The sequence below is a fragment of the Lathyrus oleraceus genome, chromosome 5 (genome assembly GCF_024323335.1).
Source record: "Lathyrus oleraceus cultivar Zhongwan6 chromosome 5, CAAS_Psat_ZW6_1.0, whole genome shotgun sequence".
In the NCBI taxonomy this organism is placed as follows: Eukaryota; Viridiplantae; Streptophyta; class Magnoliopsida; order Fabales; family Fabaceae; genus Lathyrus; species Lathyrus oleraceus.
Genome location: NC_066583.1, coordinates 219,614,435 through 219,686,523, shown reverse-complemented (window position 1 = coordinate 219,686,523; position 72,089 = coordinate 219,614,435). Strand labels below are relative to the sequence as shown.

Below are 72,089 nucleotides of genomic sequence, written 5' to 3'. Positions count from 1 at the left end.
TTAGCAGGATCACCAACTTGCTTTACGCCATGGACATAAACATCACCTCCATAATTCCACGGAATAGCTTTGCTTGAGGAATACGGGATCGGGCCAGGTGCAGTAATGATCAGGGGAGCTACTCTGGGCTCAGCAATAATCTTCACAGGTATTCTGGGAGCAGTAATCTTCACTGGAACCTTGGACCTTGCAATCACAGATACTTCTTCAACAGGGTTTTCCGTCTTAGAAACCCTTTCAAAGAGAATTGTACGATCGTCCATCAGCTGTTGAATACCATTCCTCAACTTCAGACAGTCCTCGGGCCGGAGTATGCAGAGATTGCAATCTTCAGTACAACCTGGAAATAAACCAGCTCGCAATAAATTCCTCTTTATGATCGGGAGAGGAGATGTTAAGTCCGCTATAGTAGTGATGAGAGAATCGTCATCGAGAGCATTAACAGCCTTGTCATGATTAGGCATAGGAGCAGTGATGACATTAGGAGTCTCCGGAGGCTCGAATTCAATTTCCCCAGCGTCGATCATGTCCTGAATTTTATTCTTTAACAGCCAACAATCGTTTGTATCATGCCCGGGGCTATCGGAGTGATATGCACACCTGGCATTGGGATTATAACGAGGCGAAGCAGTGTTGACATTTGCAGGAGGACCTCTGAGAGTGATTAAATTTACCTTCAGCATGCTTTGCAGTGCTTGTGCTAAAGTCATATTGAGCTTGGTAAACTGCCTTCTTGGTCTGTCTTGTCTTTGCTGGAAGTTTTGAGCTGGCGGGGCTGCGATTGTCACTGCTCCAACGGCATGGTCACCATTTTTCTTACTATGATTCTTTCGACCATACACAGCGTTCGATTCATTCTTCCCATGATAGGACTTCTTACTGCTTGTAGAAGTAGCTGCCGGTAACTTTCCACTTCGGATGCCGCTCTCCACCCGTTCACCCGTCAGTATAAGTTCAGTGAAACCTGATGAAGAACTCCCCAGTAGGTGGCTGTAGAATGGGCCAGTCAGGGTACCCATGAACAGGTCTACTAATTCTCGGTCAGTCATAGGGGGTTTGACCCTGCCGGCCAAATCTCTCCATTTCTGAGCATACTCTTTGAAGCTTTCTTTAGATCCCATGGCCATACTCTGCAACTGCAGCCGAGTAGGCGCTAGCTCAGAATTGTACTGGTACTGCTTATAGAAGGCTGTTGCTAAATCAGTCCAGGTGCGGATGTCAGAGCTCTCGAGCTGATAATACCATTCCAACTGAGTGCCAGACAGACTTTCTTGGAAAAAATGGATCCACAGTTTCTTATCAGTGGTATGCGGCTGGATCTTTCTCACATAAGCCCTTAGATGCATCTGAGGACAAGACGCACCGTCGTACTTAGTGAAAGCGGGGATTTTGAATTTGCGAGGAATGGTCACATCGGAGACCAGACCCAAGTTTTCGAAATCCAGACCAGGTGTCTTATGACCCTCCATGGCTAGCATGCGTTCCTCCAGCAACTTATACTTATCATCTCTTGGAGAGTATTGCTCATTCTCATACTCTTCATCATCATCCTCAGGGTTAGAGAAATCAGCATTCTCCTCCTCTGAATCAGTCTCCGCCCCCTCTTCTGGACCATTCGGGATTCCAAATTTGATTCCCGTAGCCTGTCCTTTACGCCTTCTGCCCGGGTTAATGAAGCTCACAGCTTTCTTGTCCTTCTTCTTTTCGGCCAAAAGAGCCTTCAGTTCTTCCTGCCCCTTGGACAAGCTTAGCATCATCTCCTTGAATTGAGCATTCTGAGTCTGGAGATCTTTGACAGTCTGTTCGAGATCCATTTTTCTGTTTAAGAGGCAGACCGTGAGAATATGGTCCTTTGGAATACCTGTTATGCAATGTTATGTTATGCGATGCAATGCATGAAATGTTTTCAAGGACTTTTGGGAATTTAACTTTGCGTAAGTTGCCAACAAGAGAGAAATGTTTATTGCTAATTTTTTCAATGTTCATTACAAAAGGAATAATGATAAAATACAATGAAAGTTCAAGTCTCCCAGGGGCGACTTCTTTTTGGGCGAAGATATGCATTGAGTCTTCGTTCCTCATTAAGCTGACTGGTGAGCTCTAGTACTTTCTTCCTTTCTGCATTGAACTGAGCTTCGAAAGTATCTCTCTCCTCTCTCAACTGGGTCCAGGATCTTTTCAATTCCTCAACATCAGTAGGCCTATCTGGATAAGGAATGGTCTGGGAAGTACCTCCTTCGACCTCTGATTCAACAATCAATAGTCCGACTGCAAGATATGGCATGACAAGTTCGCGAGCTCTGGCGCGTACCCATCTGAGATAAGGCTCCATAGGAATAGAATTTTTCTTTCCTAAATTGCTTCTTTTCACCATGCCCCAAGCTCGTACAAACCTTTGGCGGAGACCTTGAGAGTCATTGTCATAGTCAAACACTATACCTTGAACAATCATTTCATGCGGACCATCCCTTTGAGCATACCCAAACTGACGTAGGGCTAAGGTAGGATTATAAGTAATACCTCCTCTTATCCCCATGAGGGGTACATTAGGGAATTCTCCACAACGGTCGATGATGATAACATTTTCTCTGAGGTTAGAATACCAACGGATATGGGAGAGTGCCATTATCCTTTGGGACCATTTCAGATTTTGATCATTCTTCAAGATTGATTGAGGAAGGTGCGAAATAAACCACCTAGACAACAAAGGTACGCAGCACATGAGAGTCCCTTGCCTCTTCATAGTACGAGTGTGAAGGGAATGCAAGATGTCTCCAAGCAAGGTAGGCACAGGGTTATGAGTGAGGAATATCTGAATAGCATTCATGTCTATGAATTGGTCCGGATTAGGGAATAGCACCAAACCATAGATTAACAATGCTAGAACATCTTCAAAAGCATGGACATTCATAACTTTTAGGAATTCTCGGGCCTTACTTATCAGAAATTTGGCAAGCAAACCTTTCATTCCACTTCTCGTTACCCAATTGGTCTCAATGTCAGGCTTTGTCATGTGTAAAGCTGCGGCAACTTCTTCAGACTTCAGAATCTTTTCCAGACCACTGAAAGGTATTTGATCAAGGATAGGTATCCCAAGCAGCTGGGAGAATTCTTCTAATGTGGGTACCAACTGATAGTCTGGGAAAGTGAAGCAATGATGTTTAGGATCGAAGAACTGGAATAGGACTCTCATCATATCTTCTTTGAAACCAGTGGTAGCTAAGTTGAGAAGATGACCATGTTTCTTGTTGAACTGAGCATGATCGGGGAGTTCTGACACCAAATCCTTGAGTTGAGGAGAGCTCGTTACAAGATTGATCCGGATAGTCTTCCTGGAAGCCATACCCTGTTTAACAGAGCAAAGCTAAATTCCTAAGTCCTTGAAATGATGTTATGATGTTATGATGTTATGATGTTATGCTGTTATGCAAGCAGAGACATGTCACACAACAATCAATCCTAGGTTTTAAGGCTTGCATGAGTTCCATAGGTAAGTACCCTCCCCACTGAAGTTTGGTTGGTTCAACCTGTCCTAGAGTAGTAACCGGGTTCTAGAAGGATCTCAGATCATCGACCTTTCTTTAAGTCCACTTCAGTGCAACACCAAATGGTTGACCGAAGCTTCCCTAAAGTCCAATCTCAAAGAGTGTAGTATCGAGTATCAACCAACCTCAGTCGGAACCGAAGCCAGTTATCTCACTACTTTCTAATGGCTAGGATAAGTCAATTAGGGTTCTAAAGGTCTGGTTAATGCTTTGATGACACCACGCGGAAGCCAAATTTTTCCTCAAATAACATGAGGAACATCAGGACAACCAAAGTGTCACATTAACCGTAGCCATCATTTTAACCATTCCAGTATACGCCGGATAGTCGCGATGATCTATTGCTACTTACCTAAGGTACACTAGATCCGGGTGTAGGATCTTTCACTCAGACAATCCCTTAAACGAAGGAACAATTTAAAACATAAATGATTTTTTTTTTTTTTAAGATGGACCTCTCTCTTTAGTTCCCCAGCAGAGTCGCCAGTTCTGTCATACGGTGAACTGGACTTTATTGGATTTTTAATCGCAATGTCGCGGTTAGCAAGAGTCGCCACCGACTTTTCTTTTATCCCATAAGGAAAGGTGGAAAAGAACAGGAAAGACCTTAATTTTAAATTCTTAGGTTCGGGAGGTACTTTATACAAAGGGAAGGTATTAGCACCCTTAGTATCCATGGTTATCCATGGGCTCTTAATTGCTCAATCATTTATGTTTTCTAGTTTGAAAAAGGTGGTTGAGAAATGTGCGAAAAATGTTTTGAAAATGAGAATTTAACTTTGTAATGATTCTTGCATGAATGTATACAAAGTGGTTATCTCGTATAGTTTTTGAAAGTAGTTTAGAAAAATATAACTCGGCAATGATCCTAGTACGGATGTATGCTAAGTGATGATTTTCCAAAAGATGTTTGAAAGGTGTGAGGTGTGAAAAGTATTTTTTTTTTGTTATGAATGAGCAATTAAGGTTATACCTGTCCGAGGTCTTTCCAGGCATTTCCTATCCTTATGAGGGTAAAACTGTCCTGACTATTGAGAAGTAAGTAGTTTTATCCTTGGGATGTAGAAGGGTCATCGTAGGGTCATTGATAGGTCATTGAAGGCAACAGTAGTGAGGATACCTTAGCATTCGAAGGGACGATCATCATTTAACCGTAGGCTACACCGAAGGGTCATCGAGGGACAAAATCGTATTTTCGAAGGCAACATCCGAGGGACTATGATGATTTAACCGAAGGGTCTTTGCTAAGGATATCCCCATATTCGTGGGACATGACCGTATTACGTAGTCGTGGGGTAATAAAGAGAGGTCCGATATCATTTATTTAAAGTCCGGATTTTAACAATTAATTAAATAGCCGTAATCAGTTAGGTAATTAGGTCCGCAGGAAATCAATGAAATCAATACATTAAAAATCAAGCTTGGTGATTCAAGATGAATCTCCATATTAAACTTAAGTCATCCAAAAGCCATCTCCTCAGGAATGTCCACACCTAAAGCGGCATGCCTAGCCGGTTATTTCTTTGGAAGTATGCTAGCCTTTACATCATGCAACACACGGATTAGAGCATTGAGGCAAAATACAATTGGAAATTGCCCCATAAAATAAATATAACAGTCAGAAATTTAAGCCAAATAATGCAGAATCATGATTAGATGAACATAAAATGGACAACAAAGAGACAAAACAGCCACTGTCCCGTTCGCCTCTGCTTCGCCTAGCGAAGGCTCAGCGAAGGCTCGCTGCAGGCTCGCCTAGCGATGAGCTAGCGAGCGACCACGGGTTTGGAATTTGAGAACAGTATGACCTCAACCTGCGGCATGGCTTACGGCATCCAACACATAATTACATGGTTCAGCATTCACAATATTCAGGCACACTTAAATTCACATGCAAAACTTCAAATATGTTTATGAATTCAATTATAATATCATCCACGAGTTAAGAACATGAAGCTGTACCACATGCCAAATGAGAACACAAAGCGATATCACATGCAGATTAAGGACCTGTTTGCAATCGAATTGCAACATTGAATTGGCGAGCCGGATTGAGTTGGGCGGCGGTAGCTTCGGAGCGGGTGAGCGGCCTTCAGGGTTTCCGTCTTCCGAATTCTCTGGATCAGCAGGGTTTCAGTGTTTCTCCCTCTGGGTCTGTGTGTGTGTTCGTCCGTCCGTGTTCGTCCGCTTCTGTCTGTCTTTTTTTCGTGGCAGAGGAGCTGGTATTTATAGTAGTAGTGGTGGTGACCTAATGGGCTTAAAATGAGGTCCAAAACTTCAAATTTTCGCAAGCTTCGCTAGGCGAAGGAATTGCTCGCCTAGCGAGCAAGCTAGGTCTGGGCTTTTTCTGGACCTGATGCTTCGCTGGGCGAGTGGCATGCTGAGATATTCGCTAGGCGAAGGAATTGCTCGCCTAGCGAGCAAGCTTTTTTGGGCCACTTTGGATTAGGCCTGTTGTGAGCTGGGCTTTTGTCCATTTAATATCAGTGTCTTGCAGATCAAGTCAGAGGGTCTTGGAAAATGCTTTGTAATATCAACGGGCAAATTTTGGGGTATGACAGGGGTCTTTTGTTTCCAACATTCATGGTTGATGAATCTTTTTCCAACCTTCATGGTCGATAATCCTCTTTTTCCAATCTTCATGATTGATGAATCTTTTTCGACCTTCACGGTTGATAATCCTTTTATTCTCGACCTTCACGGTTGATAGTCTTTTTTCAATCTTCACGGTTGATAATCTTTTGCTTTCAAACTTCATGGTTGATGAACCCTTTTTCAATCTTCATGATTGATAATTCCTGGTTTCCAACCTTCATGGTTGACAAGCCTTAATCTTTTTCCAACCTTCATGGTTGATAATCTTTTTAGAACCTGTGTGGTTAACTTTGTTTCCAATCTCTGAATTGATAATTTATTTTTACTTCCATGTCATGGAAGATTCAGTTGAAACCTTTTGTTTGCAAGGGCATTCTGGAACTTTCATGTCTAACTTATGGGCTCCTTGTTTCCATATCAGACCTAGAGTGTACCTCTAACCATTTATACATGGCATGCTAGCTTTATGTACCATAGGAAATAAATCATTCATGTAGCATGCATATCATGTTTCTCCTTTGAGATTGATACATTTCCCCATAAAATATTTTAATTAAATCCCTAGAAGATGAGCCTATAAAAGTCAACCTGCCTTTCCATTTTCCAAAAATGCAATCACCTTATAATCACTTTCAATGGGAATTTTTTTGGATACTTTTGTATTTAATCCTCTTCTACCTCGAAAACCCGAAAAGATTTTGCAATTTGCACATTCAGGTTTAAGATGATTAATTAGGGGCAGTTGTCGTACCCCAAAATTTGTCCTCCCTTTTTCATTTTTTATCCAACCTATGACTTGAGATTCATCTGCATTCATTCATATGCATCATGCATTCATATTAACACCTTCTCATAAACGTCATAAATTTAAAGCTTGTGAATAACAAAATTTGGTTTTCCTTGACCTTGTGGGATTGCATCTTGACCCTTCATTCATGCAAACCCTAGTTTGCTTGGCTCTTGTCCTTGATGGACCATTTGATCCTTGAAACCCTAACTTTATGGGCCACTTTGGTATGAGTCTCTTTGATTGCTTTGGATGATCATGGAAACCCTAATTGTTTGCGGGTCATTTGTTTGAAGCATTGTTGCCTATTTTGTCATCTTTGGACTATGTGGCTTGCAACCCTAGTTCCTTGATTCATTATTGTCTGTCTGATCATCATTTGTCTTTGTGTTTTGTCCAAAGAATTTGAAACCCTGGTTGAGGATGCTCATCATTGGTGATCATTTGTTGGTCTTTGTTTGAACTTGAAACTCTAGTTTAGGAGGCTCATCGTTGAGGTTTTCCTGTTAACCATAGCTAGTGCATAAAACCCTAATTGTGTCTATGTGTCTTATACATTGATCTTGTGTTTGTTTAAAACCCTAATTCATTGAGATGGAGTATTAAATTACTTTGTCTTGAATCATACCACTTGCCATCAATCATTGTTGATTAGGGTTCATTACATGGTTTTTGGTTTGAAGATCCAGTTGATATAAGGCTTTGTTCCATCCATGGTTATACATGTTTTCATTCACCTTCATACAGCATTGATTCATTTCTTATTGTGGATTCATTGGTTCATACTCCATGATATATTTATTGATCCATTGATTCTTAGTTCATAGTGCATTGCTAAATCCATTTGTTAATGTCCATAATTCAAAACAATGATTCAAATGTCTTTTGGGAGGGAAAGATCACAATTTGAAAATGAGACTTTTTTATTAAATCCAAGGAGTTATTTGCATCCATAAAGGTTCATAAAGTGCATACAATATCATCTACACCATGATTCCTACAAAGAATTACAAAAAAATAGCAATTTTGACCAATAGTTGACTTTGGTCAACTGTTGACTTTTTTATCAACCAATTGATCAAAGTCAACCATCTTTTCTGAACCTACATCATAATCTTCAAGCCTTCTTTTAAACAAGCCATAACATTCCTTTGTTGTTTTTCATTACTAACCCTTTAAAACCTCACTTAACTTTGCTTTTGTTTCTCAAATTCAAGCATTCGATTAGAGCTCCATAAACCATTCAAACATTCAAATTAAATTTTCCAATCAATGCATATTCATCCAATACAACATTCAATATGTATTCCATACCATCAGTTACAATTCAATACCAATTCAATTTCACATTCTATACAAATTCAATTCCAATTCAATGCATTCAACTTTAAATTTTCCATATTCATTACATCTCTTTTACAATGACCAAACCAGTTAATAAGTCATACAACTAATTTAAGCCTTAATCCTAGTTCCCCCATTTAATTCCAAACAATATCGGATGTTTCAACCAGCATCAAGCAGCTGCAAACAAGCTCATGATTCCACCTGCAAAATCCAAACAACTCCAATGAAATCAGTGACAAAGTAATCCAATTCAAAACTTAAATTCAAAGCCTAACATAATTACATCATGTCAAGAACAACAACAACCAGCATTTCAGAACAACTGACTATTCCAAACACCGATTTCATGATACTTCCAATATAACTCAGTTTCACATCAAGATAATTCAATTCGCATAACTAACATTCAGTCACTATAACTAATTTTTGATTCAAATTTTAAATATTATCTAACTATAGATAACAACTCAGTTTGTAACTTCAAAAATCTAACAGCTTTAACCCATAATTAACATTAGTAGTTCATCAATCCATAACAAAGACTACATCTAATTGAACTAACTGGCATCATTTAACATAACTAACAAAATTAACCGAACACAGTTAACAGAAACGAACTAATCACAACTAACACTGTAAATAGAACCTAACTAACTAAATCCATTTCTAACCGATTGTAACAGAATCACTTAACAAGGTGATAACAGAATCGAGTTCCTAACTAATTTACACTGAGCCAAATTAACAACATTTGACAGTGTTAAATCTCAATCCTTATAAATTCATCACCAATCATCATTTTAGGGGGAATCATCGTTTTCACCATTCCTTCACTCACTCTCATCCAATTCTCTCTCTTTGCACTCTCCCTCTCGATCGCACCCGAACTGCAAGTAACCTATCATTCAGCTTCATTCATATCAGAATCAACTCTTCATTCTCAACACTCTATACACATCATAATCAATAATAATGCATGCTGAAAAAGCAATCCTCAACAACGAGAATCACACAACTCTCATAATTCAGTAGAGAAAGAAGAGGAGGAGAATGAGGAAAAGAAAAAGGAAGAAATGGAGAAGAATAGTACTTACCTAAGATTTTGTCTTCATCGTCATCGTCATCTGCATCGTCTCCGGCAGGTAGGTCACCAATTCCCCCTTGTTTCGTCTTGTTATGCTCACCACGATGTAGCATCATGCCTTAGTAATCAAAGCCCTCTCGTAAGAGGCTTTGATTACTCATAATATCCATTTAATTCCTGAATCTAGGTTCAGGGTTCTTGACAAATTTCAGTTTGGTTTGGTGGTTTCAGTGTGAATTAGCCTAAGTTGAGTGTGGATTCTGGTAGAGGGTGAGAAGACAAGACTAGTGGAGTACGTTGTTTAAGGATTTGCCCCTCCGCCACCAGAGGAGGAAATTTCCTGAGCGGTGGAGGTTGAGGATATTCGTCCATTAGTTAGTGTATGTGATTTTATGATTTGGCAACAATTTTGGTAAAACATGTTTCATTTAGGAAAACATGTATCACAACCTAATGTTGAACAAGGTGTCATGACATCTTGATCAACTGTGCAGTAGGTGTTGCTTATGTTCCTTGCAGACTGATGTCCTGATAGATGTTATGACATCTTACACCAGTACACTTGTACAGGTTTGCAAGTATGAATCCTTAAAGTTTTTATTTTAAAATGCGAGATTTTGGATGATTTTAGTTAAGGATGTTTTAGGAACAATGCAAATTTGATTTGATTTCATAAAAAGGATCTTTTGAGACTTTTTAGGAAATATTATAGATTTGTTCCTATTATTTTGGAGAAGATCTTGCAACTGATTTACAAGAGAATATTGGATCTGATTTGAAGAGTCCAAGCTCATACTGCAAGAGTCTATTTATAAGGACTACCTAAACCTAAATTATCAAGCAATTCACATTGAAGAAACCGTGTGCACAAATAAGGGTTTAAGGTTTTGAGAGTTCCTTAGGTTTTAGTGGTTGTTTATACATCCCTCGTGTATCTTTTGATGCATAGAGGTTGACTGATTGTACTTGATTGTATATCAAGTTATTATTCTCACTCATGAGCTTTTAAGCAAAGAGTTGAGTATTGTTCTTGGTTGAAGCTTTTAAGCAAAACCAGGTATTGTTTATTGGAAGTGTTATTTTATTGTTTTTCAATTGTTATCATTGTTGTGTGATTGAAGGGAAGTGATAAGGGTCTCATATCTAGGAGAGTATTAGATAGAGATTCCACAGGTAGTGATTAGGTAAGAAGTTTGCAAAACCAGAGGTTGTTTAGAACTTCAAACTAGTATTGTTTTAGTGGATTTCCTTCCTGGCTTGGTAACCCCCAGATGTAGGCGACGTTGCACCGAACTGGGTTAACAATTAATTGTGTCTTTTACCTTCTGCAGTTTAATTCTGCATAATTACTATTTTAGTAAAAGTGTTTATGTCAGCAGATGATGTCTTAACATCTGTCTTGACATTGTGTTATGTTATTTTTTGTTCTCATATTTGTAAGTATCTTGTTATTGTGTTTTGATCAGATATCAATGTCTCGATATCTCTTAGGATATCTGATATCTGCATACCCGAATTTCAATTGGTATCAGAGTAGGCATCATGCTTTGTTTCTGAGTGAGATCCGGGGAAGATACTTTCTGGTACCATGGATGGAGGATTTGTTAACAGACCACCCCTCTTAGATGACACCAACTATGACTATTGGAAGACACGTATGGTGGCATTCCTAAAATCTATGGATAGAAAGACTTGGAAAGATGTCATCAAGGGTTGGGAACATCCTGTTATGAAGGACAAAGATGGGAAGGCTACTATGGACTTGAAGCCTGGAGAGGATTAGTCCAAGGAAGAAGATGAATTGGCTCTTGGAAACTCCAAAGCTTTTAATGCTTTATTAAATGGAGTTGACAAAAACATATTCAGGTTAATAAACACCTGTATTGTGTCCAAAGATGCATTGGAAATTCTCAGAACCACCCATGAAGGCACATATAAAGTGAAGATGTCTAGACTTCAGGTTCTCACTACCATATTTGAGAATTTAAAGATGAAAGATGATGAGAGTATTCATGATTTTCACATGAATGTAGTTGAAATTGCAAATTCATCTAGTGCCTTGGGAGAGAAGATGTCAGAAGAAAAACTTGTTAGAAAAATTCTCAGGTCCTTACCTAAGAAATTTGACATGAAGGTCACAACCATTGAAGAAGCCCAAGACATCAGCAACATGAGAGTAGATGAACTTCTTGGGTCACTCCAAACTTTTGAATTGGGTATTAGTGGTAAATATGAAAATAAGAACAATAACATATCTTTTGTATCCAACACTGAAGATGAAGAGGACCAATGTGACTTGGATAATGATGAGGGAATGTATAATGCTATTATACTGCCTGAGAGACAATTTAACAAGGTGCTGAAGGGAATGGACAGGAAGTCGAGACCAAATGTCAATAAAACCTCATCTGACATCAGCAAGAATAGTGATTCCCATAGAAAAGCAAGAACAGAAGAAAAGCCCAATCAAGGAAAAAGTATTCAGTGTCATGAATGTGAGGGTTTTGGTCACATTAGATCAGAATCTCCCACCTATCTCAAGAAACAAGAGAAGGGCTTATCTGTTTCTTTGTCTGATGATTCTGAAGGTGAAATTGATGATGAAATTGCTAAGCATGTTACAACTTTCACTGGTAGATATGAATCTGATGAAGATTCTTGTGATGAGGATGTCTCTTATGAAGAGTTGGTTGCTTCCTTCAAATACCTTTGTGTCAGAAGTGAAGAGGTGTGTAAGATAGGAGAAGAGCAGAAGATAATCATATCTCAACTACAAGCTGAAAAAGAGAAACTTTTATCAACTGTAACTGATCTTCAAAATGAGGTAACTCTGTTGTCTTCTAAACTTGAAAACATGACCAAATCCATAAGAATGTTGAACAATGAGTCTGATATGCTAGATGAAATTCTTCAAGTTGGAAAAGAGGTTGGAAACTTAAAAGGTATAGGTTTTAATTACCAATATCAAAATAATAAAGGAAAAAACCTTGTGACAAAATTTATTCCTCCATAAAGGAAGTATGAGCCCATGATGTCCGACCAAATGTTACAGCATATTGCCAGACATCAGGAAACTCAAATTAAAGTCAAGTTTTTGCCTTGGAAATGTCATTATTATGGTAAATATGGACATATAAAGCCTTTCTGCTACATACTGCCTGGTTATCCAAAACATACAACACATCCTAGGGCTAATCATGTAATGATTAAAACTAGAAAGGAGTGGAAACCTAAGGTTGTTCCACATGAACTACTTATTCTTACACATGCTTAATGTCCAATAAAGATGAAGTCAAGTTGTGGCACCAGAAGCTTGGGCATGTGAATCTCAAAGAGATATCTCTTGGTTACTCTATAAACATTAGAGCTTACAGAGTATTTAACTCCAGAACCAAGGGCGTGATGGAGTCCATTAATGTTGTGATTGATGATTCAATTATTGAAAAAGGAACTGACGTCAATGAAGATGTTGGAACATCATCTCAGCAGACTGATCCTTCAGAAAATATGGAAAACATTGAGCCAACAAGGAATGAATCAGATGCTTATGCTAACATCTGAGCTGTTTGTTTTTCTATTTTATTTTGCATGTTTTTGTGTGGACCTTTTCCCTAACTATTGCACCTCTATGTGCCATGGGGGAGTTATTACTGTGTTGCTGATCATGACATTCATGGGGAGTTTGATTTTTTTGTACCAAGGTTGTTGTGTACTGTCGCATCGCGCGAAAAACCGGCGGGAAAAGAAAGAACAACAGAGCCGCCACCGTGCGTTATTTATCCCAAAAGAGGGAAAGGAAACGCTCGAAGTAAACCTAGGAAAGAACATGGTCTCGCGACCAAAGAGGATGGGTTCGGGAGTCGGTTATGCGAAGGGAAGGTGTTAGGCACCCTACGCATCCGTAGTACTCTACGGGATCCACGCACAAAAGGAAGGAAAATTGGTTGCTAAACACTGCTCAAACACACACACACTGGCTGAAAGAGACGAAAGAAACTGACTGAAACCGACTCGGCAGGATATCGCATCCTGGGCCTACTTAGTCTATCAGGCATAGACATCAGAGTCGAAGTAGTTCGGACTGGGGAGACGACACATGCTCGCTAGGATGTCGCACCCTATGCATACGTATCTTCTCGGACGAGAGAAGAATCAGAGCATTCGTAGCTCGGCTGACACGCACTCAAACAAACACAGGCAAAGGCAAACGTGGAGCCCGAATGCCAATCACTGGACTTACATCAGCATCCGAACCAAAACACACGCACACTGGAACCCAAATGCCACTCGATGGACTTACATCGGCTTCCAAGCACACAACAACACAACAAGTTGATAGGGAGTCGGGGACTCGAGCCTATAACTGTCAAACACACACAAAAGAAAAGAAAAGACGCCCGGAGAGATCAGCTCAATCTCCTGCCTACATACTTCATCTGGTGTGAAGATCAGGGCGATGTAGTTCCCCTACGCAGGGACAAGGATCTAGCCTAACCAGATAACAGAGGGAGACACAACTCTAGGGAGACTACGACTCGAGCCTAGATGTTGTCATGCAAAGTCAACCCTAAGTTAGGTTTCTAGCTAAATGGCACAAGGGCCAACCTATCCTAGACAAGGCTTGCACAGGAAGCAAGGGTCTCGATTGCAACTAGGGCAAGAGAAAGGGGGAGGTCTCAATCGCAACGAGGGCGAGAGAAAGGAGAGATCTCAATCACACAGGGGTGAGAGAAAAGAGTTAGTGTTAGTGGTTAGTCAAACTCGGCAAGACATCGCGTCTCGTGCCTACGTATCTCATCTGAACATGAGAATCAGAGTTGCCGTAGTTCGGCAGGCAGGGACAAAGGACTCGATCGCAACGAGGGCGAGAGAAAGGGAAAGTCTCGATCGCAACGAGGGCGAGAGAAAGGATCGCAACGAGGGCGAGAGAAAGGATCGCAACGAGGGCGAAAGCAAACAAGGCAAACAAACAAAAGCACAGGTAGCACACACTATATGCATACAAGAGGCTCAAGCAAAAGGTTAGGCACTAGGGCCAACTGGAATAGGGTAAGTGTGCTCTTAACCTTGCCATTGAGAGGCTAAGGTGAAGCAGATGAAAGGATGAAGTGAGGATGAGACCTCACAGCTCTTATCCCTGGCCAGGGAGAGCTAATAGACAAATGAGCATGGGTCCAGAAAGTGGGAACCCTTCTATACTCGAAGATTCTGACACTGTACACTTTGTACAAGATCTTGGGTTTGTATCCCAATGCATCAACACACAGCAGTGTGAGCAGAGGGATGACACAACAAGAGTAGTGGGGGATAGATTGCATATCCCTACCTTCCACCAATTGCCTTACTTGAAGGACTTTTCCTGCTTGGGACAAAATTTAAACATACACAAACATTGCCTCTTAAGGAGGACTTCAGACAGTTTGCCCGGCCAAGTAACAGGCCGGGTCTCCAGACTACATGAAGTAAAAGAGATGTTTATACCTCAAAGCAATTGCTAAAAAGCAAAGCAAGCAACTAAAGCAACTAAAGGGTACCTGAGAAAAACCAAACAAATCAGTATGCAATTAAACAGTTAAAAGCAAAAGGAATGGATAATCAGTCAACCACAGAAGGTCAACTGTGCAAAGCAAAACTCAAACACTTGAGTCGAATCATCTACAAAACAAAGGTTAGTTCATATGTAAACAAATCCAATCACATTTGTATGATCTCAATGGCAATGGTGCTTAACCTGAAACAGGAACTCAATAGTAAGCACAAAAGACCACTAGGACTAGCCTAGGGTCAAGGATGAAAGAAAAAGTCAAGGCAGCAAGGAAAAGTCAACCAAAGTCAAGGTCAAACAATTAGGAAGCAAACACAATTGGGCCCACATTCAAATCATGCATTAATATCATTTCATATGCAAAGGGATGCAAAGCATGGCAAGAAAGAGCACAAATAGGTCAACAGCAAGACCTCTTTCAAAAGTCAACTTAAACAATCTCAAAAATCATGAAATAAATCACACTCAATCCTAACATCTAACATGGTGGACATGTAAAATTTCATGGCATTTGGATGAGAGGAAAGCAGTCAATGAAAATCATGAAGTCAAACCAATTTCAAGTAAGCATGATGAAAGTCAACAAGCATGGGTCAACTTCAAAAAATCATATCAATTTGAAAACAGAAGAGAAATGAATGAGATTAACACCAATGCAAAGCTTGAGATGTCTAGTTATCACATATGAAATTTCATGGTCATACAATAAGATTTGAGAATTTCACAAAAGATTTGGCAACATGTAGCACAAAAAGTCAACAAATGACTAAGCATGGGAGAAAATTCTCAAATAAATTGGAAACAGAGCAATTAATTCCAGGAAAATTCATACAAGAACTAGACATGTGATAGATGATTCATGCAAAAAATGGGGTCAATTGGATGCAAGGAAGCATGTCAACAAAATTAGGGAAAATGCATGTTCATGTTGTGACACCAAATGTACACTTCAACTTCAAAAAATCATATCCAGCAAACCACAAATGGGAAATCCACAAACTTTATATCAAAATGAAGGTCAATGTGTCTAGTTTCTCCACAAAAAAGTTCAAGACCAAAGGATGCATCATGAGTATTTCACAATTGTTTTGGCAACATGTATCATTTTTTGTCACATAACACAAACCCTAGAGCCAATTAATATCCAATGATCAGGAAAAATATTAAAAATCATGATAAAATTCTAGACATCCAACAGATCACAATGCAAAAAATCCCATAATTTTTGGAGTTGAAGTGAATTAAAAATGGATTTTGGAAGTTGAGACATAATTGGAACAAAACATGAACAAAAGCATGGCATGGCAAGTCAACTAAGTTGACCGAGTGGCACTCTTGTAAATACGCGCTTCATTAATCAAAACGCAGAGTTTTGGCAAAGGCAATGAAATGTTTTGATTGGCCACTAGCCAATGGAACAGTACAGCCTGCGAAAATTCCAACAACAACAGCCAAATGTATTCATGCTTCCAGGCAGGGTTTCATGTTCATGCGACCTAGGGTTTTGGCTGTAACAAAGTGCATTCATCCTCATGTAATCACCATAAACAACATCAAATAAACAGCACGGCATCATAGCAAACAGCATCATGCAACATTAGGCAACAGGGAAACAAGCATGATTCAAAGGAGACCTGGAAAATGTCCTAGGGTTTAAGCTACAGGGTTTAGCAGCATGGCAACTCATGTAACTAGGGTTTCTAACAGCAATCAACATGCATCTTCATCATTCATCATTCAATCATCAAAACATGAACAATAACATCAACAAATAAGCGTGGCCATGTAATATCATCATTAAGCAACATCAGCCAATAGTAAAACAAACATCATCATGGGAAAATTCTGGAAATGCTAGGGTTTTAGCTACAGGGTTTATGCAGCAACAATCATGCATTCATCAGTTTCAAACATTCGTGCATAAAACATGAATAACAAAACGCATCCAGCATCACCAACCAAACCAGGCCTATGAAACACTATCATCACATAACATCAGCCAACAACAAAACAAACAACTAATCGAGTAGATTTCTGGGCAGGTATGAAGTTTATGAACAGGGTATCAACTTCATCATCATCATGAACTCAAAATTAAATCACCCAGAAATCCAAATTAAACAATGCAATACACTCAGTAAACATTGTACATTAAGAATCAAAGCATGGTTTCCCTTAAAACACTATATCCATCATGAATCGAAGGCAAATGTATTCATACATCAAATTTCAAATCAGAAAATCTTCCAGCATACTCAACCATTTTCAACAATCTAAGGCTTAAAACAACCATCAAAGAAGGACCTACATGACATATGGCATGATTTGGAAGAATAAGGGATTCGAAAAGCTTACTTAATTTGAAGAAAATCGAGGTACAGTGTTGTTTTGGTGGTTATGAGTGCGAACAGATGGCCCTCGTGCTTTATGTTGATGTATGATAAGAATCTTTCAGCTCAAGAGTGCTTGGAAGTGAACAAATCGTGATCTGCCATAGCTGAAGCTTGGAGGAAACAGGGCATGAAAATGGACTTCCAGCTGATGATTGATGGTTCAAACAGCCCTCAAATGATGGTCAGAGCATGGAACAACCAAAGGAGGCTCGTGCTTTTTGAGATTTTTGAGCAGAAAATGGCAAAGAGCAAAAATGCAAGAATGAGAGGAAATGTATTTTCTGTGATGGCTGCTGCAAAACTAGGGTTGAAATGCAGAAAATGAAGCTTAAATATCATCTGTTTTAGGTCCTTAATCCATGTGCTAAGCTGGCTTTTGTTTAATGATGTGATTTGCCCTTTTGCTAATTTGGAAAGTATGGAAATGGAGGTATGAGTTTGTGGTCGAAATGGGCCTGGAAATGCTGCAAACAGACCATCCAATTACTGTTTTGTAGTCTGCTTATGAGTGGTTAACTTGTTTGATTCTAATGAAGCTTTTTGCCAAAATTGCCAATCTTGTACAAATGAAGTGGAGGTGTGATGGTTTGGTCGAATGGGCCTTGCAAACAGCTGTAAATGACCTTTACCAATGCTGTTTTATGTTGCTTCAAGAATTGCTGTACCTTGCTTTGTTTACATGAAGCCATTTTGCAAAGTTTCCAATTTTGTACCTTATGCCAAAAATAGTGATATGATAATGGTATGTGCATGATTTTAGGCTTTGAGCAAGTTTCAAATATGATTTAAAACATTTCCTAATTGGCCAAAGTGAGAAAAAGTCCATAAATCAAAAAGTCAAAGTTTGGTCAAACTTGGTTTTTTAATGAAATAGGTCCAAAAATGCCATTTTGAATGGTAGGGTTTTGATGAATGAAATTTATATTTTTGGAAAGAGGATGAAAAATGTGGTTTGTAGGAAAGAACCCCACCAAATTTGGCCTTATGGTTTGAGAGATATGGCTCTTTGAAGTTCAAAAATTGGTGAAAATGATTTGATCATATCTTGACAACCACACATGGGATTTGAGAGTTCTTGGACTTTTTGAAAATGGGAGAACAAGATCTTCAACTTTTATGTTGGGCAAAAATTCATTTGAAGCTTGTATCATGATGCAAGTTGAGGATCAAGAAGTTTCCATTTTTGGCAGTTGAAATTACAGGTCCACTTTCTATTTTGGGAAATTTTCTGATTGGCTTCAAATTCTTCCATGATGTTGATTGCCATGACACACAAGACCTATTAGGGCATGAATAAGCTCCTTCAAACCATTTCCATCCATCAAATCCAAAGAATCAACCACAGTTGACCAACTTTGACTTTCTAGGGTTTCTGACTGTCTATGCACTGATTGATGAATTCCAAACCCTGATTCCTTGGGACTTTGACTTCAAATGATGTCCCAAGACATATGAATTCTTGATGATTGATCATGGTGCCCAAATTCCACAAGAATGGCCACCATCCACTGCTTTGACTGATTGTTGACTGTTTAGGGTTTTCTGCCTGCCTGTGCATTGACTGATGACCTCTGAGCCTTCAACCCTTGACTTGAACACTTCAAAAAGACCCCCAAGGCATGTGAACTTGATGGGCAAACCCTAGGGCCTTGATTCCTTGAGAAACATCTTTGCTTGATTGGTGGACTGATCTCCTGATCAGTTTGACCTAATTCTTGCTTGCTTGCTCTTGAGGCAACTGGGGACAATGCAAATGCTATGCAATGGATCATGATATGCTATGACTTAATATGAAATGGTATGTACAATGATAGGTGCAAATTTGAGGTGCTACAGCTGCCCCTATTCAATCAGCTGGGAACCCGAACGGATGATAGCAGTGGCTGTCAGACTTTCAGGGTAAACAGGGATTGAATACTAAGAACCGTAGAAATTTGCACCGACTGGAATCCACCAATGGAAACGTCCACTGGGATTTGATTCTTATTACTGGGTATTTTGTTTGTTTTTTTTTTGTTTTCAAAGAGTACGGCCACATCCAGACATCACAACGACGATGAATGGGAAAAGAAAATCACAACTAGCTGCCGACGGACAACTAGGAAAAACTCAACGTTTATCGGAACCAACGGAGAGGTAACCAGACATTAATGAATGACTGGAAGGGATACAACCATACGTCAACGGACGACATGGGAAAAACTCAACGTTTACCAAGACCAACGGAGAGGTAAACAACTGGGGACGACCAGGAAAAACTCGACGTTTATCGAAACCAACGGAGAGGTAACCAGACATTAATGAATGACTGGAAGGGATACAACCATACGTCAACGGACGACATGGGAAAAACTCAACGTTTACCAAGACCAACGGAGAGGTAAACAACTGGGGACGACCAGGAAAAACTCGACGTTTATCGAAACCAACGGAGAGGTAACCAGACATTAATGAATGACTGGAAGGGATACAACCATACGTCAACGGACGACATGGGAAAAACTCAACGTTTACCAAGACCAACGGAGAGGTAAACAACTGGGGACGACCAGGAAAAACTCGACGTTTACCAAGACCAACGGAGAGGTAAACAACTGGGGACGACCAGGAAAAACTCGACGTTTACAGACATCGAAAGATGATGTTTACAGACACCAAAAAGATCAACCAGACATTTACAGATGAATGGGAATAAGAGAAATACAACCAGACGTCAACGGACGACTGGGAAAAACTCAACGTTTACCAAGACCAACGGAGAGGTAAACAACTGGGGACGACCAGGAAAAACTCGACGTTTACAGACATCGAAAGATGATGTTTACAGACACCAAAAAGATCAACCAGACATTTACAGATGAATGGGAATAAGAGAAATACAACCAGACGTCAACGGACGACTGGGAAAAACTCAACGTTTATCGAAACCAACGGAGAGGTAAGTCCACATGGGGAGGGTACAACTAGACGTCATAGGACGAATAGGAAAAACTCGACGTTTATCGACACCAACGGAGAGGAGAATCCACGTGGGGAATGGTACAACTAGACATCATCGGATGAATAGGAAAAACTCGACGTTTATCGACACCAACGGAGAGGTAAGTCCACATGGGGAGGGTACAACTAGACGTCATAGGACGAATAGGAAAAACTCGACGTTTATCGACACCAACGGAGAGGAGAATCCACGTGGGGAATGGTACAACTAGACATCATCGGATGAATAGGAAAAACTCGACGTTTATCGACACCAACGGAGAGGAGAAAACTTCACTAGGGAAGGGATAACGATGTTACGAACATCGAAAGATGATGTTTACAGACATCAAAGGAAAACCAGACACTTACGCATGACTGGAAATCACCGAAAGATGGTGTTTACCGACACCAAAGAAGACCAGACACTTACGCATGACTGGAAATCACCGAAAGATGGTGTTTACCGACACCAAAGAAGACCAGACACTTACGCATGACTGGAAATCACCGAAAGATGGTGTTTACCGACACCAAAGAAGACCAGACACTTACGCATGACTGGAAATCACCGAAAGATGGTGTTTACCGACACCAAAGAAGACCAGACACTTACGCATGACTGGAAATCACCGAAAGATGGTGTTTACCGACACCAAAGAAGACCAGACACTTACGCATGACTGGAAATCACCGAAAGATGGTGTTTACCGACACCAAAGAAACAAACACACGCGGGTGCTGACAGGGTATTGATATTCTCAAGATGACAGGGCTAGGCTGAACACTTGCAGGGGGTCTCACTGGGGAGAAACAAACTTTCGGTCACCAACAGGTGAGGAAATAAACCTCTGTGGGGACACCAAATGCTGACTGGAGCAACTGTAGCAAATGCGTTGTACAGGTTGAACAAAAATCCGTCTCTGCAGGGGATACGGTCTGATGGGGTTTCGAACACATGAATGCATATGTTTGAATTTTTCTATAGCGTAATGCTCCATTTAGGAATGGAAATGCTACGCGATTTTTTGAAGATGCAATGATCACTACATGCAAAATGCAAATGAACCCTGGCTAGGGAGCCAAAAAGATCAGACATTCCAACTCTGTGGGGACACTCTGACTGAGGAAACTCTGCGGGGAACTCTGCTTGGGGGAATAGCAAAGCGACTTCACTGGGAAGAAGACCCAACCAATCCTCGGATAGGATAAACTCTGCTTGGAGAATATCTGTTATTCCGCTGGGGGTGACCCATGCCGACTATAGGTAGAATCAACTCAGCCGGGGATGCAAATATCAGTCTACTATAGGAACTCGTCCAATCCACTGGTAGGATGAACTCTGCTGGAGTGAATAATTCTACTCTACTAGGGACGACCCAACCAATCCATATGTAGGAGAATTACTGCTGGAGATGTATTTCACTGAAACCCGCTCCACTCGGGGATCTATCTGAGAGAATGTCGGATTACTGGGACGTCAATCCACCGGATACTGAATCTTCAAAGAAAAACACCCGTGCTGGTGGAGAGGAAGACTGGCCTGCTGGAGAGGCGAAAGTTGAAGTCTTCAGTAAACACTCTGCTAGGGGAGCTGCCCCACAATTATGTCCGAAACAGCAAACTTGCTGGGGATGCCCCACGATAGGGCTCAAACAGCACTTTACTGGGGATGCCCCACAATAGAGCTAACAGGGATTTGGATGAAGAATCTGTACTGCCGGGAACATGAAGATGAACAACTCCAAACAACACTGCATCGGGCAACTTCACTGAGGAGAGACCATACGAGGTTCTGCAGGACAAAGATACAGCCATGCTCGAGATACGAACAATTGTCTTACCTGTTGGTAATCATACCACCCTCGGGAGAGCACTGCGGGTCTCCTAAGTATTCTTCCATCATTGTGAATGTTCACTTTGTTTAAGAACAATTTTTTTTGAAAAATTTGTTTATTTTGAAAACAATGATACTTTATCAATTAAAACATGCAAAACATTTGTTGAGTTGAAACAAATAAGAGTGCAAATAATGAGATAAAAGCTCAAATCGATGTAATGGGATGGTAGTCTGCAAAGGGCGAGACTCCACAGATCTGTACAAGTTTGAAATCGGTGATATATATTGGAGAGGGCTACATTGAACATAATGACCTTTCCTCTACCATTCTGAATTTTCGATGTATTCGGAGCTTCAGTCGACGACGAATCGAGAATCCCTGACGGATGACAGATATAGAGCACAGTCTTGTCAAGATGCAGTTACTTGCCAAATCCCTAATTTTTGCCTAGATTGCCCCAGTGTGAGGTGCTCAATCTAGCGGGATGCGAATTCTCTCTTTTTTTTCAATGTCTCTAACTTTTGCCTGGATCGCCCTTTCGGGTTTTCAATCCACCGAGACGCTCCTTTTTGCCTAAGTCGCCCTTTGGGGTGTCCGACTTAGCGAGCTGTTTTGCTTTTTTTTTTTTTTTTTTTTTTTTTTTTTCTAGGCGAAGTATTTCTTGACTGCATCGGAATTCACAGGACGAGTGAACTTCTCCATCCATTGTTATAAGTGTCAAAGCACTGCCTGAAGAGGCTTTTTTGAAAACATATGGACTTCCATAGCTTGGGGATTCACTTGCCCCTGGAATCGGGCACGAAAGACAAGACTTTCTTGAGCACAAGGTCCCTCGGAACACATGAGGCTTGACCTTCTTATCGAATGCTTTCTCATTCTCTGCTGATATGACTGACCATGACACATGGCAGTTGATCTCTTCTTTTCGATCGAATTCAGCATCAGCCAACTTGGGACTTTGAGGGTGCTATTTTTTTTGTTTCTTTCTTTCTTTTGATTTTGCTTTTGATTTCTTTTTTTTTTTTTTTTTTTTTTTTTTTGATTTTTGCACCCTCCTCTTTCTTTGTTGTTTCTTTTTTTTTTCTTTGATAATGCCCCAGTTGGCTGTTCTGCTGATTCTCGAGATGCAGCTGAGTGTGATCTTCTTTTCTTGCTCAAGAAGTCGGGAAGTCTCGTCAGGAATCCCTTCAACATCATCTTCGTCTGCTTCGAATACAGGGAATTCAAAATTGGGAGATGACGTCCGATCATTATGTTTAATGGGTTTGAGAAACAACCTGCATAATGATTTTGATATGAAAAGCTCTTTGAAAATCAAACAAGACAATCGTTATGCAGATGAAAAGATTGCTTTTATTCTTGTTTTTTAAAGGTTTTTTGTGATCACCAATTTCATGCAAAAAGCGAAAAGAGAAAACAATGGAAAAACGAATGTTTAACATGAATTTATTTGAATGAAAATATCATTGCGCAAAATGTTGCCAACAATGTCATCACTTCTCCTTTTGGCATGGGAGAAGGGTTTTTAAACAAATGATTATTACAAAGACTTATGAACAGCTGTAGGAAAGCCCACAGCGACCCAATTGTGATAGATCCCACCAGGGATGACAACTGTCGATATCTCTTGCATCAGCAACTTCTGGTTTCTGAACAACCCTTCTGAAGAAAAGTCGGCGCCAGCCCAGGACTTGTTATCTTCAAACTTGATTAGCATTGGGACCTAAGTCTTCCAAGATCAGAATACCTGACCTCACAAGGTCTTGAACCTTCACCTTCAGCTGAAAGCAGCTATCTACATCATGACCAGGAGCACCCGAGTGATACACACAATGCTGTTCAGGCCTATACCACCACCGAGGGTTGACGGGAATGGGCGGCGGGTCTCTGGGAGTAATCAAGTTCCGCTCTAACAGAGAGGGATACAGTTCGGCGTAGGACGTGGGGATTGGATCAAAAATGATCTTCTTCCTCTCATTACTTGTACCAGCTTGATTACCATTGTGAGGCTGAGAAGCCTGCTGCTGAGGACGATGTTGCTGACGCTGATGCTGCTGAGCTGGTCTTCTCTGTTGCTGTTGAGGTTGAGTTGCTGGAATAGTCACAGCAGTGGCCTGACGATACTGTCCTCCGTTTGCACTCCTCCGATGGTGCACAGCATTTGTTTCACTTTCTCCCCTTTTGGGTGCCCCAGAGGATGGCTTCTTAGAACCGGAAGAACTTGAAGAGCCAGGATGGCGAACCGGAGCGCGGGTTGCTCTGACATTAACAGTCTCTGCAGCAAGAGGCTGTTCACTGATTCTGATCCCCTTCAATTCATCACCCACGGCACAATCATCGACGAGAATAGTGACAGCAGCATTCTCATGAACGGATACATCCACTGGTGGAGCACAGTGGACTGGTAGAATCACGGCTTCCAGTCTCTGGGCTAAGGCACGCAGCTCCTCTTGCCCCTGAACAACTCCTTGCATCGTTGTTATGAACTGGGCCATGTTTGCCCTCATCTCAGCCAACTCGGCTTGAACCTGGTCCATACTCCTCTGTTGATTGAGCCTGGTTGAAAACCGGTGTGGTCTTTGATCAGCTATCCTGCCTGACAAAGGGACCGGAGTGAGAAGACAGCACAAGAACACCTGTTATGCAAATGATATGAGTATGATGTTAAATGATGCGTATGATGCACATGATATGCTCATTTCTCAGGCATTCAAAGAGCCTGACCCATCCTCAAAAGATGGCAACCTGCAGCAACAAGAGAACAACAGATACAAGGAAAAAATGAACAACAGGGAAATGCTGATAGCCTTATATATACATAAGGGTAGAAAAGTCATACAACCAAGATCAGCAGAATATTCTCAAAGTACAAAGAAAAAGAATCCCATCCAACAAGCCTGGAGGTGATTCTCAACAAAAAAAAAAAACAAAGATACAGTCTACGGCAGACGGTCTTCTGGAATGAGGGTCTTCAGGTAATGACACTGGTCTATCAACAGTGAGCATTCTGAACAATCTGGTAGGGGAGTGATCTTCTCCTTCAATTGTCTTCTAAGTTCTAAGACTTCTCCTCCAAGATACTCCTCTGACTTCTGTCTCAACTCCATCTCTTTCTTCAACTGAGCGTCTTTGTCTTTGAGTTGCTTCTCCAAATCTCTGATCTTCTTTTGGTAGTTGACTTCTGCTCTCTGCAGTCTCAGACATTCCCTATGCTCTGTATCCAACATAGATTCCATCTCCTCATATGACCTCTTTTTCCCCCTTGCTCTACCAGCATCCTCTCCTTGCACTTCCCTGAGTTGATGGGCCAAGTGCAGCTTATCAGCTTTAGCCTTGTACAGTTCCATCTGAGTGTCTTGCTCTTTTTCTCTCAGACGACGACTCTCCATCAATGCTTGCTTATAGTGCTCAGCAGGCACACTATCAGCGAGTACCAAGGGTGGTTGCTCTTGCAACGGCTTCATCCTATCGTAGGGAAGCAGCAAAGTTTCCACTCTCTTCTTTACCCAATCGGTGTAATCGGGCATTGCAATGGCAAACTTCTTTCCTAGGACGGATCCATCCTTCACTCCAACATCTCTCCAGGCTTTCCCTATCTGCTCCAACTTAGCAGGGTCATCCTTCTTCTCAAAACAAAAACTCTCAGCTATCTCTGCTTCGAGCGGCCTTCTACACATGACAAACCCTAGCTGGCGAAGGGAGAGAACTGGGTTGTAGTTGATGCAACCCTTGGTCCCTATGAGTGGCACACCCCGGAATTCACCACAACTTATGATGACATCCTTCACATCCATCCGGTACGACTGCCACCTGATGTCGTAGGAAGTGAGCGACATGACCCTCTGAGTCCACTTCAGAGTGCTCTGGGTATCCACAAATGGTCCACTAGCTGGCAGAAGAGACATGAACCATTTAAACAGAAGAGGTAGACAACATCTAATGGCTCCACCCTTACCATGCCTACTGTGGATGGCATAGTAAGTGTCTGCTAAGAGAGTGGGGACTGGATTCCCTCTGATGAAGATACTGATGGCAGTATGATCAATGAAATTCGGCATACTGGGAAACAAGATGATCCCATAGATCATAGCAGCTAGCTGTGCATGAAAAACTTCCCAATTACCCTTATCTGCTTCAGCTCTGGCTACTCTCAACAGAAACTTCAATGGCAGACCTACAACCTCCCCACAGGGCTTCCAATTCTTACCAACCTCCTCAATACTCAACTGGAGAGCTCTGGCAATCAATCTGAAGTCGACCTCCTTTGGGACGTCCAAGAAGGGAGTCTGATGCTGTACTGGGATACTCAACAGGATAGAATACTCCTCGAGAGTAGGTGCTAGCTGATAATCCTGGAAAGTGAAGCATCTGAGCTCTGGATCATAAAACTATAGTAATGTCTGCAGAGGCACTGGATCCACTACCGTCTTCAGCACTGTCAGGATGTCTCCATACCGCCCAACAAAACTCTTCAATCGGTCGTCTGTCACGAGGCTACCCAACTCAACTAGCGGAGTCAACGGCTCACGGTGGAAACTGTAGGAACAGGTCTTCCGCTTCAGCTCAGGAACTGTTGCCATCTCTATCAGTAGACAAGCTCGGGAATGTACCTGAGAAATGATATGCATGCAGAGATTAGTTTTTTTTCTTTTTTTTTTTTTAAGGTTTTTTTTTTTTTTTTCAATTTTTTTTTCAATGCGTTTCTTTTGAAAAATAAATATGCTATGATGCACATGATGCAGACACGGCTGGCTGGTTGTGCAAACTCTGACTAGGTCGAAGCTTCAGTCGGAATCAGAACATAAATCCAACTTAGGGTTAACTGATCACACTGTCTGAACAGAAAGTCACCATCAGAACCAATAGTCACCAACGGTACCTGTAATGAATAACCCTTCCCCACTCACGGGTGTAGTCTAGGCCAGGGTAAAGCTGAGAGAAACGCAGCATAAATAACCTTCCGCGGAAATACTATCATATACACACCCGAAGTATGTAACGACAGTATCCCACCAGGGTCTGAACTGCTCGTGATATCAATGTTCCGCTAAGTGGCGCCATACCACCCGCTTCCCATGAACCACTCTATTCCTAGGTATCCTAGATTTCACTCACGGTCTGGGTATTGGACCTTTTACCTCAACTGACTCCCCCCACACAGAGAAAAACAGACAGCCAGCCAGTAATGAATAATGAATATGAATGCAAACATCAATGCACACAATCAATGCAAACAATAAATGTAAATATATACAATGAATGCAATAAAATACAACAAGCAGAAAGCAACCAAAACCCTAATCCTAGAGAGCGCTAGGAGAGACTCGCTCAGGGAAGATGGACCAGCATAGGTCAACTTCTCTTACATCCCCAGCAGAGTCGCCAGCTGTCGCATCGCGCGAAAAACCGGCGGGAAAAGAAAGAACAACAGAGCCGCCACCGTGCGTTATTTATCCCAAAAGAGGGAAAGGAAACGCTCGAAGTAAACCTAGGAAAGAACATGGTCTCGCGACCAAAGAGGATGGGTTCGGGAGTCGGTTATGCGAAGGGAAGGTGTTAGGCACCCTACGCATCCGTAGTACTCTACGGGATCCACGCACAAAAGGAAGGAAAATTGGTTGCTAAACACTGCTCAAACACACACACACTGGCTGAAAGAGACGAAAGAAACTGACTGAAACCGACTCGGCAGGATATCGCATCCTGGGCCTACTTAGTCTATCAGGCATAGACATCAGAGTCGAAGTAGTTCGGACTGGGGAGACGACACATGCTCGCTAGGATGTCGCACCCTATGCATACGTATCTTCTCGAACGAGAGAAGAATCAGAGCATTCGTAGCTCGGCTGACACGCACTCAAACAAACACAGGCAAAGGCAAACGTGGAGCCCGAATGCCAATCACTGGACTTACATCAGCATCCGAACCAAAACACACGCACACTGGAACCCAAATGCCACTCGATGGACTTACATCGGCTTCCAAGCACACAACAACACAACAAGTTGATAGGGAGTCGGGGACTCGAGCCTATAACTGTCGAACACACACAAAAGAAAAGAAAAGACGCCCGGAGAGATCAGCTCAATCTCCTGCCTACATACTTCATCTGGTGTGAAGATCAGGGCGATGTAGTTCCCCTACGCAGGGACAAGGATCTAGCCTAACCAGATAACAGAGGGAGACACAACTCTAGGGAGACTACGACTCGAGCCTAGATGTTGTCATGCAAAGTCAACCCTAAGTTAGGTTTCTAGCTAAATGGCACAAGGGCCAACCTATCCTAGACAAGGCTTGCACAGGAAGCAAGGGTCTCGATTGCAACTAGGGCAAGAGAAAGGGGGAGGTCTCAATCGCAACGAGGGCGAGAGAAAGGAGAGATCTCAATCACACAGGGGTGAGAGAAAAGAGTTAGTGTTAGTGGTTAGTCAAACTCGGCAAGACATCGCGTCTCGTGCCTACGTATCTCATCTGAACATGAGAATCAGAGTTGCCGTAGTTCGGCAGGCAGGGACAAAGGACTCGATCGCAACGAGGGCGAGAGAAAGGGAAAGTCTCGATCGCAACGAGGGCGAGAGAAAGGATCGCAACGAGGGCGAGAGAAAGGATCGCAACGAGGGCGAAAGCAAACAAGGCAAACAAACAAAAGCACAGGTAGCACACACTATATGCATACAAGAGGCTCAAGCAAAAGGTTAGGCACTAGGGCCAACTGGAATAGGGTAAGTGTGCTCTTAACCTTGCCATTGAGAGGCTAAGGTGAAGCAGATGAAAGGATGAAGTGAGGATGAGACCTCACAGCTCTTATCCCTGGCCAGGGAGAGCTAATAGACAAATGAGCATGGGTCCAGAAAGTGGGAACCCTTCTATACTCGAAGATTCTGACACTGTACACTTTGTACAAGATCTTGGGTTTGTATCCCAATGCATCAACACACAGCAGTGTGAGCAGAGGGATGACACAACAAGAGTAGTGGGGGATAGATTGCATATCCCTACCTTCCACCAATTGCCTTACTTGAAGGACTTTTCCTGCTTGGGACAAAATTTAAACATACACAAACATTGCCTCTTAAGGAGGACTTCAGACAGTTTGCCCGGCCAAGTAACAGGCCGGGTCTCCAGACTACATGAAGTAAAAGAGATGTTTATACCTCAAAGCAATTGCTAAAAAGCAAAGCAAGCAACTAAAGCAACTAAAGGGTACCTGAGAAAAACCAAACAAATCAGTATGCAATTAAACAGTTAAAAGCAAAAGGAATGGATAATCAGTCAACCACAGAAGGTCAACTGTGCAAAGCAAAACTCAAACACTTGAGTCGAATCATCTACAAAACAAAGGTTAGTTCATATGTAAACAAATCCAATCACATTTGTATGATCTCAATGGCAATGGTGCTTAACCTGAAACAGGAACTCAATAGTAAGCACAAAAGACCACTAGGACTAGCCTAGGGTCAAGGATGAAAGAAAAAGTCAAGGCAGCAAGGAAAAGTCAACCAAAGTCAAGGTCAAACAATTAGGAAGCAAACACAATTGGGCCCACATTCAAATCATGCATTAATATCATTTCATATGCAAAGGGATGCAAAGCATGGCAAGAAAGAGCACAAATAGGTCAACAGCAAGACCTCTTTCAAAAGTCAACTTAAACAATCTCAAAAATCATGAAATAAATCACACTCAATCCTAACATCTAACATGGTGGACATGTAAAATTTCATGGCATTTGGATGAGAGGAAAGCAGTCAATGAAAATCATGAAGTCAAACCAATTTCAAGTAAGCATGATGAAAGTCAACAAGCATGGGTCAACTTCAAAAAATCATATCAATTTGAAAACAGAAGAGAAATGAATGAGATTAACACCAATGCAAAGCTTGAGATGTCTAGTTATCACATATGAAATTTCATGGTCATACAATAAGATTTGAGAATTTCACAAAAGATTTGGCAACATGTAGCACAAAAAGTCAACAAATGACTAAGCATGGGAGAAAATTCTCAAATAAATTGGAAACAGAGCAATTAATTCCAGGAAAATTCATACAAGAACTAGACATGTGATAGATGATTCATGCAAAAAATGGGGTCAATTGGATGCAAGGAAGCATGTCAACAAAATTAGGGAAAATGCATGTTCATGTTGTGACACCAAATGTACACTTCAACTTCAAAAAATCATATCCAGCAAACCACAAATGGGAAATCCACAAACTTTATATCAAAATGAAGGTCAATGTGTCTAGTTTCTCCACAAAAAAGTTCAAGACCAAAGGATGCATCATGAGTATTTCACAATTGTTTTGGCAACATGTATCATTTTTTGTCACATAACACAAACCCTAGAGCCAATTAATATCCAATGATCAGGAAAAATATTAAAAATCATGATAAAATTCTAGACATCCAACAGATCACAATGCAAAAAATCCCATAATTTTTGGAGTTGAAGTGAATTAAAAATGGATTTTGGAAGTTGAGACATAATTGGAACAAAACATGAACAAAAGCATGGCATGGCAAGTCAACTAAGTTGACCGAGTGGCACTCTTGTAAATACGCGCTTCATTAATCAAAACGCAGAGTTTTGGCAAAGGCAATGAAATGTTTTGATTGGCCACTAGCCAATGGAACAGTACAGCCTGCGAAAATTCCAACAACAACAGCCAAATGTATTCATGCTTCCAGGCAGGGTTTCATGTTCATGCGACCTAGGGTTTTGGCTGTAACAAAGTGCATTCATCCTCATGTAATCACCATAAACAACATCAAATAAACAGCACGGCATCATAGCAAACAGCATCATGCAACATTAGGCAACAGGGAAACAAGCATGATTCAAAGGAGACCTGGAAAATGTCCTAGGGTTTAAGCTACAGGGTTTAGCAGCATGGCAACTCATGTAACTAGGGTTTCTAACAGCAATCAACATGCATCTTCATCATTCATCATTCAATCATCAAAACATGAACAATAACATCAACAAATAAGCGTGGCCATGTAATATCATCATTAAGCAACATCAGCCAATAGTAAAACAAACATCATCATGGGAAAATTCTGGAAATGCTAGGGTTTTAGCTACAGGGTTTATGCAGCAACAATCATGCATTCATCAGTTTCAAACATTCGTGCATAAAACATGAATAACAAAACGCATCCAGCATCACGAACCAAACCAGGCCTATGAAACACTATCATCACATAACATCAGCCAACAACAAAACAAACAACTAATCGAGTAGATTTCTGGGCAGGTATGAAGTTTATGAACAGGGTATCAACTTCATCATCATCATGAACTCAAAATTAAATCACCCAGAAATCCAAATTAAACAATGCAATACACTCAGTAAACATTGTACATTAAGAATCAAAGCATGGTTTCCCTTAAAACACTATATCCATCATGAATCGAAGGCAAATGTATTCATACATCAAATTTCAAATCAGAAAATCTTCCAGCATACTCAACCATTTTCAACAATCTAAGGCTTAAAACAACCATCAAAGAAGGACCTACATGACATATGGCATGATTTGGAAGAATAAGGGATTCGAAAAGCTTACTTAATTTGAAGAAAATCGAGGTACAGTGTTGTTTTGGTGGTTATGAGTGCGAACAGATGGCCCTCGTGCTTTATGTTGATGTATGATAAGAATCTTTCAGCTCAAGAGTGCTTGGAAGTGAACAAATCGTGATCTGCCATAGCTGAAGCTTGGAGGAAACAGGGCATGAAAATGGACTTCCAGCTGATGATTGATGGTTCAAACAGCCCTCAAATGATGGTCAGAGCATGGAACAACCAAAGGAGGCTCGTGCTTTTTGAGATTTTTGAGCAGAAAATGGCAAAGAGCAAAAATGCAAGAATGAGAGGAAATGTATTTTCTGTGATGGCTGCTGCAAAACTAGGGTTGAAATGCAGAAAATGAAGCTTAAATATCATCTGTTTTAGGTCCTTAATCCATGTGCTAAGCTGGCTTTTGTTTAATGATGTGATTTGCCCTTTTGCTAATTTGGAAAGTATGGAAATGGAGGTATGAGTTTGTGGTCGAAATGGGCCTGGAAATGCTGCAAACAGACCATCCAATTACTGTTTTGTAGTCTGCTTATGAGTGGTTAACTTGTTTGATTCTAATGAAGCTTTTTGCCAAAATTGCCAATCTTGTACAAATGAAGTGGAGGTGTGATGGTTTGGTCGAATGGGCCTTGCAAACAGCTGTAAATGACCTTTACCAATGCTGTTTTATGTTGCTTCAAGAATTGCTGTACCTTGCTTTGTTTACATGAAGCCATTTTGCAAAGTTTCCAATTTTGTACCTTATGCCAAAAATAGTGATATGATAATGGTATGTGCATGATTTTAGGCTTTGAGCAAGTTTCAAATATGATTTAAAACATTTCCTAATTGGCCAAAGTGAGAAAAAGTCCATAAATCAAAAAGTCAAAGTTTGGTCAAACTTGGTTTTTTAATGAAATAGGTCCAAAAATGCCATTTTGAATGGTAGGGTTTTGATGAATGAAATTTATATTTTTGGAAAGAGGATGAAAAATGTGGTTTGTAGGAAAGAACCCCACCAAATTTGGCCTTATGGTTTGAGAGATATGGCTCTTTGAAGTTCAAATATTGGTGAAAATGATTTGATCATATCTTGACAACCACACATGGGATTTGAGAGTTCTTGGACTTTTTGAAAATGGGAGAACAAGATCTTCAACTTTTATGTTGGGCAAAAATTCATTTGAAGCTTGTATCATGATGCAAGTTGAGGATCAAGAAGTTTCCATTTTTGGCAGTTGAAATTACAGGTCCACTTTCTATTTTGGGAAATTTTCTGATTGGCTTCAAATTCTTCCATGATGTTGATTGCCATGACACACAAGACCTATTAGGGCATGAATAAGCTCCTTCAAACCATTTCCATCCATCAAATCCAAAGAATCAACCACAGTTGACCAACTTTGACTTTCTAGGGTTTCTGACTGTCTATGCACTGATTGATGAATTCCAAACCCTGATTCCTTGGGACTTTGACTTCAAATGATGTCCCAAGACATATGAATTCTTGATGATTGATCATGGTGCCCAAATTCCACAAGAATGGCCACCATCCACTGCTTTGACTGATTGTTGACTGTTTAGGGTTTTCTGCCTGCCTGTGCATTGACTGATGACCTCTGAGCCTTCAACCCTTGACTTGAACACTTCAAAAAGACCCCCAAGGCATATGAACTTGATGGGCAAACCCTAGGGCCTTGATTCCTTGAGAAACATCTTTGCTTGATTGGTGGACTGATCTCCTGATCAGTTTGACCTAATTCTTGCTTGCTTGCTCTTGAGGCAACTGGGGACAATGCAAATGCTATGCAATGGATCATGATATGCTATGACTTAATATGAAATGGTATGTACAATGATAGGTGCAAATTTGAGGTGCTACATGTACTTGTTGTGATGTCAGACAGAATGTCCCAACATTTTATTTCAGAGAATTCTGTTTGTGCTTAGGTTGTTGTGTGCTTGTTGTGATGTCAGACAGAATGTATTGACATCTTGTTTTTGAAGGAGGCTTGGAGTGTGAGAGTTTATTTCTCTCTATGTCTTTTCCGTGAGGATGGGTTTCTACTACTTATTTATGTTGCATGTGCCTTTGATATGTCTTGGTATTATACCAAGTGTTTGGTTTTTATGCTTGTGATTATTGCTGTTGTTTTATCTTTTCTCCAGCTATGATGTCACGTCCAATGACAACACCCAATGTTGCAACATGCGACTTCTTGTAAAGTGTTGGAACTTCTTCATATGGACTTAATGGGACCAATGCAGATAAAGATCTTGGGTGGAAAGATGTATGTCTTTATGGTTATAGATGATTTTTCTGGATATACTTGGATGAACTTTCTTAAAGAAAAATTAGACAACTTTGAAGTCTTCAAAGACTTGTGTCAAAGCATTCAAGAAGACAAGAAGAGTGTGATTGTCAAGATCAGAAGTGAGCATGACAAAAAGTTTGAGAATGAAAAAATCTCTAAATTATGTGCTTTTGAAGGTATTAGCTATGAGTTTTCCATTTCTTCTTAACAAAAAGGAATTGTTGAGCAAAAGACAAGGGCTATACAAGAATCAGCTAGAGTAACGCTTCATGGTAAAAATTTGTCATATCATTTTTGGGCTGAAGTTATGAATACTGCCTACTACATCTATAATAGGGTTACCTTGAGAGGAGGCACTGCATCCACTCTCTATGAGCTGCGGAAAGGAAGGAAATCTACAGTCAAATACTTTCATGTCTTTGGAAGCAAATGTCATATCTTGACTGACCAAGAACGACATGGTAAGGTGGATGCAATCAGTGATGAAGGGATTTTTGGGTTACTCTTCAAGAAGGAGAACTTATAGAAGTTTTAACTCCAGAGCTGGAATGAAAATGGAATCTATCAATGTGGTAATTGATGATTCAATCAATGAACAAAGAATGGATGTTGAAGATAATATTGGAACATCTTCTGTGCAGATTGATGAAACATTAAGAGAGGAGATGTGTGAATTCACAAGCATTGAATCAGGGAGATCTAAAGCCAGCAAAGGTCTTCCTACCGAAGGGCAAATAGAACAATCCAAGGAATTGATCACAAGACTCCTTAATAAAGAAGACATCACAGAATCAAATAAGAAAATATCAAATGATGATAGATGTTATGCCTTAAGGAGCAGTCTATTTTTCTGGATCAATAAGAAGCAAGCATGTGCTTCTTGGTGTACTGCTGAAGCTGAATTCAGATAAAGTTTCTCTAAACTAATGTTGAAGGAATATGATGTCAAACAAGATGTCATAACATTATAGGGTGAAAATTTGAATTCTATCAGATATCTTATTCAGCTTGGCTGTAACAAGAACCTTGATAGTTATAGTCAACTAATCAAGAATCTTGTTGAAGGAAAGGTTGTTACTCTAGAGCATATGGATAATAAGGAACAAATTACTGTTATGTTTAAAGCAAATCAAATTGAAAACATAAAATAGTGGGATTGGAACTTGCATTATTGAGGAGTTATAGCAATTACAGATGGGGAGGAATGCAACAGATTCTTTATCTATCCTCCATGTTCTGATGCATAAGCAAAGTGCTATGGTGAAACCTGTCGAAAGATGGAATAAGAGATCTCTGCAAAAAACTGGTTTCAAGCAGACATGTTCTGAGGTGGTGACAAGGAAGTTCTATGTCAACACTCCTAAAACATGTGACAGGTGCAAGGAACACATAAGGCTCTTTGACAGGGGCAAGAGATGGAAAACCATCTGAATGTGTTCAGTTTGTGTGTTTCCACCTGTTATTGTGTGCAATATGTGTGCATCCATTTGTGTTTACATTTACTATATTTTTTTTGTCAATTTTTGGCTAAAAAGGGGGAGTAAAGTGTTAGTATGTTTTTTCGTTGTCCCGGTGTTATGACACACGCCTTGACATGTTAATTAGCATGTTATGATAGGATTGTACTACTGTTAAGGGGAGAGTAGTTAATGTGGTTGCTTGTTCTATGCAACTATTTAGGGGGAGCATGATAGTCTGCCAAGCTTGTTGGTGTTTCTATTGCTACAGCTGCTGCTGCTGGAGTTGTGTGTGTGCATGATTGTTTGTCGTGCCTGTTTTTGCTGTAGTGGATGTTGCTACTATTGTTGGTGTTTGTGTAGATGTCAAACCAAATGTTATGACATCTTGCCTGAAGTTTTTTTGGAGAACTTTGGTTACTCTTATATGTGAGGTTTATTTTTCTTCCGCTGCATATGCCTCTGATGTTTGAACTTGGACAATTCATATTGTTTTGGATGTTCCCTTGAGGGGGAGTCATGACTATGTATGATAAAGGGAGTACAAAACTTGTCTGTTATGTAACTGCATGATCATCTGTGATATATTTTATGTTTTCTGTTTGTACAAAGTTTACATGTTTTCCATGTAACTTGTGTTTGTGGTTTTATTCCTCTCTCCAGATTTATTGTGCTTTGGTTGTTTTAGCCAAAATTTACCAAATGGGGAGATTGTTAGGTCTGTGATTTTAAGATTGACAATAATTTTGGTAAAACATGTTTCATTTGGGAAAACATGTATCACAACCTAATGTTGAACAAGGTGTCATGACTTCTTGATCAATTGTGCAACAGGTGCTGCTTATGTTCCTTGTAAACTGATGTTCTGACAGATGTTATGACATCTTACACCAGTACACTTGTACAGGTATGCAAGTGTGAATCCTTGAAGATTTAATTTTAAAATGTGAGATTCTGGATGATTCCAATTCTCCTATATGCGCAGCAAATCAAGAATTTTTTAGGAACAATGCAAATTTGATTTGATTTCATAAAAATGATCTTTTAAGACTTTTTAGGAAATATTATAGATTTGTTCCTATTATTGTGGAGAAGATCTTGAAATTGATTTACAAGAGAATATTGGATCTGATTTGAAGAGTCCAAGCCCATACTGCAAGAGTTTATTTATAAGGACAGCCTAAACCTAAATTGTCAAGCAATTCAAATTGAAGAAACCGTGTGCACAAATAAGGGTTTAGGGTTTTGAGAGTTCCTTAGGTTTTAGTGGTTGTTTGTACATCCCTCATGTATCTTTTGATTCATAGAGGTTGACTGATCGTACTTGATTGTATACCAAGTTATTATTCTCACTCATGAGCTTTTAAGTAAAGAGTTGAGTATTGTTCTTGGTTGAAGCTTTTAAGCAAAACCAAGTATTGTTTTTTTGAAGTGTTCTTTTGATTGTTTTTCAGTTGTTATCACTATTATGTGATTGAAGGGAAGTGAGAAGGGTCTCATATCTAGGAGAGTCTTAGATAGAGATTCCACGGGTAGTGATTAGGTGAGAAGTTTGCAAAATCAGAGGTTGTTTAGAACTTCAAATTAATATTGTTTTAGTGGATTTCCTTTCTGGATTGGTAGCCCCAGATGTAGGTGACGTTGCACCGAACTGGGTTAACAATTGATTGTGTCTTTTACCTTCTGCAATTTAATTCTGCATAATTACTATTTTGGTAAAAGTGTTTATGTCAGCAGATGATGTCTTAACATCTGTCTTGACATTGTGTTCTGTTATTTTTTGTTCTCATGTTTGTAAGTTATCTTGTTATTGTGTTTTGATCAGATATCAGTGTCTCGGCATCTCTTAGGATATATGATATCTGCATACCAGAATTTCAGTTAGGTTCAAGGCTTGTGTGATTTTTGAATGTGGATGATTGAGATTGGGTGAGTCTCCTCCCTTTCATTACTGATTTGGGCTCTGAATGGGTACTAGGCCCATTGACTTGCTAAATACAACCTAGCCCCTTGGTGCACCCCCTCCTGTAACTAAGAGAACATCAAAAGATGGCCTGACGCCCTAAGCCCAATCTCTTATGGTTGGCATCCCCATTTCCAGCTTCAGACCACATGCACATACTTCCTGCACCTCTCCCCTAATCTTGATTAATTAGTTAATATTAATTAATCTCAATTAATTCTTGATTCTTTTATTTTTTTTATTAATATATAATTGTGTTTAATTATTAGGTCAATGTGATTAATCATGATTATTAGGTTAATTGACTAATTGTGACTTAATCGATTAATGGAAATCATTAGAAATTTTAGATCTAAGTTAATTAGACTTAGCCTAATATATTTTATCATACATTCATATGTTGTTTCTAATTAGTTAAATGGTTTTAATTAATTCTAAATTTCATTTTAATAAAATTTATGCATATTTTCTATTTTACCCCTAAGGTTTAGGACATTCCTGATTTTGCATGCTCCCTCAGCTTAAGGTTTGTATAGATGCAAATGGGTTCATCCAATCATTAGGTTTATTATGTATATAAATCAATTGATATGTTCGCATTGATTAGTGTTGATAAAAATTCACTTTGATCAACCAAATCATTTGTAATGTGCTTAAATCCCCAAATTTATTCAAGTGATCAAAAGATCCTTGATCACTTGATAAGGCAAGTCCCTTGTGATTAAGTTGTACTGGATATATTGGATCTCAGGAGCTCAAGACCTCAAGAACTCAAGATTCAAGTCCAAGTTCAAGACTTCAAAGTTAATACAAGTCAAGCATAGTAGACAAAGTGAACTACTTCTCAAGCACAACAAAGGTATCAATACTTGTCAATCCTTATTCAAGTTGTGTGCCATGAGCCTTAAGAAATAGAGAAGAGGTGAGAGTGGAGAATTTCTATCCTCATTATGGATATCTTTGGGTACGGGACGAATGACCCAATTTCTCATCGTATTCACCTCTATTCATAGACTTTAGCACAATTTGAATCAAATGATTGTCAAGTCTTCTCCCATAACAAGCAACACTGCACCATCAGGATCAACAATCGGGATCTTCTATCAGGAACTTGTCAATCATAATTCAAGTTGTATGCCATGAGCCTTAAGTAACGAAGAATGATGAGAGTGGAACATTTCTATCCCTGTCTAGAATATCTTTGGGTACGGGACGAATGATCCAGCTTCTTAAGGTATTCGTCTTTGTTCATAGACTTTAGTGCAATTCGAATCATATAATTGACGAGTCTTCTTCAGGAAAACACATCAATCATTCAAAACTTCAATAGTGAAACACCTTTTCTTTATCCATCATACTCTCCTCTTTGAATCCAGTGTCAGACTCCCATCCTTGATGTACATGCATCTTTTGGGATCATTACCTTAGGTTCACATACCCATTTCCTAATCAATTGCCTCATATTTTGCCTATACAGGTACAAACTTTGGCATTCTTTATTCCCTACCTATAAAGTATAAACTTTGACATTCTTACCCTATAGAATTACAGATTATGGTAAGCTCTCTTTTGCCCTACGTAATTACAGATTCTAACAACTTTGATTTTGCCTATACAGTTACAGATTTTTGCAAAGCCCCGTTTCTTTTTGTCTATACAATTACAGACTTTGACATCCTTTATTTCTTGCATATAAAGTACAAACTTTGGCATTCTTGCCCTACAAAATTACAGACTGTGGCAAGCTCTATTTTGCCCTATGGAGTTACAGACTTTGGCAACTTTGATTTTGCCTATACAATTACAGACTTTGACAAAGCCCAATTTCTTTCTGTCTATAAAGTTACAGACTTTGACATTCATTCTTTATGCCCATAGAGTTACAGACATTGGCTATCTCTTTTAGTGCCTATACAACTATAGACTTTGGCATCATTTCTCTTTGCCCCTATAAAGTTATAGACTATGGAAATCACTTATGTTTGCCTTATATAGTTACTGATTATGGCACGTATCATTGCATTTTGCCTACACATTTACAGACTTTGGCAAACAAGCATTTCACTGTAAGTTACAAACTTTGACCACTTTTCATCCTGCCTACACCATTACAGACTTTGACACTCTTTCCCTACAGAGTTACAGACTCTAAAAACCCTATTGTTTGCCCTTATAGTGTTACAGACTCTGACATTCAATTCCTTTTTCCTTATATAGTTATAGACTATATCACACCTATACACCTTGCCCGTTAGAGTTACAGACTTTGGCAACCCTGCTTGTTGCCCTTATAGAGTTATAGACTCCGACATTCAATTTCTTCCGCCTTGTATAATTACAGACTATGGCACACCCATTGTATTTTGCCCTTTAGAGTTACAGACTTTGGCGTTCAGTTCCTTCCACCTTGTATAGTTACAGACTATGGCACATCTTTGCGCGTTCTTGCTTTCTAGAGTTACAAATCTTGGTTACTTTTCATGTGCCCTATGGAGTTAGGGACTCTGACATTCATCTATTTCAGCCTTATAGAGTTATAGACTCTGGCTATCTCGCATTCTGCCTTGTGGGGTTACAAACCATGGCAAACATATTTCCCTACCTTGTAAAGACACAAAGTCTAGTAACATCTTTGATTTAGACCATGCCTTCATAAATTCATTGTGGTTGATTATCATCAATTATTAATGCCACACCATTGCTTTTTAAACAATTTACTTTGCCTCTTGGCAATCCATCTCTCTTTCCTTATCAATCTCTTGATGTCTATGTTCCGTCTTAGTTTCCCAAACTACGAAACTTTGACTTTCTCATTGCACCGTGAGAATGCGTAGGCACCGGGATTCAAATCCTCCGCGAGCATATTTATTCTTTAACCTTTCATTCACCATTCATCATTCAATATTCACTACATTCATTCAATACCTTCTATCTTAATTCACTCTATGTGATATACTTTCTCTTTGAGTCAAATACATTAGTTCTTTGAGCTCCATTCAGTGTCTGCCTTTGAACCAGGAGTTGTTTGGCTTATTGTCAAACACTTAGGGCGTGTTTGAAATTCATCTTAAAAACTCTTTTTTAGTTTTTGAAAATTTAAAATTTAAAAACTGGTTTGAATATAATGTTTTGCAAAAGTGTTTTTAAAAATTCTTTTCTATTTTTCAGTTTTTAAAAGCAAAAAAGTGAAACAGTTTAGTTGTGTTTTGCTTCTTACTTTTTAGTTTTTAGTATTATAAAACTTGAAGAAAAAACATAAAAATTTATAATTTTCATTAATAGCATTAACGTAATTTTAATAATTTTTATATTTTAAAAATAAAATAGAAAAACGTATTTGAAAGAGTATGTTATTTCTTTTATTTATGCTCTTTTTATGTATAAGTAACCTTTTCAAATATGTTTATTTATTTTACTTAATTTTTTTTTGTGTTTCTTAATTATTTTCACTATATAATTTTTTTTTCTATTAAACTTGGAATCCCATTTTTTACTTGTTTTTTTCTTATTATTATTACAAACAAGTGATATATGATTTGTAAAATTAAAAATTGATTTAAGCCAATTATTTGTATTCGACCAAATATCAATTAATTTTCTTAAGTTTGTAATATTTTATACCATAAAATAGATTTTGAAAGTAAATAATAAAATATGCATTTTTATTCTCTTCTTAAAATACTATTAAAAAAATTAGATTATCAAACAAGTTTTTTCATTTTCATATTTTCAAAATAGTTTTTAAAAATTAGTTTATCAAACATATTTTTTGTTAAATTTCTTCTTAAAAATAGTTTTTTAAAATAGATTTGAAAAACAAACTTTAAGAACTAAAATTGGAAATAGTTTCAAACAAACCCTTAATTCCCTTTGTTTTCGGTCCCACCATATAGTGGCACCATGTCTTCCCCTAGTATAGAACAATCAAAATGGTTCTCGTTGAGTACAACGAATGTTAGGGGTACTAATATTTTCCCTTGCATAATCGACTTCCTTATCCATTTCTCTTTTTCCTAAATTTTATCAATATTTTCCATTTTCTTCGAAAATAAATAAAATTCGATGACGATTATATTATACTGCAATCAGGTATATTTCCCCAAACTTCAAATACTTCCAAAAAATTCCATTTTTTAACATACTGATATCTCAGTTAAGAATGTATTGGATGCATATATGGCAAATCTGAAAAAGCTTCTTTAAACTAAAATTTAGAAATAATATGAAGTAAGACTCGATTTAAACGTGTTTTGGTGTGATCAAAATACTTTCAACAATGCATTTCTAAATTTTGAGGAATATTTTCAAACTTTCATATGGTGTTATTCCACCACTTAGAATGAAATTAATAATTCCCTAATAAAGTAATGGATTTCCCACAACCATATAAAGCAAGAGATACACAGTCTTATCGTAGGTTTTAGATATACACCCGAGTCTAATCTTAGGTTTTAGATAGTTTAAGTAGAAGAAAAATATCATTTACACCTTTTTATTATACAACCATATCAACAATGACTTGACCTGGCAACCAAGATTATTGATGTGGTGAGTATTTGAACTCAGAATCTAGATTAGAGAATGCTAAATGCAAAAGAAGTGAAGCAGCAATAGTTGTGGGGTTTTAAAATAATAAAATAAGATTATTCAGCAGTATCCAAATAAAATAAATGACATCCTCATAGTCTCATGCCACTATCATCTTTATCGTCATTATCATGCTCAAATCTATAATTATCCATTGGTCTCCCTACATAGTACAAAGATAATAATAACCTTGCAGAAGCTTGTCCAGGGAAACCAATGTGTTGATCTACCTTAATATAACTAAAAATATAAAGAATGGTATATGCATTGTCAGGACTTGCTAATGTTTTTGATCTACTGCTATAAATGATAAATGACCATGCCTATTATCAATCATATCACAAAATATGAGGTTGTGGATCAGAAGGAAAATGTGAAACAAGAAAACGGTGTATCATTTCAAAGCTGGTGAATGTGATTACAGCAGCTGGTGTTGTCCTCAAAAGGTTGGTGGCACATCCTCGGTAAAAACCAGGTATGCCTTCTTGTTGAAAAACCTTTTTAATACAATCTGTCATACCAGAGTATCGTTTCTCTGAGTGATGCCCTTGTTCTTGCAATCTGGAACGTACAACCTGCAAACAAAATGCTAAAATATGTTACTTTATGATATATGTCTGCCCAAAGAATGAAAATAAGTCATATCAAATTCAAGAATCCCAGCTCAATTCACAGGGATACGGCTCTCTAAATTGACAACAAAATAGAGGAAAGGATGAAAAAAGTGTATGCTCAAAATATTCAAACAAAAAGCAAATTACAAAGAAGAAAGTATTATTCTAGGATTCCTTACACACTGAAGAATGATTATAAGCTATTTTTCCATCAAACGATTGGCAAGGTTATTTCATTCGCAAGACCAGGTATCTAGAAGTATGCTTATCTAAGATTGTGCAAAAATATCTTAAACTAAAATAAGTATCATTCAGCAAAATACCTCATGGGGATATGTCAATGTGGATGCAAAAATTTTGGAGACTGATGAAGCAATAGCAACATCACGTGCACCAAGTTTATCAACTGCTGCGTCATCTAATACAAAATAGTAGTCAAACTAAGTAACTGCCAAAACTTTCAAGAGTTCACAAAGAACAAGAACAGACATGAAATTACCTTGATTTGCTAAATAAAATTTTATTGTTTCATACATCGGGAATTGAATGGCAACATGACTGATACCAGCTAGAGCAGGTACAAGGCCACTGTTTATGGTAAAGAATATACCAATCGTCATTGAAGTGCTAATTATTAATTATAATGTATTAATGGCCCGTCCAATGACCATGTCCTGTTGCATTCGTGATTTAAAAAATACCAACCTGTACAGCCCCCGTATGCCCTCCTCATGTGCAATTCTCCTCAACGCAGATAGTGTGCTCTTATATGGTACAACAACGGGTCTCATTCCCTGGGTCTGCATTAAAAAGGCAGCAGGCTTACAGTGCAGAATACACAAACATGCACCGATTATAAGCAAGACAAAAGAAGCTTTGTAGTTCTTCTATTGTTTCTCTATGATTTCACTTCATAATACTATAAGTAAGATGGTGTTTATCAATACTATTAAGAGGAAATTTGTACACTTAAATGTTTCTCTATGATTTCACTTCATAATACTATACGTAAGATGGTGTTTATCAATACTATTATGAGGAAATTTGTACACTTAAATGTTTCTCTATGATTAATAATATATGTAAGATGGTGTTTATCAATACTATTATGAGGAAATTTGTACACTTAAATATATGTAACATGTATCTACATTACAATAGTTGTTTGCTAGATCTTTTATCCAACCCAACCCACTAAATAGAGGTCTTATCATCTTCGATAGATGCAATACATAGAGCCACCAAACAATAATGTACTAATTGCATATTGATACACCACAAAAAGTACAAGTAGCTCATGCATTACGCCAACTACATGACAATGGCTGATAAAATATTTATAGGATTATAGAATAAATAGAAATTAGAGTAGTTAGGAGTTGTTATTAGAAGTTAGTTAGCTGGGGTTGGGGTTGGGGTTGTTTAGAGATCATGTGTATAAATAAGAGACGCGGGGTAGAGAGCATCTTTGAATATTTTAATTGTAAATAGAGTTTTCTCTATTGTGAAGAGGAAACTCTTGAGGAGAGATTCTCTCCTACTCTATCCTATTTCTTAATAAAACTTTCGTCTTTGGAATTTAATTCTTGGGCTCCTAACTGATTCTTGGTGGATGTCTCCTTCATAAATGTTTTATTGCTATTGTGACAAGATATTATTTGGAGAACATTGTGCCTCCATCTTGTTAGTCTCTTTTCTTTCTTGGTTGCATCCAGAAATCTGCCTCGGTGCATGTTTCAGCTTATTGAGCTCAGGACAATGCAACATGTGATTGTTGGCTCCATTCTAGACTGCTTCAGAATTTTCCACGGCTGTTGCATGTGATCCCATCCTTAGTCTTTGCTGAAAGCACCATGAGATTCTTTCTTTTCCTTCTAATCCTCGCCATCGCCCAAGAAACTGTTGAGCTTTGAGTTGTCATCAATTATTGAAGAAACTTCTGCATCTCGAGTATTCTTTCCATTTTGCAAAAATACTCAAGATGTCAATCAGGAAATAATATAACAGTATTCTTGCCATTCTGCTCGAGGTCAGGGACTCTGCTGAGTTGGCTAGAGACTTGTTCCAAATTGGCCTTCACCTCCTGGGGAGTTTCGCCATGAACATCAACCATTTTCTCCATGGACATCGTACAATTTTCCATGGCGCTTGGCATCATAGTGGCAGGTCGAACCAATTGCTAGGAAAACAAGAAACGGATTCCAAAGAAATAACAATGTTATTAGGAAATAGGATAGAATATGCGAGCAGCTTTCCTGAGTTCCCCTTCACAATAGAGAACACTCTATTCACAACTACAATATTAAAAAATGCTCTCTGCCCTTTATGTTTTCTTATTTATACATATACTCTCTATAACAACCCCAACTAACTAACTTCTAATAACAACTATTAACTGCTCTAATTTCTCAGAATTCTATTAATCCTAATAGATAATCAAATAATTAGAAAAACATTCGGCTTGAATTGAAGAAACGCACTTGAAGCCTAGTCTTGACAACCCAGAGTGGATTTGTAAACAAGGTAGTTGCAGCTCCAGCCCCAGCAGCAGCTGCCATATTAGCTCCGACCGGAAGGTGATGATGGTTTTCATCTGCACGTATATATCATAGCTATTATAATTTGTACGTCTCTATGACTTCTAAAACCTAAGAAGCCCACACATAGTATGACACAAATACATGGACACCAGAATTTTTAATAGAGAAAAATAGGACACAACCAAAATACGTTAATGCGCGCACACAACAAACAGAATAATTGAGTGCAACATAAATGTGCAGCATAATAAGTCAGCATAGTTACATGTCTCCAGTGATCATAATACACGGTGTGACTGTGTGTGTGTGTTTTGTGTAACATAAATGCACAATGTTTATTGAGAGGCATTCACAATATTACCAATTGTTCATTATTATTCTATAAACATATCAAGAGTCATTAGTCAATATATGATGATCAAGATTTCCAAAAAAAAAAGAGTTAGTAAGTAGGCAGAGTACTCTTAAAATTTGGGTTAGATCTAACTCAACCATATAAAACCGGTATTAAGGAGAGGGATATCTCCCACTTTCAAACTATATCTCATCCAACGTGAGACTCTTAACGGTTTCAGATCTTTCAACCACCCATACCGAAATATATTCCTGCTACTACAAATGTATCAGAGAAAAACATACAATCTTGTGTCTATAGTTAGTAAGAAATATAGAAAATGTATCACATCCGAATGACAATCGCGTCTTTAGTTGGTAAGATGTATTTGAAAAGTATAGTAGGAGATATAGGTGGTAAGATACCAATACTTTTCCATTTTTGAAGTATCTTGGCTTCATAGGCTAAAACAAAGTAAGGTGGCAGCTCCAAAAATAATAATCAATAAGTGGACTATTTAAAGTCACAAAAAGAATCATGTCAACAGCCCCCCTGATTTGGTTCAATATGAAAGTAAACAGCTATGGACTAACCATCAGAATGTAGAAGGCTTTTGAGCTGCTCATACATAGTAAAATAAACCTGCAAGTTTACAACACATTTAGAACACTTAGCTATAACATAAGATATCAGTATTATGCTTCGAAATAGCACGTAGACAGAATAAATGAGATTTCTACAGACTAATGAAATAAACCAACAAATAGTAAAGCTAAATTGATTAGGCAACAAGAAAAAAAATGGTGTGAGCTTAAAGATCAAAGGATTTTACTAGCCTGACCATAAAAATGCTATTGAGCCTTATTGTAATACCGAAGCTCTACTGTGACTCACAACTATCGAGAATTACTGGGGTCAGTGGCATGTGTTCAACTGGTTTAGCTTCACTTTTAGTTTGGAGGTATGTTAGTAATTTCAATTGGTGTCATAAAGTCCAGTGCTTAGTCTTTTCCATGTATCTACTACTTGTGTAAGTTATTCCATAATTGATTCGACTTAAATGGCTTGTCCACTCTTTTTTTTTTTTGACAGATGGCTTATCCACTATGTTTCTCAGTAACCGGTAATATTAAGTTTAACTTGGGCCTTGAATCATGAATAGTTGGCCCCCAAACTTTGAATAGTCCTATTTAAACTACATTCACAACTATAAAAACTCTCATTATTTGAAGGCAGTATACATCACTTATACATCTTCACTTTTTCCCCTTACTGTAAGACTTAATTGGATAATTTTGATTGTCTTCTATCTTTGTGCCTTCATTCCCTTTAATAAATTTTTAGCACACTCATTCTGTGTATCAACTTCATTGCAGAGCATAGTCTGCATTTATAAGCAACTTGGATTCATTATACAAAATGTAAGGGAGATAGAAGATGCCAACCATAGGAATCAATTAGGGTGGCACAAATGGAAGAAGACATTCCAGTGTAATTTCTGATAGAAAATTTCCAGCTAGGCTAGTCAGGATCCGTTGACACCAGAATTCAAACTTAGCACACTTACAGTAATTCTTTGTAGACGAGGAATTAAATCAATCTAACTGTTAAATTTAACGTTCTTGTTAAGTAGATCAAGCCCGTAAAAATTCATAGAATTTAACATTCATTCCAATGAATGTCTAAATTATTTGAAATTTTATTTACATAACTATCAATATAAAATATGATGATTCATCAAATGGATTGATTTAATTCGTCTTCTACTAAAAGTTATCGAAGGTGTAGGTGTGCTAAGTTTGACACATGGTGTCAACGGATTCTGCAATGTTATGCTTAATAGAATGTTGGGGTGATGGTGATAAAGAGCTATCAAATAACTGAACTTAATGTTGCAAAGATGAAAATGTTGAGGTGGGGGACTGCTTTGTCATATAAGATAAGATGGGACAGAAAGAAAGCATTCAAAGGATACTTGAGGTTGCTCCCATTGTAGAAAATATGATAGTCCCACCTTAAGTAATTTAGAAAACTCATGGAAGTACCGATCAATAAGATAAGCAAGAGGAGGGTGGTCGAACTTTTATTTTTTATAAGCGAATGTTAGTTGTTAGTGAATTATGTTAGTAGCCAGGGTGTGAACCCTGGACTTCCTTCTCAAAGTCTTCTCGGTGGCCCAATTATTAGCAATAAGGGGAGATCAAAGAATACTATAGGTCAAACATCAAGAGCGATTTGAATTCAAATGATTAAACTTTTGTGGCCCGTGACATGAGAATATGGTATTGTCTAATTCACACGGCTGATCCCTTTTAGAGGGGAAAAGCTTTGGTTATTGTTGTGTAACAAATGTAAAGCCCAATTATGTAACTTAAACACTTTGAACCGACCTTATAATATAAAGGCTGGTTGGATTAAGACCAAAAAATACAGCAATCGACACTCTAGTGTATTCCAAAAGAAGAATAAAAAAGACTTTGCTAAGAAATCATAAAATGGTCAGGGCATCTGCTCAGCATGGAAATGGTAAAATTTCACATAATTGACTTCATACCCTGTCATTTCAGAGCAGCAATACCAATCCATTGATTTTAAACAAATATCCATAACAAAACAGTTTTGTAACTGTCATCCTTTCCCAAGCCAGGACTGAGGTAGGCATTCATTACTTATTATAGATATATTTCATTGCCAATTTGAGGCTAGAATTGACAAGGCTACAAATATTAGACAGGAATGAAATAATTTTACCGTGATTCTATTTGCCGTATACTTCATTAAGAATATAGTACACACAAAGTTACAAATAAAACTGATGAGGAGAGCAAGGACTCGCCCCACGTAAAGTTACAAGTGAAACATTGATGAGGAGAGCAAGGACTCACCGCCCAATTTGGAAGCAAAGCTAGCACAGTAGGAGCCAATCCACGGTACATGCCACGTAACCCCTCCTTGTGAAAGATCTGTTGTAAACTGCTGACTATTACACTGCCTGACAACACAAAATTGCAGAATTCAGTTTCAGTAGTCCATACTAATATCAAAATTACATATTGTTGTTTGATCCTTCATATAATAGTATTAAAAAGCTCACATCTGAAGTAGGGGTGGAGCTAGCCCCTTTTAGGGGGTTCAATAACTTATAAGAAATGTACATACAACCCTATATATTTTGCATTTTGAACCCCTGAAGTTATTGTTTTTGCACCACTAGCCCAAGAGGCCATAAATTGGTTTTTTCTTGCACACCCCGGGTCATTGTCCTAGATATGTCACAGTATTCAAGTATTTAAATTCTCAAAGTAAAATACTAACTCCATTTCAAAATGGATATCGTTTAAGGTTTTTGCGCAAAGGTTAAGAAATGCAATAAAGTTGTTAACAAAATGATTGTCGTTTTAGGTTTTTGTCCACAGATTAAGAAATGCAATGAAGTTGTTAAAAGAGAATGCAAACTAACCTTATTAATATGTTAGAAGTAGTTTACAGTACGCACTAACTAAAGGGCACAATTAGAAAAATAGCAATCATTTCTACATTGAAAAACGAGAACATCATTCATTTTGAAATAGAGGGAGTACTAAACCGCGAGCATTTAGAATTATCTACATGGCAACTCTTCATTGTCTTGTTTTTTCATCATGATTCAAATGAAATTGATAAAACAAGCGGAGCAAATTATATACCTTTAACAGTTCCATTAGCGAAGTGGGGCACACCATGAACCTGAAACCTAGTTTTGATAACATCTAAAGGACACACAAACGTAGCAGCAATAACTCCTACATAAAAATCAAGCAGAAATCAACAATCAAATTAAAAAAATTCCACGAAATTTAAATAAATTGTGATGAGAAAATTGAGTACCGGCGGAAGCACCAGAGGCGGCATTAAAGAGAATACATTTGGGGACGATATTAGGGGCGGCGGCGGTATGGGCATCGGAGGAAGGCATGGTTTGAGAAATCGATAGATAGGGAAGCGAAAATGAAAAGGGAGACCTCTCTGGAGAGGGCAATGGCGGAGGAGCAAGGTCGCATGGCCTGCGATTGGGGAAGAGATGGAGAGACGGAGTCTCGTTCGATGGATCGAATCAAGGGTGAATCATTTGAGAAATGAGATTAGGGTTCGAAGAAAGTCAATGCCCAAGTCAACTTTGTCACCTCACCACATGCTTTCACTTTCCTCTGCTTCTCCGTCGCGAAACCACAAATATCAAAATATCATTACTCCTTGTTTCAACTTGGTGGGTCCCACCCGTCAAAACTACGGTATCTTTATTGGTTCCATGGAAATATATAATGTCATAGTAATTAATTATTAAAATTATTAGTTTTCTCCTAATTCTTTCCTGAATTTAATTCATATACATTGATATTGTAAAGAGTTTTTATATTGTCAGTAAATTATAATCACTGATATATTTAAAAGGTTTGACTTTTATTTTAAATATTTAAAAAGTAATACAAATGGATGATTATGATGCATTAAGAGTGTAAATTTTTTTACATTAAGAGTGCATAACAATTAATCTCTTCTTTCAATATTTTTTAAGAGAAAAAGGAATATGCATAAACAGTGTAAAATATTTTTACACTGTCCACCAATGAGACTCATGTATCCCGCCACATCACACTTTTATTTACACGGGCAGTGCTCTAACCTTTAACCTCATTTTTTACCGGTCACTTATGCACTATTTTGAGATTTTTTTTTAATTTTTTTTTAATTAAATACTAAAATAATATATTTTTCAAATTAATTATCAAAATAACCACTGATGCATCAGTTGAACTGACGCATCTAATTATCATTCAAATGAGGCGCCCAAATCATTGGCGCATGCATGCATGGTAAATGAGCATAAACAATGGCATAGGCGCATGCATACCTTAAAGTCACATACATTGGTGTAACAACTCAATTTTAGTATTTAATTATTATATTATTATGATTATATTTTATTTTATTTATTTAGGGTGTTAATTAATTAATTGGTTGTTAGGTAGTATAATAATTGATTATATTAATTAATTTGGTGTGTTAATTAATTATTTAGTTGATATGAGATATAATTGAATAATGGAATTAATTAACTTGGTGTGTATATTGAGTTGGTTTGATTTATTTGAATTGAATAGAGATATTTAAATATTAGGTCTTATTGGGCCTATTAATTAAATTAGAGTTATCATGCTTTAAGCCCAAATAGAATACTAGTATATAAGAGGTGAGGAGAGTGAGAATTAGGATTCATTTGATCATTTGACAACAATAGAGAAAGAGAAGAGGAAAAGTGAGGAGAAGAAGGGAAGAACAAGAGAGGAGCTAGGGTTTCCAGAAAATTGAAGAGGTAAGGGGAGAGTCCTTATTATTATGGGTTAGTATGATGGGGTCAATGGGTAGAAGTATGTTTAGGTTAAAAATCCCTAATTTTGTATGGTTGTTTGAAATTATTAGGTTTTGATGACTATTCGTGAATTGTGGTGATGGATTGTGTTAAAACTGTAAATTAACGTTATATGTTGAGAGTATTGTGTGAGTTATAATTTTTTGAACGTTTGCCTTTTTACGGAATTGAAATCGGAGGTCCGAAGGTCCTCCAACGATGAAAAACGCAGGAAATTCTGCATTCTATTTTGTGTTAACGCAGGAATAGCATTTTGTTTTTGCGTTAACCGGTTAACCAAAAGCGTTAACCGGTTAACACTGTTGAAAATCTGTTAAATTTGCATTCTGTCTTGCGTTAACCGGTTAACCAAATGCGTTAACTGGTTAACACTGTTGAAAATTGCTAGGAAGGGCATTCTGTGTCGCGTTAACCGATTAACCATATGCGTTAACCGGTTAACACTGTTTGAAAAGTGAAAAATTGAGATTTAAATGTTGTATTCGTTTTGGAATGAAATCTAAGTGTGCGTATTTGATAATTAGCCTATATTTGTGAATGATATATTTGTCGCATCCTGCGAAAAATCAACCGGCGAGACTCGAAAACAAAACACACAGAGCCGCCACTAAACGTTATTTATCCCAAGATAGGGAAAGGAAACGCTCAGAGAAACCTGGAAAGACATGGTCTCGCAACCAGAGAGAAAAGGTTCGGGAGTCGGTTACGCGAGGGGAAGGTATTAGCACCCCTCACGTCCGTCGTACTCGACGGGATCCACGTTCTAAGAAAAGAAAAGGTTGCTAAACATCACACACACACACGGGGAACGCAGGTGGGGTTAAGAGGAACGAGCTCGATAAGGTATCGCACCTTATGCCTACATATCTTGTCTGGAACAAGAATCAGAGCCACTGTAGTTCGGCTTACGCACGCCAAACAACACAAAACATACAAACAAGAAAGGGTGGCAAACATGGAGCCCGACAACCACTGGATGGAATTACGTCGGCATCCGAACCAAAACACACTCAAAAGGGCAAACGTGGAGCCCGACTGCCAATCACTGGGCTTACGTCGGCATCCGAACCCAAACACACAGTCAGATAACAACAAATACAAACAAACACACGCAAAAAAAGAAAAAGGCGCCCGGAGTGGTCTCGTACGACCACCTGCCTACATACCTTGTCTGGAACAAGGATCAGGGCGATGTAGTTCCCCTGAAAGGGACTGAATTGCTAACCAGAAACCGAGGGGAAAACACGACACTAGGGAGCTGAGACTCGAGCCTAATGTTGTCATGCATCGCTTACCCTAAGTTCGGTTTTCTATCCTACTTGCATAAGCAAACTAACCTAACCAGGAAAGAAGCTAGCACACAAGCATACAATCATATATCATCAAATGAGAACAGGTATCTCAAACAAGCATGTCAATCAGATATCCACATAACACGCACTATAGCCAAACAAGGGGGCTCAATCAATCAGGTTTGACTGCCTAAGCAATCGTCTGTACAGGCTGTGTTTGCTCTTAACCTTGCCATTACGAGGCTAAGGTGAAGCAGATGATGGGATGAAGTGAGGATCAGACCTCACAGCTCTTATCCCTAACCAGGGAGAGCTTCTGACAAATGAGCATGGGTCCAGAATGGGGGAACCCTTCTATACTCGATGACTCTGACACAACAGATCTTGGGCTTTTGATCTCAATGCTACAACCATGTAATGGAAGCAAGGAGAAGACTCAACTGAATAGTGGGGGGTAGGCTGCATACCCCTACCTTCCACCAATTGCCTTATTTAAAGGACTTTCACCTGCTTGGGCTTAAAAATAAACAACCACAATCATTGCCTCTTAAGGAGGACTTCAGACATTTATTTGCCCGGCCCGGTAACAGCCGGGTCTCCAGACTACATGAAGTCAAGAGATTTTACCTCTATGCAAGTTGCTTAAGCAACGCAAAGCAAAAGTTCACAAGGAACTGAACAACTAAAGTACCTGGAAACAATCAAACACAGTTAGTACTCAGACAGACAAAACCAAACAGCAAGTGTTCAATCAATCAAACTATACAAAGCAATGCACAACAAAGCAAGCCAAAGCTCAAGCCTATGCTTCACCACCTACAAAACAATGTTATGTTAGTGTACAAACATCAACAACATCAATTAAAATTGATTTGGATCATTCTCCATGTGCATTATGCCTTTGATCCTGAAAAATCAAGCAAACATTAGCAACTAGACCACTAGGCTAAGCCTAGGGTCCAAAGGCAATAAAAATTCCTAAACAGCAAGGTATTCACCAACCAAACTCAAATTAATGTCAAACAAGAGCAAACATCATTGGTCTCATGTTTATATCATTCATCATGTTCATGCTATGCACAAAATAAGGCAAACTAGTCCAAATGAGGCACCAAGCGTACAAACAGAATTATTGCATTCAAATCCACATCAAAACAAATCTAAAAATTATCAAATAAATTACACCTAAATAGGGGATCTTCAAGGTATACCATGTCAAATTTGAGCTCAATTGGGCAAATAGAACCATGTCAATGAAAATCAACAAAAACAGTCACAATTTCATGCTTCAAACCACAACATCAATGCATACATCCACTTCAAAAATTCATAACTCAATGAAGACAAAAAAGAAATGGATGAGACCAAAACAGGAATGTCACATCATGTGTCTATTATAAGCATGCCAAATTTCATGATCATACAGTACCACATGAGCATTTCTCAATCAATCTACCAACATGTATCATATGAGCTTGCACAATTGGTTAACAGAAATGAAAAATCACAATCAATTCGAAAATGCAATGAAAAATTCCACAAAAATTCACAAAGCATATTAACATGTTAACTAACCATCATGCAAAATTTCATTTCATTCTAACAAGTATAGACCACTCAATTAAATCCAGCAAGTTGACATCAAGAGGTGTGACACAAATTGTCACACCTAAGTTCCATAATTTGCTGCTCAATGACCAGGTATCAAAAATTCATGAAATTTACATGGAAATGAGCATCAATCAGTCAAGAATCATCACAAAAATTTTCAAGAATTTATTCAACACTATGAGCATTTCATGAACCAAATGGTAAAATGTATCAATTTTGAGCACATGTGAAATAAGTCTAGGTCAAACAATATTTTTGCCATGCACAACTTTGACCAATAGGTCAAACAAATTCTAAACTCAACAACAAAGTCAAAGAAAAAATCCTCACATTTTTATGAATTTTCTACATTTTTCTATGATTTTTTTAATGTCATTAGGAATTTTGGTGAATTAAACAAAATAATTAAAAATTGCACAATGGCAGTTTGGTAAATATCAGGCGGGAGCGGGAAACATGATATTCGAATTTTCAAATGGAAATTTGGATTAAACAAGCTTCTGCGCAAAGCTTCATCATCTTCCTCGCAACATTTTCCAGAATTTTCAAAAATCGAAGAACACCAAAACTCAACGAAAATGGACATGCATATAACCGATAGAATCGTCTAATCAAGCACAATCTAAATATCAACCTATTACAACCTAACAATTCCTAAATCAAACGAATCGAAGAGGTTAGGGTTTGTGTTCATAACTTCAAATTGCGATTTCTTAGCCTACGGTTCATCATTTGCAATTCTAAAACTATCACCGTAATCTACAAAGCACGATCTATAAAACGCATATGAACTTGAAGCAAATCATGCAATTCGATTTTTCACCAACCTGGAAATGGCAGCGATGTATTGATGTTTTTGGAGCTCGATTCCTTGAAACAGAAGCAGCACGAACTTGTAGAAGGTGAATAGGATGATTGCTTTGACTTTAGGTAGCCTCTAGCACTCGAAAACTCCAAAAGCCATGGATGATGCTTGCTACGACAGTTGCGATTCAGCACTCTATTCCTTCCAATAACCAAAAACAGTTCGAGAGGATGATGCAAGGAGTTGAATGCAACAAGAATCTTGAAGATTGGTTGTGATTTGATGAAGAAATGTCGATTTGAAGTTCAATGTTCTTGATGAAATCTTGGAGAATTGGAATGGTTTTAGATCTGAATTTTGGTGAAATGATGATTCAGTTATGATTAGAGGAAGATTATGAATATATATGTGACCTTAATCCATGCCTTAATCATGTAATTAGCAATTTGGCATTGTTAAGTGAAAGTGTAATTTTCCAAAAAGGGCAAAAGTGGAATTTTCTCATGACAGCACATGCCACCTGTTTTGACAGCTCATGCAACCTCCAAATACCATATGTAAACCATTGCAACTTGTTTCAACTTCATTGGATGCTTACTTCTCAATTTCACATGTGTATGGTAATTGTCCAATTTTAACCATTGCATTTTCCAAACCAAATTCCAATTTACAAGGCCTATGCATGAAGTGATGATTCAAACACATTCCAAATGCCATTTATGAGGTGTAGCAAAAAGTCCCATTCAAAAATTCCAATTATTTTGAAAGTTGGACAATTTTGCCCCTGGTCCAATTCAGCTGTCCAGTTGAAAAGTGACTTTTTGCCTTGGCCATTTTTGGGAAAATCCAATTATGCACCATGGAAGTACATGTTAAATGGAGTTTGTGCATATAAAGAACTTGCAATTTGGACAAAGCATGTGGAGATTATGGCCTCCTGATTACAGGTCATTTTTGAATTTCACTGAGCCATAACTTTCCAACCATACATGGGATTTTCAAGTTCTTGGACTTTTTGGAAAGGTGAGAACAAGATCTACAACTTTCATGTTGAACAAATTTTCATTTGAAGCTTCCTTGGACACGTGGCTTTGAGGTCAAAAACTTTCCATTTTTGGAAACTTCAATTACAAGTCACTTTCTATTTTTGGCAGTTTTTGTCCTGACTTGACTTTCTTCATTTTTAAGCTTTGAGATGTCATTTAACACTTGTTCCAACATGAATGAAGTGTCTTCGACTCATTTCCACCTCCAAATCCATCAGATCAGGTACAGTTGACCACAGTTGACTTTTCAACTGACAAATGAATCTGGCAATGCATAGATCAAACTGAACCCCAATCTCCAACTGAAATGGCTCAAGGGTGCAACCCTAGCCTCAATAAGCACAATATAATCACAAAATGATCCTCATCTCCATCACAAACCTCATCTTCTGATTATGCCCTGATTGGCCCAATACAACTGATTAGGGTTGACCAGTGGTCAAAACCCTAATCTCAAGGAATCTTCTTCAATCTCTTGCATCTTCTGATGATATCAAACCATGATGATGATGATGTATCACTTCAATCAAGATGAAGACCAATATCCATTGAGAACCATGAAACCCTAATTTGAACTGTCCCATCCTCAGATGATCAATGATCAGCCCAATAAACCCTAGGCTTGCACTTTTGACTTCCTCATCTTCTGATCAAGACTTGGGAGTATGGCTTGCACAATGTAACCACATGATATGCAATATGCAATGCCTAATGACCTAAAAATGTAATGCAGTATGTTAAGCTTAGTCCCAAAAGAGGAGGGCAAATTTTGAGGTGTTACAGCTGCCCCTATTCAATCCACTGTGAACCTGTCGATACGAAATAGCCTCGGCTTTCGGATGATCAGGATGAAGAGTGATTGAATACCAAGAACAGACGAACAATTTGCACTCTGATGGGATGAATAATTAGCAACGCCTGTCAGCATCGGCGAAGAAACAAACTCTGAAAGAAATGTCGACCTGGATACCAAAATAAATGGTAACGCAGGGATAACCATGGTCTGATCACCACACATCCGCTCGGGATTATTATTCTTTCTTCTTTTTCTTTTGCTTTTCTTGAACCCCAAAATTTTCTCTGCCCTTTTTCATTTTCTTGAACCCCGAACGTTTCTCTGCTTCTTTTTCTTATTTTCTTGAACCCCGAACGTTTTTCCGCGCAAACGATCCTCGGACCTCTGCATTTGAACCCCGGAAAATGCCTCAGCACTCCTTCTTGCCAACATAATGAACCCCGATCTCCAGTTTGAACCCCAGTCGCCTGACGATAACTCTCGATCGCCATAATGAACCCCGTTCTCTAGAAAATGTATCCACATTTCCTTTTCTCCATTTGAACCCCGTCTCCAGAAAATGTATCCACATTTCCTTTTCTCCATTTGAACCCCAGAAAATGCCTCAGCACCTCCTTTTCTCCAATCTCTCGTGATAATTCCGCTGGCAACGCCGGAAATAACACCAAACCACTCTGAGGGCGACATGTCAGAGGGCAAACCTTCATAAAGAAGGTAGCATGTGTATCTCTTCCTCAGAAGACACCTATAACGACCTCCACTGGCATCCGCCAAAGCCTAAGGTGACACATGAACAGAAGACGATCCTAAGGACCTCATCCCGGATGTAATCTTCAACTCCATCTTCATTTGAACCCCGCTCTCCAGAAAATGTATCCACATTTCCTTTTCTCCACTTGAACCCCTAAATCGCGCTGATCGCGTAACGTCCTTTGATTTTATTTCCATCTCTGTCCGACGGAAACATTTCCTCCAATATCGCACTACTGGGGAACACTGCTGATCTGACGTCATGGTACCACACTCCTCAGAGTAACATTTTCAACCAGACACTGACTGATGACTGGGAGAAAACTCGACTTTTACTGGACATCGAACAATGATGTTGACAGGACATCGAACACTGATGTTTACAGGACATCGAACAATGATGTTGACAGGACATCGAACAATGATGTTGACAGGACATCAAACAAGGATGTTGACAGGACATCAAAACAAGGATGTTGACAGGACATCAAACAAGGATGTTGACAGGACATCAAACAATGATGTTGACAGGACATCAAACAAGGATGTTGACAGGACATCAAACAAGGATGTTGACAGGACATCAAACAAGGATGTTGACAGGACATCAAACAAGGATGTTGACAGGACATCAAACAAGGATGTTGACAGGACATCAAACAAGGATGTTGACAGGACATCAAACAAGGATGTTGACAGGACATCAAACAATGACTGGGAAATAACTCGACGTTTACTGGACATCGAATGATGATGTTTACTGACACTAAAGAAAGCTCGACCAGACACTTACTGATGACTGGGAAATACTGTTGTTCCAAAATCCCGCTGCTGAACTCCTCGGAGTATCGTCTTTACTGTCCGGCAAAACCCATCCTCAAGCGGTAACCACGGCTTGAATCGCGCTGATCGCGTAACGTCTTCTGATTTTATTTCCATCTCTGTCCGACGGAAACATTCTTCGCAAGTGTCGTACCACTGGGACAATACCTTTGATCCAATCATGAGGCTATACTACTCGGAGTAACACCTTCATCTTCGGGCAAAACACCTCTCAAACGGTAACCGCCGCTTGAGACTAGCTGATGTTTGCAATGATGCATGATTGATTTTTTCTGCGTAATGCTCCATAATTATGGAAATGCTACGCGATTATTTATTTTTCTATGCAATATGCCATGCTATTTTTCATGATGAATGCATAAAAAGAAATATCCCCCTCAAGGGACTCTTCCGGGGAATACGAGACTCTCTGCTGAGGAACTCGGCACCGCCGCTTTCCACCCTGCTGGGGAATAGCACTGCTGCTGGGAATAAGGCAACTCTTGCTGGGGAAGAACCTCCTTTGCACCCAATCCACTCGAGAAACTGCTGGGGATTAGCACCACCAACACTCTGTGGGGATACAACAGTCTTTGACTTGCTGAGGATATCAATCCTGACTCCGCATTGGGAAAACCCTCACAGATACCTGTTGACTTCACTGGGGAAACACTCACAGAGACTCTGCTAGGGGAATAGCAATCTCCAGACTCATCTGGGGAAACACCACTCTATCACCTGCTGGGGATAACCATCCTGATCCTGCTAGGGAACTGCATACTACTCCGCTGGGACAACCCATGCAATCCATAGGTAGAATCAACTCAGTTGGGGATACCGATATCTGTCCACTACGGGAACTTGTTCAATCCTCCGATAGGATGAACGCTGCTGGAGATATATTTCTTTGAAAAAAACCCGCTCCACTCGGGGACTAGCAACCTTCAGACCTGGCTGCTGAGGAAACACCGTTGTAACCCTACCGGGATAACCATTACGACTCGGCTGGAGAAGTCCACAGACCTTGAATCTGCTGGGGAGCTAGCCTTATAATTCTGCTTGGGGACTTAGCTGGGAAATGAGAAAAGTTGGTACAGAACACCCATCGACTCATCGAACCACGGTATCTACCTCCAATACTCATATCAACTTTCCTCGTTTGAGAACTTTCAGACTCATCTGGACCTTTTCTGCTCCATCATCTTGTATTCCAAATCACTTCGTGCCCAACGAGAAACGTACTCCTGGGATTTATACAGAAATTTCAACCTTTCGACTTTGAAGAGTCTTCTTGATTAATTTCAAAGGTCGTTGGACGTCTCGTCGTCTCTCCGTTCCTTTCTTCATGCACTCGTTCCTGATCGGACTCTGCGGGGAATTACATACTTTCAAACCTTCCGACTTTGAAGAGTCTTCTTGATTATTATCAAGGATCGTCGTACGCCGCAACGTCTTCGTCATTTTTCATTCATTCGTCCCTGAGCGAACTCTCTGGGGATCTGTTACAAAGCTTCCACATCACAACATGCAAGTGAGTGAAAAGTATCTAACAGTTCCTGCAAAACAGACCGTTAGATAAAACCGTGCCCCAGGCGTGTCAAGATTTCAACACTTGGGTCACTCAACCTTCCAAATAAGATTTCAAGCTTTCAATCTTATAAACATGCATTGGAAGGAAACCTGTATGTCCTAAAATGCAAGATTCTTTATCAAAAATATCTGGATGTTTTTGCAATCAAAGCGGTTATGAAAAACAAAAACAAAATTATTTGACTGAATTTGCATTCTATTGATTTGAAAAGTGTGTGGCTCAAATGAGTAATACAAAAGGAAGCAATTCCTGAAAAGAGGTAATTGCGCAAAAGGAAAAATCTATCCTAATGGCAGTGTGAAACCCGTGATCTCGTCGAGTTCCAACTCGGTTATACCCCATATGTCCTCAGACTCTCCATGCTTTCTGCCTTCTAAACAAGACGTTCCTGATTGATCCCTACCGGGTATTATCCATGATGCCTTAACCAAAGCGCAAACGATCATGCTGGACGCAGCTGTTCGTTTCAATCCCTCTTTTGCCTGGACCGCCCTTTCGGGTTTTCAGTCCACCGGGATACCCATTTTTGCCCAAGTCGCCTTTTTAGGTTTTCGACTTGCCGGGTGTACATTTTCATTCTATATCCCTAACTTTTGCCCGAACCTTTCTTTCTGTTTTTGGTTCGCCAGGATGCCCATTTTTGCCTGGACTATTTTGTTCTTTTCGTCCAGCGGGTCTATTCATACGAAGTATTTTTTAACTGCGTCCGCATTCATAGGGGATGGAAAATCCTCACCATCCATGGTCGTTAACAATAAGGCTCCGCCAGAGAAAACCTTCTTGACCACGAATGGACCCTCATAATTCGGCGTCCATTTGCCCCTTCGATCGTTTTGAGGAGGAAGGATCCTTTTCAGCACCATATCACCCACGTGATATACCCGAGGTCGTACCTTTCTGTCAAAAGCACGCTTCATCCTTTGCTGGTATAGCTGCAACCTGACAGATGGCTGCTAGCCTTTTTTCCTCAATCAGGCTCAACTCTTCATACCGGGTCCTTACCCATTCAGCCTCTTGCAATTTCACGTCCATCAGGACTCTCAAAGAGGGAATTTGAACCTCAACAAGTAATACAGCCTCCATCCCATATACCAATAAGAAAGGAGTTGCCCCAGTAGATGTGCCGAGGTTCGATACCCCGGGTACCAGCTTCATATTCCATCACACCATCGGTGCACTCAAACGTTATCCTGACAGCAAAAGCTTATTCACCTTAACCTCCCCATCAGACATCAGAATCCGTTCGGATTCGGGGTCAGGCCCCTCCTCCGGGATCGGTCACTCTCAATCTTTCGATTGGAGCACCTCGAGATGTCCTCATCAGGGAACTCAAACTTCCTTGGTTGATGATCCTCAATGGGTTGCGGGGCGATGTAATCAGACAATACACTCCCCTTGATTATGTTCTGAATGGTGTATCGAAAATCGTATTCAATCGAAATCATTGGCCCTTTCGCAACCCGTCCGGTCGATGCTGGATTCTCAAACCCATACTTGATCGGATCCATCTCGGAAATCCACAAAGTGGTATGAACCAGCATAAACTGTCTCAGTCGGCGAGCAGCCTATGCCAAAGTACAGCAAGTTTTCTCGAACAGTGAATGTATTGTTTCACAGTCGGTAAACTTTTTGCTAAGGTAAATTGCATGCTCTTTTCGACAAGACGCGTCATGCTGACCCAATACACCTCGTAGACCCCTCGAAGGCCGTCAAGTACAGATTGACAATTGCTCTTTCCACAGGAGACATCAGAATCAGAGGTTCCTGCAACTCATTCTTTTATTTTTTTCCAATGCCCCTTGGCAATCATTAATTCGCCTGACCGTTTGATTTTTTTTCAGCTTGAATATAGGTTCGCACGTGGCTGTTAGATGAGATGTGAACCATGACAGGTAGTTCAATCTTTCTAAGAAACCACGAACCTCTCTTTTATGTTCCCGGTTCAGGCATTCTTTTTTTTTTTTTTTTTTTTTTTTTTTTAAGCAGGATGAACCTCGATTCCTCCCTTACAATGAACCCCCAGCAGCTTACCGGACCGCACTCTGATAGTGCACTCGCTTGAATTCAACCTCAGTTTGAATTGTCCCAACTGGTCAAACGACTTGGCCAGATCTGCTAGATGCCCCTCTTCCGTTTGGGACTTTGCTATCATGTCATAGCATTGCATTCGGTTTCATGATGAATCATGTCATGAAACAAAGTCACCATGACTCTCTGATACAGGCACTGGCGTTCTGCTTCTCTAGAGGACAGTCTTCTCTCCATGGTAGCCTGTGCACCACGACACCGGTGTTCAACCCTGGCATATTCTGACATGACCAGGTGAAGGCATCCACATGCTCTTTCAACAAGGCTACCATTCTGCTCTCGATTCGCCTCTGAAGCGGCTCCAATTTTTCCTTTCTTTCTGACCTCGGTGCTTGGAATAACAACCTCAATCCGCCCCTCATGCGGCTGAATCACCTTCTCCTCTGGTTTTAACAGCCTGGTTAATTCCAGCAGATCACAATCTTCTTCGCCTTCTTCTTCAGCCTGATAGCTCAGTTTGTCGAAGTCATATGAGGTGTAACCAAATTGTTATCAATGAGATCCGGAGAATTATTTTTGAATTCGGAACGAGACAAATCAAAAAGGAAAAATGAAAACATTGCCATTTTTATTTGTTTTTAAACTGCAAAAATAAATGAAAAACAGGGAACACCGCTTTTTGACTGAAAAACATCCATTTATTAATAATGCAGAAAATGCAAATTTAAACATGAGGTGGCCCTTACAATGGACCATTACGTGTCGGGCAACACGTATGACTTTCATGCAAATAAAATCAAAACAGAAATCATTACTCTTCCGGATGAGCGGCAGTGCTGATCTCTTAAGCCTTCCAACTTCCTGGTACGCACGGCTTTATCCAACTATTGAACTTGCAGTCACTGTCAGTTTCTTTACCCACTGTATAGGCGTGATCTGAATCTTCAGCGATTGCACTCACCATTGCCTGACCATGTGCCGGCATGGGATTGGCATTAACGTTGGGAGATGGAGCAAAGTTGATTGCTTTTGAATCCACCAGGTCTTGGACTACGTGCTTAAAAGCTTTGTAGTCCTCTACACTGTGCCCGGGAGCACCCGAATGGAATTCACATTTGACGTTTTCATCAAAATTGGCTGGCCTCTGATCAGGTCCCATAGGTGCCAAAGTCCTCAACTGTACCAGCCCCATATCTTTCAACTTTTTCAATAGGACAGAGTATGTCACAGGCGGCCTGTCAAAATGCCGATCACTCATCCTCCTCCTGACTGGATATCCTGCCCTCTGAGACCTCTGCTGAAATGGCTGACGTTGCTGTTGCTGTTGTGCAGGCTGATTGTCAGCAGGAATAGTTACCGCAGCGGTGTGCTGGTAGTAACGACCCCTACCGTGTCCTCTCTGAGCGTAGACCGCACTGGTGTTACCCTCATTCTTGCGCTGACCGTTCCCGAATGGCTTCTTCGATGCTGATGGCGAAGCACTACCTTGAATCTTCCCCATTTTCAGCCAACTTTCAATTCTCTCCCCAGCCACCACAATGTCTGCAAAGTTGGTTACCGGACAGCCCACCATCCTTTCAGCAAAAACCCCCTGCAGGGTACCCATGAAGAGATCAGACATCTCCCTGTCCACCAGTGGAGGTTGCACTCTGGCAGCCAACTCCCTCCATCTTTGGGCATATTCTTTAAACCCCTCATTGTTTTCTGAGACATACCCTGCAGCTGGGTACGACTCGGAGCCATATCAGCATTGAACTGATACTGTTTAAAGAATGCATCTCCCAAATCTTGCCAAGTCTTGATGTCAGCAGATTTCAGCTTGGTATACCACTCCAAGGATCCTCCGGACAGACTGTCCTGGAAGAAGTACATCCATAGCTTCTGATCAGTCGTGTATGCAGAGATCTTGCGGACGAAAGCTTGTAGATGAGTTTCTGGGCAGGAATTCCCATTGTATTTATCAAATGCGGGCGCTTTGAATTTCTGTGGGATCACAATCCCCTCAACCAATCCCATATTCGACATGTTGACAAATCCGGGAGTAGCATGGCTTTCCAGAGCCCTTACCTTTTCAGCCAGCAACTGAATCTCTTTACTCTGTGGCTGGACACCATATTGACCGGATGGCTCATTGTGCATTGAGAACTGATCAGCTTCTCTATCTTCCTCTCTGTCTTCATCAAACCCGAAGAAAGGAGGCACAAAATTGTCCTTCAAATTCTGCCCCAGACCGGGCCCAGGTTGACCACCAGCACCAAAACCAGCAGCATTGTTGTTCACCATACCCACGGTTGCTCTTTTTTCACCGTCTCTGGATCCACCAGGCCCCTGGTTGGAGACACCATCCAGGTTAACCCCACTGTTCGCTGATGAAGCCCGCTCGAGCTTTTCGACTTTGTCAGCCAAAGCTTTCTGACCAACTGCAAAACCCTGCATTATGTTGATCAACTCGTTCATTTTATCTTTTAGCTCAAGCATATCTGCGCTGGGAAGCTCCATGAGTCTGGGAGTATTTCTTCTGGTATAATATCTGTGAGGGCGTGTTGAGTGCAAAGGTACTGTTCTTCGAGCGCGAGCAATAATTCCTGCAAAACAGCAAACAGGTTAATATGCATGAATGCAACGTCTGTCCATATGAGGAAGATTCTGTCTTTTGATTCTGGTTTCATCGAGACAGATAATATTTCACCAATAACATTCTGACATTCAGATGTCTCTCAACCAGATTCTCAATCCATCATACTCCCCATATGGCTAGACGTAAGTCTGGTGCAGATGGATGCAAAATGAGGATGATGTATGAATGCAATGCACTGTGCCATCCTCCCAGTCATCTGATCTTCTGTTGCACTGAATCTGGTCTCTGAACTGATCATAACCATCTGAGGAACAAACAAACACAATTCTGACCCACGGGTTCCGAAATAAACGGAAGACAGATACATCATCATCATCACTGGTCTCTGAGCAGACACACCATCACCATCTGAATCGGCCCAGGGAATCCGAAATAAACGGATCCCCACTGATAAATATCTCGGCCCGGGGAATCCTGAAATAAACGGATCCCCACTGATAAATCACGGACAGCACTCCGGCGTCACGGTAATAAATGACCATAAATCCGACTTATAAATAAAACTCTGATCCACGGAACAAAAAAGTCACCATCTGAGTCACCAACAGAACATGCATCTGTAAGAATCACCCTCCCCTCACAGGTAAATTCTAATCAGGTCACCCTAAGGCGGATAATAGTCTCGACAATCGGGCAGAGATACTCAATGGGTTTGCCCTTTCGGGTGTGCCATTGTAGCTCTCCTGAGATCGTCTAAACCAAAGATCCGGGAAATGATCGGTCACCAGAGTCAACAACTCAGATGGAGTGACTCAAACAAAGTGGATACTCCACAAAGATGAGCACTATCAATTGAGCCTCGTCCGGCTTGTGGCACATCACGCCGCCAGGCACATGTTGATCTAACATGAAAGAGGCAACGTGAGACCACACTAGTCCTAGGTGTATACTCGGGCCTGGGTTTTAGCCCCACTCAGAACACCCACCCCAAACAGAGGAACCACCTGCACAGAGGACGGCAACAACATGATAGTATGATGCATGCAGACATTAATGCAAATATATACACACTGGTTAGAATAATAAATGCAATAAATAACACAAAACAAGCAACCTAAACTATCCTAAAACGCTAGGAAGGACTCGCTTAGGGACGATGGACCAGCATAGGTCTACATCCATGGATTTCCCCAGCAGAGTCGCCAGCTGTCGCATCCTGCGAAAAATCAACCGGCGAGACTCGAAAACAAAACACACAGAGCCGCCACTAAACGTTATTTATCCCAAGATAGGGAAAGGAAACGCTCAGAGAAACCTGGAAAGACATGGTCTCGCGACCAGAGAGAAAAGGTTCGGGAGTCGGTTACGCGAGGGGAAGGTATTAGCACCCCTCACGTCCGTCGTACTCGACGGGATCCACGTTCTAAGAAAAGAAAAGGTTGCTAAACATCACACACACACACGGGGAACGCAGGTGGGGTTAAGAGGAACGAGCTCGATAAGGTATCGCACCTTATGCCTACATATCTTGTCTGGAACAAGAATCAGAGCCACTGTAGTTCGGCTTACGCACGCCAAACAACACAAAACATACAAACAAGAAAGGGTGGCAAACATGGAGCCCGACAACCACTGGATGGAATTACGTCGGCATCCGAACCAAAACACACTCAAAAGGGCAAACGTGGAGCCCGACTGCCAATCACTGGGCTTACGTCGGCATCCGAACCCAAACACACAGTCAGATAACAACAAATACAAACAAACACACGCAAAAAAAGAAAAAGGCGCCCGGAGTGGTCTCGTACGACCACCTGCCTACATACCTTGTCTGGAACAAGGATCAGGGCGATGTAGTTCCCCTGAAAGGGACTGAATTGCTAACCAGAAACCGAGGGGAAAACACGACACTAGGGAGCTGAGACTCGAGCCTAATGTTGTCATGCATCGCTTACCCTAAGTTCGGTTTTCTATCCTACTTGCATAAGCAAACTAACCTAACCAGGAAAGAAGCTAGCACACAAGCATACAATCATATATCATCAAATGAGAACAGGTATCTCAAACAAGCATGTCAATCAGATATCCACATAACACGCACTATAGCCAAACAAGGGGGCTCAATCAATCAGGTTTGACTGCCTAAGCAATCGTCTGTACAGGCTGTGTTTGCTCTTAACCTTGCCATTACGAGGCTAAGGTGAAGCAGATGATGGGATGAAGTGAGGATCAGACCTCACAGCTCTTATCCCTAACCAGGGAGAGCTTCTGACAAATGAGCATGGGTCCAGAATGGGGGAACCCTTCTATACTCGATGACTCTGACACAACAGATCTTGGGCTTTTGATCTCAATGCTACAACCATGTAATGGAAGCAAGGAGAAGACTCAACTGAATAGTGGGGGGTAGGCTGCATACCCCTACCTTCCACCAATTGCCTTATTTAAAGGACTTTCACCTGCTTGGGCTTAAAAATAAACAACCACAATCATTGCCTCTTAAGGAGGACTTCAGACATTTATTTGCCCGGCCCGGTAACAGCCGGGTCTCCAGACTACATGAAGTCAAGAGATTTTACCTCTATGCAAGTTGCTTAAGCAACGCAAAGCAAAAGTTCACAAGAAACTGAGCAACTAAAGTACCTGGAAACAATCAAACACAGTTAGTACTCAGACAGACAAAACCAAACAGCAAGTGTTCAATCAATCAAACTATACAAAGCAATGCACAACAAAGCAAGCCAAAGCTCAAGCCTATGCTTCACCACCTACAAAACAATGTTATGTTAGTGTACAAACATCAACAACATCAATTAAAATTGATTTGGATCATTCTCCATGTGCATTATGCCTTTGATCCTGAAAAATCAAGCAAACATTAGCAACTAGACCACTAGGCTAAGCCTAGGGTCCAAAGGCAATAAAAATTCCTAAACAGCAAGGTATTCACCAACCAAACTCAAATTAATGTCAAACAAGAGCAAACATCATTGGTCTCATGTTTATATCATTCATCATGTTCATGCTATGCACAAAATAAGGCAAACTAGTCCAAATGAGGCACCAAGCGTACAAACAGAATTATTGCATTCAAATCCACATCAAAACAAATCTAAAAATTATCAAATAAATTACACCTAAACAGGGGATCTTCAAGGTATACCATGTCAAATTTGAGCTCAATTGGGCAAATAGAACCATGTCAATGAAAATCAACAAAAACAGTCACAATTTCATGCTTCAAACCACAACATCAATGCATACATCCACTTCAAAAATTCATAACTCAATGAAGACAAAAAAGAAATGGATGAGACCAAAACAGGAATGTCACATCATGTGTCTATTATAAGCATGCCAAATTTCATGATCATACAGTACCACATGAGCATTTCTCAATCAATCTACCAACATGTATCATATGAGCTTGCACAATTGGTTAACAGAAATGAAAAATCACAATCAATTCGAAAATGCAATGAAAAATTCCACAAAAATTCACAAAGCATATTAACATGTTAACTAACCATCATGCAAAATTTCATTTCATTCTAACAAGTATAGACCACTCAATTAAATCCAGCAAGTTGACATCAAAAGGTGTGACACAAATTGTCACACCTAAGTTCCATAATTTGCTGCTCAATGACCAGGTATCAAAAATTCATGAAATTTACATGGAAATGAGCATCAATCAGTCAAGAATCATCACAAAAATTTTCAAGAATTTATTCAACACTATGAGCATTTCATGAACCAAATGGTAAAATGTATCAATTTTGAGCACATGTGAAATAAGTCTAGGTCAAACAATATTTTTGCCATGCACAACTTTGACCAATAGGTCAAACAAATTCTAAACTCAACAACAAAGTCAAAGAAAAAATCCTCACATTTTTATGAATTTTCTACATTTTTCTATGATTTTTTTAATGTCATTAGGAATTTTGGTGAATTAAACAAAATAATTAAAAATTGCACAATGGCAGTTTGGTAAATATCAGGCGGGAGCGGGAAACATGATATTCGAATTTTCAAATGGAAATTTGGATTAAACAAGCTTCTGCGCAAAGCTTCATCATCTTCCTCGCAACATTTTCCAGAATTTTCAAAAATCGAAGAACACCAAAACTCAACGAAAATGGACATGCATATAACCGATAGAATCGTCTAATCAAGCACAATCTAAATATCAACCTATTACAACCTAACAATTCCTAAATCAAACGAATCGAAGAGGTTAGGGTTTGTGTTCATAACTTCAAATTGCGATTTCTTAGCCTACGGTTCATCATTTGCAATTCTAAAACTATCACCGTAATCTACAAAGCACGATCTATAAAACGCATATGAACTTGAAGCAAATCATGCAATTCGATTTTTCACCAACCTGGAAATGGCAGCGATGTATTGATGTTTTTGGAGCTCGATTCCTTGAAACAGAAGCAGCACGAACTTGTAGAAGGTGAATAGGATGATTGCTTTGACTTTAGGTAGCCTCTAGCACTCGAAAACTCCAAAAGCCATGGATGATGCTTGCTACGACAGTTGCGATTCAGCACTCTATTCCTTCCAATAACCAAAAACAGTTCGAGAGGATGATGCAAGGAGTTGAATGCAACAAGAATCTTGAAGATTGGTTGTGATTTGATGAAGAAATGTCGATTTGAAGTTCAATGTTCTTGATGAAATCTTGGAGAATTGGAATGGTTTTAGATCTGAATTTTGGTGAAATGATGATTCAGTTATGATTAGAGGAAGATTATGAATATATATGTGACCTTAATCCATGCCTTAATCATGTAATTAGCAATTTGGCATTGTTAAGTGAAAGTGTAATTTTCCAAAAAGGGCAAAAGTGGAATTTTCTCATGACAGCACATGCCACCTGTTTTGACAGCTCATGCAACCTCCAAATACCATATGTAAACCATTGCAACTTGTTTCAACTTCATTGGATGCTTACTTCTCAATTTCACATGTGTATGGTAATTGTCCAATTTTAACCATTGCATTTTCCAAACCAAATTCCAATTTACAAGGCCTATGCATGAAGTGATGATTCAAACACATTCCAAATGCCATTTATGAGGTGTAGCAAAAAGTCCCATTCAAAAATTCCAATTATTTTGAAAGTTGGACAATTTTGCCCCTGGTCCAATTCAGCTGTCCAGTTGAAAAGTGACTTTTTGCCTTGGCCATTTTTGGGAAAATCCAATTATGCACCATGGAAGTACATGTTAAATGGAGTTTGTGCATATAAAGAACTTGCAATTTGGACAAAGCATGTGGAGATTATGGCCTCCTGATTACAGGTCATTTTTGAATTTCACTGAGCCATAACTTTCCAACCATACATGGGATTTTCAAGTTCTTGGACTTTTTGGAAAGGTGAGAACAAGATCTACAACTTTCATGTTGAACAAATTTTCATTTGAAGCTTCCTTGGACACGTGGCTTTGAGGTCAAAAACTTTCCATTTTTGGAAACTTCAATTACAAGTCACTTTCTATTTTTGGCAGTTTTTGTCCTGACTTGACTTTCTTCATTTTTAAGCTTTGAGATGTCATTTAACACTTGTTCCAACATGAATGAAGTGTCTTCGACTCATTTCCACCTCCAAATCCATCAGATCAGGTACAGTTGACCACAGTTGACTTTTCAACTGACAAATGAATCTGGCAATGCATAGATCAAACTGAACCCCAATCTCCAACTGAAATGGCTCAAGGGTGCAACCCTAGCCTCAATAAGCACAATATAATCACAAAATGATCCTCATCTCCATCACAAACCTCATCTTCTGATTATGCCCTGATTGGCCCAATACAACTGATTAGGGTTGACCAGTGGTCAAAACCCTAATCTCAAGGAATCTTCTTCAATCTCTTGCATCTTCTGATGATATCAAACCATGATGATGATGATGTATCACTTCAATCAAGATGAAGACCAATATCCATTGAGAACCATGAAACCCTAATTTGAACTGTCCCATCCTCAGATGATCAATGATCAGCCCAATAAACCCTAGGCTTGCACTTTTGACTTCCTCATCTTCTGATCAAGACTTGGGAGTATGGCTTGCACAATGTAACCACATGATATGCAATATGCAATGCCTAATGACCTAAAAATGTAATGCAGTATGTTAAGCTTAGTCCCAAAAGAGGAGGGCAAATTTTGAGGTGTTACAATATTGTTATGAATGTGTATATGTACCATTGGTGGATTGTGAATGATATATTGTTATGAATGTGTATATGTACCATTGGTGGATTGTGAATGATATATTGTTATGAATGTGTATATGTACCATTGGTGGATTGTGAATGATATATTGTTATGAATGTGTATATGTACCATTGGTGGATAATTCATAGAGTTGAGTTATGGTGATATGTGGAATGTTAAGATGGTAGAGATGATCTTAATTGCATATGTATTGGTATTTGTACATTCATTCATGGCATGGTCGGCTTCATTGTGGAAGCGGTGAAACTGTGGGTTCACATGGTATTAGACATTGATCCTTAATTAGAAATAGGCGTAGCAGACGTTGATCCTTAATTGGAAATAGACGTGGTGGCTTGGATTCTAGATATTGAATCGGAAAGCGGTGGAACGTTGGGTTCATATAGACGTTGATCCTTAATTGGAAATAGGCGTAGCAGACGTTGATCCTTAATTGGAAATAGGCGTGGTGACTTTGATCTTGTCTGGATCGGAAGCATGGCTTGGATTCTAGATATTGAATCGGAAAGCGGTGAAATGTTGGGTTCACATTGAGGTACCGCATGCATAGAGTCACATGTCTTGCATTGAGTCACATTAGAGTCATGTGATAATTGAATGTTTGCATTGATGTGATTGTGAGGTGTGTATGAGATTTAGTAATTGAATTTGGTGATGTTTGGATACATAATTTGGCAAAATATGTGATTATGTGATAGTTGTAGTTGTGTGCATATTTGTGAATATAATATTGGATTTGAACATTATACTTCTTGAGTTTTGATGGATGTTTGAAACATGTGAAATAAATAGTGGTTAGTATTATTTACATGGTTATATGAAGTGTGATGAATTCATTTAATTGTTGATTTAATCATTGTTCCTTATTATACTTCTTCATAATTATTTGAATTCTCACCCTTTCTGTTTGAATGTTACCTTTACATGGGTATCGTGCAGATACTCAGGAGTAGTATCGTTGAAGTAAGTGGAAGGTAGCTCATTCGAGATTAGCCGGAGAGTTTCCGTATTTTAGTTTGAAGACTAGGTAATGAGTCAATGCTCTGGTCATGTAACATTGGGTAGATTAGTAGTATTGAACTTGTATCCTATTTGGATAAGTATTATGTTATTACTTGTGAACATGCTTATTTGCAATTGTTGTTGAGAGGCCATAGTGCCAAATATTCTGATTATGGTTTTATTTTAGTTTGAAGAGATTATTGAGAGATGATCATGGTATGGGACATGGATCATTTTATGAAATGCATGAGTATTCATTATTTTTCGTTGCAAACGCATATTCTTGAATATTCATGATAATTGAAATGTGTTATTCTAAATGACCAGGTGTATTGTATATTGATGATGAAAGCTGTTGGTTTTTGAAAGCTTTTAGTTTTTGAAAACGTCGATGTGACACCCTTTTGTTTATATGCGTGCTTATTTACTCTGATTATATGTTAAGTATTTTGGGGTAGAAAAATGAGTGTTACAATTGGCGCATGTATACACTACATCAGTGTATGCGCTAATGCATGCATACACTTCTAATTTTTTAAAAAAAGATAAATTTATAATTTATAATTAATTAAATTAAATACTTAAATTAAAAATTATATTATATTATAAAGTA

General features: G+C 39.3%; 1 protein-coding gene and 1 long non-coding RNA gene across 2 annotated transcripts; both read right to left on the bottom strand.

The window, feature by feature from the left end:
- Positions 1–8,210: 8,210 nt before the first annotated feature.
- LOC127083076 (uncharacterized) lies at positions 8,211–9,998 on the bottom strand. Its single transcript, XR_007788297.1, has 2 exons — positions 9,369–9,998; positions 8,211–8,475 (listed from the first exon to the last, which is right to left on the bottom strand). It is a non-coding gene; the product is annotated as an uncharacterized LOC127083076 (long non-coding RNA).
- Positions 9,999–42,015: 32,017 nt separating this feature from the next.
- On the bottom strand, positions 42,016–49,742 carry LOC127083075 (nicotinamide adenine dinucleotide transporter 1, chloroplastic). Its single transcript, XM_051023303.1, has 9 exons — positions 49,358–49,742; positions 49,177–49,272; positions 48,376–48,482; positions 46,084–46,132; positions 45,097–45,209; positions 43,322–43,416; positions 43,116–43,204; positions 42,940–43,034; positions 42,016–42,577 (listed from the first exon to the last, which is right to left on the bottom strand). Exons 1-9 carry the CDS (start codon positions 49,443–49,445, stop codon positions 42,341–42,343), a joined length of 969 nt encoding a protein of 322 aa, XP_050879260.1. The 5' UTR covers positions 49,446–49,742; the 3' UTR covers positions 42,016–42,340.
- Positions 49,743–72,089: the final 22,347 nt, after the last annotated feature.

What these genes read in the sequence shown, in the direction of transcription:
- LOC127083075 (XM_051023303.1), bottom strand. Translation starts at nt 49,445, where the DNA reads ATGCCTTCCTCCGATGCCCATACCGCCGCCGCCCCTAATATCGTCCCC. An exon ending in AAGCCTTCTACATTCTGATG is followed by an intron (nt 45,210 to 46,083) that starts GTTAGTCCATAG and finishes ATATACGTGCAG; the next exon opens with ATGAAAACCATCATCACCTT. An exon ending in ATTTTATTTAGCAAATCAAG is followed by an intron (nt 43,035 to 43,115) that starts GTAATTTCATGT and finishes ATTTTGTATTAG; the next exon opens with ATGACGCAGCAGTTGATAAA.